The 72,089-nt window shown below is 39.9% G+C and overlaps 2 protein-coding genes, 1 long non-coding RNA gene and 1 pseudogene across 3 annotated transcripts; 2 read left to right on the top strand and 2 right to left on the bottom strand.

Annotated features, from left to right (window-relative positions):
* The window catches only part of LOC119475895, a 12,606-nt pseudogene extending 5,556 nt beyond the window's left edge, over positions 1-7,050 (top strand).
* Positions 7,051-16,432: 9,382 nt separating this feature from the next.
* On the top strand, positions 16,433-18,354 carry LOC119476110. Its single transcript, XR_005203943.1, has 5 exons — positions 16,433-16,686; positions 16,777-16,896; positions 17,017-17,555; positions 17,655-17,784; positions 17,870-18,354. It is a non-coding gene; the product is annotated as an uncharacterized LOC119476110 (long non-coding RNA).
* A 5,940-nt stretch (positions 18,355-24,294) lies between these two features.
* On the bottom strand, positions 24,295-48,226 carry LOC119475172 (adhesion G-protein coupled receptor G2). Its single transcript, XM_037747630.1, has 30 exons — positions 48,074-48,226; positions 46,260-46,333; positions 44,718-44,789; positions 43,448-43,509; positions 42,711-43,342; positions 41,988-42,015; positions 41,865-41,902; positions 41,648-41,778; positions 41,489-41,567; positions 41,281-41,339; positions 39,915-39,962; positions 39,762-39,829; positions 39,348-39,391; positions 39,203-39,242; positions 38,659-38,693; positions 38,442-38,569; positions 38,215-38,335; positions 37,548-38,077; positions 37,112-37,313; positions 35,805-35,961; positions 32,282-32,440; positions 31,931-32,056; positions 31,206-31,251; positions 31,018-31,121; positions 30,057-30,181; positions 28,168-28,539; positions 27,728-28,011; positions 26,340-26,441; positions 26,021-26,170; positions 24,295-24,789 (listed from the first exon to the last, which is right to left on the bottom strand). The coding sequence occupies exons 1-30, from the start codon at positions 48,145-48,147 to the stop codon at positions 24,686-24,688; spliced, it is 4,194 nt and encodes a 1,397-aa protein (XP_037603558.1). The 5' UTR covers positions 48,148-48,226; the 3' UTR covers positions 24,295-24,685.
* A 4,115-nt stretch (positions 48,227-52,341) lies between these two features.
* gabrr3a (gamma-aminobutyric acid type A receptor subunit rho3a) lies at positions 52,342-63,585 on the bottom strand. Its single transcript, XM_037747723.1, is given in 10 exon segments — positions 52,342-53,003; positions 53,136-53,329; positions 54,497-54,649; positions 55,923-56,060; positions 56,839-56,921; positions 58,735-58,768; positions 58,771-58,957; positions 59,050-59,117; positions 62,332-62,444; positions 63,175-63,585. Coding segments are annotated over 10 exon segments (1,401 nt in total). The 5' UTR covers positions 63,303-63,585; the 3' UTR covers positions 52,342-52,700.
* Between the last annotated feature and the right edge of the window lie 8,504 nt (positions 63,586-72,089).

The following is a 72,089-nucleotide window of genomic DNA, read 5'->3' as shown; positions in this document are numbered from 1 at the left end:
GAAATGTCATAATACTCAAAGATGACTTAAGTGAGTGTATATAACACAACAATACATGGCATGTTTGTCACTTTTAGACATAAGATACAGTCAGTTTGGCTCCATCAATTGATGGTTAACAAATAATGTATTTTTTAAGTACACTATTTGTGTGTACTTAACGTGTGTTAACTGGGGACCCCTCCTGGAGCCAGACCTAGAATGGAGCTCGCCGTCGAGCGTCTGGTGGCCGGGCACAGCCCGAAAAAACAACATGAAGCCGCCATCCTGTGGGCCCACCTGCCGCAGGGATAGGCATGGGGGTTGGGTGCAATGTGAGCCAGGCGGCAGGCAAAGGCAGGGATCTAGGCATGCCGAACCCCGGCATCGCAGACTGTCTCTAGGTTATGGAACATCAGCTCTCAAGTGGGGAAGAAACCGGAGCTGGTGCGGGAGGTGGAACGGTGTCAACTAGATGGGCTAATCTCCACACATAGCTCTGGTTCTGGAACCAAACTCCTGAAGAGGGGCGGGACCCTTGCCTTTTCCACTGTTTCACAGAATAAGAGGTGCCGGGTGGGTGTGGGGATACTTATGAACCCCTGGCTGAGCGCCGCTGTGTTGGAATTCTCCCCGTAGATTGAGAGGGTCACCTCTATGCGGACTGTGAGTCGCTGAGAGGAAGACTCTGACTGTTGTTTGTGCGTGTGCACCAAACAGCAGCTAGGAGTACCAAAACCTTCTTCGAGTCTATAGGTGGCGTCCTGTAAAGGGTGCCGATTGGGAACTCTATAGTTTTGCGGGGGGACTTAAACGCTCACGTGGGGCGACGATGGAGAAACCTGGGGAGGGGTGACTGGGAGGAACGGCCTGCCTGATCTGAACCCGAGTGGTGCTTTGTTGTTGGACTTCTGTGATAGCCATGGATTGGCCATAACAAACACCATGTTCGAGCACAGGGCAGTTCATAAGTGTACTTGGTACCAGAACACCCTAGGCCAACGATCGATGATCGACTTTGTGGTCGTATCATCAGATCTGCGGCCTTATGTCTTGGACCACTAGGGTGAAGAGAGGAGCAGAGCTGTCAACTGATCACCACCTGGTGGTGAGTTGATCAGATGGCGGGAAGAGGCTGCCAGACAGACCAGGAAAACACAAATGTGTAGTGAGGGTGAACCGGGGAACATCTGGATGAGGCCAACTGTCCCATGAAGACTTCAACTCCCCCCTCACAGAAGAATTTTTCACGCATTCTGGGGGAGGCTGGGGACATGGAATCCGAGTGGGCCATGTTCAAAGCCTCCACTGTGGCTGCTAGGAGTTGTGGTCGGAAGGTCGTCAGTGCCTGTTATGGCGGCAACCTAAGAACAAGCGCGGTGAAGGATGCCGTCAAGCTGAAGAACGAAGCCTTTTGGCCTTGGATGGCCTGAAAACCTGGTGTGGGAGGAGTTCAGGGAGACCATGGAGAAGGACTGTCGGTTGGCCTCAAAGAAGTTCTGGAAAAACTCAGAAACAACTCAGAAAGGAAAGCAGGGCTTAACTCAGGCTGTGTTCAGCAGGGGAGGAGAACTGTGGACCAGACTGGGGATATTGTCAAGCGGTGGAAAGAGCAATTTGAGACACTCCTGAACCCGACCGACACGTACTCCGTTAGAGAGGGCAGAGTATGAAGACTCTGGGGAAGGCTTGTCCGTATCCTTGGCAGAGGTCGCTGAGGTAGTCAAAAAGTTTCTCGGCGGGCAAGGCACCAGGGGTGGATGAGATTCACTCTGAGATGCTGAAGGCTCTGGACAATGTTCGACTTGGCTTATCCGTCTCTTCAGTGTTGCGTGGAGGTCGGGGACAGTGCCTGTGGAATGGCAGACCATTTTTAAAAAGGGGGACCGGAGAGTGTGCTACAATTATCGGGGTATCACACTGATCAGCCTCCCTGGGAAAGTTTATTCTAGGGTGCTGGAGAGGAGGCTCTGACCACTTGTCAAACCTTAGATCCAGGAAGAACAATGTGGACTCCATCCTGGCCGTGGAACAGCTCTTTACCCTCACAGGGCTGTTGGATGCGGCATATGAGTTTGCCTATCCAGACAACATGTGTTTTGTGGACTTGGAAAAGGCTTACGACCGTGTCTCCCTGGGAGTCCTGTGGGGGGTACTGCGGGAATATGGGGCACTGGGGTCGCTGTTATGAGTGAGAGCTGTGTCTGTATACTTGACACAAAGTCAAACATGTTTCCAGAGGGTTTTGGCCTCCGCCAGGGTCGTCTCTTGTCGCTGATCCTATTTGTGATTTTACTGACAGGATCTTAAGGCGCAGCTGGGAGGAGGAGAGTGTTTGTTTTGGGGGACCTCAGAATTGCATCTCTGCACTGTGGTGTGGTTCTGTTAGCTACATCAGATCGTGGACCTTCAGCACACACTGGGTCGGTTTACAGCCGAGTATAAAGCGGTCCGGGCTGAGAGTCAGTACCTCCAAGTCCGAGGCCATGGTTCTCTTTCAGAAAACGGTGGATTGCGCCCTCCAGGTTGGGAGTGAGTCTTTACCGCAAGCAAGGGAGTTGTTAAGAATATCAGAGTCTTGTTCATGAGTGAGGGAAAAATGGAGCTGGAGATTGACAGGTGGTTTGGTGCAGCATGAACCAGTGTACCAGACCATTGTGGTGAAGAGGGAGTTGAGCCGGAAGGCAAAGCTCTCGATTTACCAGTCCATTTACCTTCCAACCCTCACCTATGGTCATGAGCTTTGGGTAGTGACCGAAAGAATTGATATCACGAATACAAGCTGCCGAAATGAGTTTCCTTTGTAGGGTGGCTGCCTTAGAGATAGAGTGAGGAGCTCAGATATCCGGAGGGAGCTCGGAGTAGAGCCGCTGCTCCTTTGCGTCGAAAGGGACCAGTTGAGGTGGTTCGGGCATCTGATCAGGATGCCTCCTGGACACCTCCCTTTGGAGATTTTCTTGGGCTCTTCCAACTGGTAAGAGGCCCCGGGGTAGACCCGGAACACAATGGAGAGATTATATATCTTGGTCTGGTCGGGAAATGCCTCGAGGTCCCTCAGGAAGAGCTGGGGAGAGGGACGTCTGGGAATTCCCTGCTAAGCCTGCTGACCCCACAACCTGGCACCACATAAGCTGAAGAAAATCAACATAGAAGTGTAATATACTAGATTAAACTTGTAACAGTTAATTTGATGGTGATACTGTGTTAGTTGGTATTACTTAAAAGAACTGATGAAATATTTTAGTGTGTAAATAATTACTTACCTTGCAGACTTGTCAGAGAGGGATTTGGCCTTCGCCCAAGCCATCATGGGTAGCGGAAGAGAGAATTTTGCTGGGAAAGAGGTGCTGATATTAGGAGGAGGTGATGGAGGGCTCCTTTCTGAGCTGGTCAAAGAAAGGCCAAAGATGGTCACCTTGTTGGATATATCCTTGATGTGTTTCTGTAGTTTTCTCTCACAGCATTTACTAATACGTATAATTGTATGTCTGCACCTGATTGATCATTCCTTTACAAAGTGTGTACATTGACCCAAGGGTGATAGAGCTGTCCAAAAAGTACATGAGAGGAGTTTGTGGCAATATCCTTGACAACTTGAGGGGAGACTGTTACCAAGTGAGTGCTGAATGAATATTAATATTCTACTGCTGTAAAATCTTTGCCTCTTCACTGAGGCCTAACATTGGTCCACCTGAATAACCGGTATCTGTTAAAGGTGCCCGCTGGAGTTGTCTTGTAAACAAACGGGGTCTAACAAATGTGTTGAGTGCATTTCCTTCTTTATAACAAATTTTTACAAAACAGATTCAGTATTTTAAATCCAGCATTGTTTACATCCATGTTTTACTAGCTTGCAGTCTTCTGCTTGCTGGCGCATTGCAGCAGACTTTGGCCTGTTACCACCACCTGTTTATCAGGGTTTTGTTTTTTTTGGTCTCTTTATTGGAACATCGTGAACAGACAGACATTCAGCAGGTCATAAGAACCTGTTTATCAGTGTGACACCATTGTAAAACTGTATCACATCATATATGTATGTGCATTCTCATGTGCATTCTCATCTGCACTGTGCACAGATAAACAGAATAGGGGACCCACTCGAAAACAGCTCCATAGTATAGTATTTGTTAAGTATTTAATACTCTTATCAACATGGGAGTGGGCAAATATGCTTGCTTCATGCAAATGTATGAATATATGTATTACTTGAAATCAATTAACAACACAAAACAATGACAAATATTGTCCAAAAACCATCACAGGTACTGCATTTAGCAGCAAAATATGCTCAAATCACTAATCATCAAGCCCAACAGGCAACATCTGTGGGTCAGTGTGCTGACTTGACTATGGCTTGCCCAAAACTGCATGTGATTCGTATAAAGTGGGGCATATCTGTAAGGTAGAAAAATAGAACCCATTTTTATTCACATATCTTGAGATCAGTTTTTCCTTGCCAAAATTTAGTTTGGAGCGTTATTTAGCCTCCTTTGCAAAAAGTTGTATAATTGTATGACATTGGTACCAATGGATTCCAGATACTGGGATACTGGACCAGTATCTTTACTATTATTATTGTGTTAACTTTGACAACCCTAATAAAAATCTCTATTGCTCTTACTTTTATCACTTTGTCGTAAACTATTTTGTCCTGATCAAGATCCCTGTGGGAATGATGACTCAGAGTTGAGCCCAAAGATAGCTAAATAACCCATTAATCTTGCTTCATGGTACAAGGCCTCAGGTGGAGGGCCAAACTCCTAAACAAACTGTGTTTCTGGTTGCTCAAAAGAAGTGACAGATTTTTAGATGTTTTTAGATATTACTTAAAGGGACTGTTTGTAACTTTTTAAGCGTATAAATGTACCGCATCGGGACACATGTGCGCTCGCATATGCGCGCTTGCGTGTGGCTGGAACCTCTGCTCCTCTGCCTGCTTGCCACTTCACTCAGACAGCGGGCGCGTTTTCGCTTCTGCTCGCTCCACCTCTAGACGTGAACGCGCGCTCACTCCCACACTGCAGAAGAATTAGTTAAGCTCTGAGAATATCTAGTGAATGTTACAGTGGACGTTTTGACTCCTCCAGACCAACAGAGGTTTCCCGTGTCTTGTGAAGTGATGGGGCTCCACAGCGGGAAACGTTTTCGCCTCTGGCCGGGTGCCAGTGTTTTCACTGTTCCCCTCCTTCTGCGGTTGGAGCGGTAGTGTTACTCGCTGCGGAGCCCCGCTGCCTAAGCCGGGGCTGAAGCGGCGGGGCTAAGGCAGGAAAAGCCAAACACTAGGATCAGCAGTGATTCATGGAGAGACCTTCGTCTGGTCGGTGAAATATAGAGTGATATTGTGATTTTAGCTGACGTGTGTTGCCTCACTGTTTTGAGCAATGCTCGTTCATATCTATTTAGAGCGAGGCAAGAAGCGCGAGCCCGACGCTGACTTTCGTGGACTTCACGGCCACAGGTGTCGCTGTTAACAAGCATTTCTGAAAGATACAAATAGTCCCTTTAAAGAGCAAGTTATGTATTAGGCATATTTTCCAAATGAATGAAACTTGAGAGAAAAGTTTGGTGGATTCTTCTCATCTCCTGCATTACAGATACTAGTTGGGGACTGTATCCCTGTGCTGAAGAAATATGTCCAGGAAGGAAAGACGTTTGATTATGTAATTAATGAACTGACTGAAATCCCATCATCCAGGGAAGAAAAAGGTTTCTATATTATTTTTTACATTGTGTATTTTTGTATACATATATAGAGATGTAATTGTTCAACTTGTGTCTGAACCTGTCTAACTGCTTGTCGTAGAATCTAAATGGGAGTTCCTGCGTCTGACCTTAGATCTGTCATTGAAAGTCCTGCGTCCCTCAGGGAAATATTTAACAACGGTGAGTTTTGTCACTTTTAGTAACTGCTAAGTATGTTATGTCATTACATCAGGGATGCTCCAATCAGTCCCTTACCTATTTTTACTGAAAACTTCTGCATCCCTTAGATCAATCTTTAAAATCCCAGTGAAACTGCTTTTTCAGAGTATCTTGATTCCTTTATTTGATGTATTTCCTGTTGAAACAGGATATCTGGGCAGGGAGTATTGCAAGGTGGGATCGCGGCACAGTTAACCCAGGTTCGATATCAGTCAGGGAGAGAAGGCAGTGTCACTTCATAGGAAGGATGAAAGTGTTCTTAGATCTAAGCTTTATGGTCCATATCTCAAAAATACAATTTAGTTTCAAATTGTAAAACAGGAACATTTTATGGAATGGGAAATCTGCTAACAAGGGGGGAAAGTTATATTTAATTTATTGGGCTAAGCATTGGAACACACCACTTCCACTCGTAATCAGGGTTGGACATTAGCACCAGCCAAATGCTGGTAAAATGTGCAAGTGGTTGCTAGATTTGCTTCACTTACCAGCCAAAACAACAATAATCTATTGAGTGACTGGTAGATTTTGGAATCCACCAGCCACAGTGGCAGGTGGACGAAAAAGTTATTGTTGAAAACAATCATTAGCTGCAGTATGTGTGTCATGTAAAAAATATTTTCTGCTACTGGTCATCAGACTGACGGAGTCAACAGGACACGGGAACTGCGTCTGTACGAGGAAGAGCTGGGAAAGCTCTCGGTGTCCCGTGGGGTTCTCCAAAGAGGGGGGCGTGTGTGCCCTCCTACATGGAGCTGTATCCTTTTATCCAGTTCTAGGTTTTTGGTATGCAAGTATTGTAACATAGTTCAAAAAACAAACCACATTGATTTAATTAATTTATAAAAATGTGTTTCTCATATCCCATTAACTATTTTGGTGTGCATAAATTCACAAACAACTTTACAAATGTTTTATATTTATAATATTTTACTGTCTTCCTGTCTCCATTAGTCCCCTTATTTCCCATAACCGATAGAAATGAGAGCAAGTTGTGATAAACAAGAATTATCCTTTGAGATCAATTGTTCATACATTGCTAAATGGACACAAAGAAATATTGCAAACTTTGCATGCTGTTATATTTTGTTTTGTGCAAGCCTTAATTCTATTGTCAGTTGGACTTTCTACTCAATTTGGAAGAAGTGAAGTCCTCCAGATTTCTCTGCTTGAATCCCAGCAGCTAGAATGTGAATGCACCTCCCATTCTGCTGTAGCCTTAAAAGGTGTGTTCAGACTGAACGTGATGTGAAAATTAGGGCAACACAAACGTTGGATAAATGCTTCATTATGTGGGCTTTAGAATTTAAAAAGAGTCGATCTGGGAGAATATAACAAAACTAACTGGAGTTTTACACACTCATGGCAATCTATGCCTATTAGTGAGCTACAGCTGACCCACTACAGCTAACATCTATACTATAATTTTCTGTCTTTGATTAAATAAGCATAGATCGCAAAACACTCCAGCATTCAAGTTAGTGTGATAAATCAAGATGAAAATTGGCTTTACATTCGAGACTGAACACATCTTAAGAGGTACGATGGCAGTTTAAAATAACCTCTCTATTAACCCCATTCTACCCTAATCTTCCTTCCTCTTTCTTCCTGTTTTTGTTGGGGTTTTCCATTGTTTGCTATAACTTTATCAGTTTGTATTTTTGTTTGTTACTTGATTTGGAATGTCCATTTGCATGTACTCTAGAAGAACTGTTAGATGTTTAAACAGTGATTTGATACACTGATAATGTGGTGTAACTCATGAGTTATGAGCTCATGTTGTGTGATAGGCCAATGTATAGGCTTCAGTAGGTGATTGGTTCATTTTTAACAGATTGAATGGTTCAGCTGATGGAGGCTACTAACTTACAAACCTCAGTCAGATAAAGGACCAATGAGTTAGACACACTAGAGTCTAGACTAACATTTTCAACTTAACAACACGTCTGCCCCTGCACTCTTTCTGCTACTAGGGGATGGAGAGGGGGGATGGCAGGTATGGCAGGTAAACAAGGTCCATGGTCCATGGTCTCTTGGACATCGATTTTGGAGGTCCTTGATGTGAAAAACATTGAGAATTGCTCTCAAATCTGTGTGCTGGATTTTTCTAACTTCCATTTAAATCCATCGCTCACTTTATGCTCCTCTGGGAAACAGCCGGGCAAAAAAGTTTAATAAATAAATAAGTAAGTATTAGTTATATAGTATGCATATTTTATAATATTTGTATTGTTCAACACAGGCCATATTGATAGAGACATTAAAATGAAGACAATAGAAATATATTTTTTTACTTTGTACGGCACTTTGTAGGCAGGACGTTTAACTGACGTCATCTATGGAAGTCGACTTTATTACAGTCCGAAATGGTGGAAGGCAGAGGCATGTTGCTGGGCACTGGCGTTGCAATGGAACGTATAATTGACTTTCACTTCTTATCAATATAAATTGTTTGCTATCGTTAATATTTTTTCCGGTCCTATGATGGTCCACCGGAAAGGGCGGGACTTCGTCTCTCAATTGTAGTGATAGTGATGGCCTACATTTCCCATCAGGCCTGCCTAGTCGGAGTGCTGAACTGAGTAGTTTGTTACATTTGCTGTTTATTTCCAAATGCAAATACTTTTTGTTAGTGTTTGTAATGTAATGTCTATGGTCTGTTCAATAAATGGTGTTTAAATTGGTAATTTGACTTTTGTGCTGGTTTATATATAACTCTTAATCTATCATTAGAAATGTAAATGTAATATTATTTGGCAGCATAAGGGAGTTTAAAAATTGTTGATCTTTTTGGACTACTTAACCATGTCATGGTGTCCCTCCTGTTTGAAGGCTACAATAACTATTCTGTGAAGTTGCTAGACTTGACTGGTACAAGTCTGTTGGCTTGTTCAACATCAGTGTATGCAACGTGCCATTGAAATATGACTAATTATATGTGATAACATCATTAAGATAAGTTTGAATATATCGATGTGTAAAAATAAAGTGCCATGTAAAAGTAGGATTTCCATTACCCATACAAGTCATACAATACATGTGACATGCAGATCGACAGTACACAAATTACTCCCTATCTAACATTATATCCAAGTATTTCAAAATAAAAAGCCATTAGCGCTTCTGTCTGTAGGAGTACATGAATGTGAAACATGTAAAGGTTTCTAGTCAGACTGGTAGAGTTGTAACTGAGAGAATGAGACTTGTCGGTCACTTGCCAAAGACATCAAGAAATCCAGCAAGCATGCTGGTGCTGTGGGAAGCAACGCACGGGCATCGATCACCAGGACGTCCCAAACCAACATACATGGACGTACGAGGAGAGAGGCAGGAGAGTGCTGGCGAGCTAGCCAGATGTATGGAGGACCCGAGATAGCTGGAAGCTCCGCTGGAAAGCCCGTCTGAGGACGACCCGATGATATCAATTCCGATAATTGTATTATCACTCTTTTTGATCCACTGCTATTCATTTTTGTTATCCTACTATTTTATTTTAGCTGCTGCGCTATTATTGTGGTTGCTGTGGTTTCTCTCTCTCTTCTCTCTCTCTCTCTCTCTCAACCCAACCGGTTGCGGCAGATAGCCGCCCACCCAGAGCCTGGTTCTGGCTCTAGGTTTTCTACCGCTAAACGGGGAGTTTTCCTGGCCACAGCGTGTGCAATGCTCTTGGTGGGATCTCTTGTTGGGTCTTTAAACTCATAGAGTACGGCCTAAGACCTGACTCTATACTATAAAGTGTCTCCGAGATAACTTCTGTTATGATTTGACGCTATATAAAAAGAAATTGAATTGAATTGAATTGAATTGAAATATAAAATGAACATCTCTAACCGGAGTTCTCTGCTAGTCTCATTCAGCGCAGCACAGGTAGGTCCTCCACTGCTTCCTCACACTTTCCTTCACCGCACAGTAGAACACAAATATAAGAAACCTACAAAACAGAAACAGCATATTTGATGACACACCAAACCTTTACAGTGTGGAGTACAGTGTCATCAGTTTGGACATACAGGTAAGGCAGGGGTGGTAAAGATTATTGAAAGATTATACTTAAAGTACTGTTTACTTTAGTTCAATTTAGTATAAGTAAAATTATTCTGTAAAAATCAACTTAAAAGTATAAAGTATCTTTAAAAGTACTCAAAGTAAAAGTTACTGAGCTATATTTAAAAGTATTATTAGAGTTGAAGAATGATTGTTACATGAGCTTTCCCATTAGATGTAGAAAGCATGTCAACAATTGTTCATATTTATAATTTGTTTGACAGTGTACATGCAATAAGTGCTAAACTTTACAGAACAAAAGTCTTCCAAGTCAATTAAAGAGCAGGGAATAGTATGTGCCTTAAAAAAAAACCCGTACAAATAGCATTAGAGAAACCCTTTGTCTTTTAGAACAGATGCCCTGCAATCCAAACCAACACTACTGTAAGAACCACAACATGTCTGTATCTACAACACTGGATCATCACACCAATCCAAACACTTAATTTTCTCTATCGGCTCAATCATCTTGCTAAGTCAGAAAAACACTTACTGTATGCTGTTTCACAGAGAAACGGGTGCAACTGTTGCAGTAAGTTAACTAAATACAATTACACAAGTACACCATATTGTATGTTTGTTAGGGCTAGTTCAGCCTAGTTCGCTTTTCAGTGAACAAAAGTCCAGCACAGCTGAGAGGTACTTAAACACAGCAGAGGGCAGTAAACCAGTGTGAGTTTGACAGACAAGTTTTTTTCTAGTTCAGTAGGTCCATCTTATCTGAGATACATGCAAGGTCTTCATCCAGCTCCCTTGTACCTTAGATACCTTTTGGGCCTTATGAAGAGAAGAAGTCCTCGTCATCTGATGAATGCATTGCTGCCTGATGTGTTGGTTCGCAGTGTTACTAACATTATTGTAACGAACGGCCACATCATAGGTCCGCTCGTTACAAGGCATTCACAGCTTATGTAACTCGTAGCTACAGTGGCCAGTGGTAAAATGTCCCTGCACATTAATTTATTCGTCGGAGTAGATGGCAGTGCTGCCCTGCCCTTAACATAAACCTGCTGCTAAAGAGTGAATAGGCTGTTTCAGCTTCAGAGATGCCTGTTGCCTGTACACGGTCATGCAATTTCTCTGCTGTTAGCCAGTTTGCACTTATATTGCACAATCAATCCGTGTATTTTTTTAATCAAGCAGTTTTCATTTTTTAATATAAACACTGTATACATTGCTTGTGTTATTTTACATGTTTATTTTTTATCAATAATGTTAAATTCTACAGAACAACGGTTTCACCAAACTGATGTGCAGAAGGAATATGGTTTTGATGGAAATAAATGTATGGATTTGAAGACGTCTGTGTGGTTCTAATCATCACCTGCAGTGAGTTACTAATTAAGTGAATCCAGGCAAAGATATAGCAGGGAAGCTGCACTTCCTCACAAGTAGAGCCAGGCACAGCTGGGTTAGGATTTTGATGCAATGTCCCACAGCGTTCAAGTTAAGATAAGATAAGATAAGATAAGATGGACCTTTATTAATCCCCGGAGGGAAATTCAGGTGTCAAAGCAGCAACATCAGCAAACAGAGTGAATCACAGGAGAGGTAAAGTATACAAAAATTCTAAGACAATAATAGAGATATAAAAGATACAGAGTGAATGGGTGAACATAGTGTGTACGGTCCGTCAATAAATAAATGTAGTATGTACAATAAATAAATAAATAAATAAATGTAATATGTACATATGTGCAGTCAGCAATAAAGTGGTATATAGGATGTATAGTGTAAAAGTGAGTGTAAAGTGCGCCAGATTGTGCATGTTAAATTTCTTAAAAGTCCTAATAGTTGTCATAAGAGGGTCAGCCTTGACAACATGAAGCATCTCATTGGACGTCTAAGGGACATAATAATAGACACCTGTTTTCAATTTTATCTATAAAGTCTATACTGTATATTGTAATTGTGTGGTGTTCAAAACAATCAAGACTGCAGCTTTCACATTTTCACAATATGATCGTCACTCTTGTCTCTTTGTACAATATCAGCGCCCTGCAGACACAGAGAGCCCCGCCAGAGCCCCGCAGAGCCCCACAGACCCACAGTTTTCGACGTACTCATGCGCCAGTAACAGAACCACAGTTAGACGTACGGATGGAGTTCAACAGATACATATATCCAAGATGGACGGAGATTGCAACTCTTATCAAGGCTGCCAACATTATTGAAATGATAGTCCACGTTCTAGCCTTTATTAAATAAAAGTTGTGTATATTATAGTAAATGAAGATTTTTATCAGTATAAACAATCTAAAACAGCTGTATGCCTAACGTTACACACAATAGACTGTACAGTCTGTGTTACACACATACACACACACATACATAGATATAGAGCATACAATATGTACACTGCTCATAATTTTTGTTCAACATTGCAATCACAAAGATGATCTGTTATGAGACTGGAATTTAATCTTAATGGCTATCACTATGATTTGAGAGTATTTGATAAAAGAAACAATAATCTGTATTTGTTATCATAACATGACCAGAAACCAAGGTGTTTCAACTTTTTTGACTCCTAGTGGGTAAACAATCTATGCTACTTCAATGGTAACTAGGAAATGCATTTCTTGCAGAAAACAACAACGCAATGAAATTTGTAAACAGCAGGACAATAGTGCAATGTCCCAGAGTGCAAGGGGTGCTACAATAAATATGGGATGATAAATTGAACAGGTTGCTTTATGTACATGAGGTTGGTGAATATGATAGTATTAATGGCATCCTAAGCTAGCATTAACTAGAGGTACAAAAGATATATCTTTGTTGATGGTAGGTATACTGTAGGTATTTTGTTTTATTTGACTACATACATGGAGAATGTGTTTAAAAGTTAGTAGTATTGATACGGTTTAGAATGAGAGAGAAACAGTCTGATTATGCTAATCTAACTGATGTTATTTACTCTTTAGTCAATGTTATTGGCACGTTTCGTATTGACGCTAGTTGCGTTAGTTTAAAATCTTCAAGATTTGCATCATTAAACAGCATTTATAAAATTTCAGGTCGCCTGCAGAGATTGCGGAGAAGATTATCAGGTCGCCCCTTACCATCCTGCAGGACTTCTACCACTGTCCACAGATAGAGCCTGGCAACCTCATCAAAGAATCCACCCAGCCCCAACATAGAATTACACACTCATGCCCTCTGACGTGGGGGGATAGTTTTTATCCCTTCATTTTTTTTAATGAAGTGTAATTATCTCATCCATTACACTTCTGAAAGCTATTTATATATCAACTGGCCCATCTAGATCGATGTTAAATTAATAAATCTGTTAATTTACGCATTCACACATCAGCAATTTTTTCTTTTGCCAGCTGTCCTTCCTGCATTTGGCAGCTTCAGCTGTCACTATTAACCTAGATTATGTGTTTAACTTCTTCGTATGTGTCTAATATAGGTTTGCTTTTCCTTTGTAAAATGTGCCGCTCTGCCTGTCTGTCTGCAAGTCTGTAGACTTGTCCATGTTTGGATTGGTCATATGCTGTAAACATCACCCCGTTCATGTGAAGGCGCTCATAACCAGACTGAGAAACTCTGGGTGATTACCGAGTTGATACAGAGGATCCTCTTTGTTAAAGGGTGGCTAAGCCATATAACGAAAAGATACCCTGGGAATGTTGAAACTATCTGTAGTCAGACTCGGAATGGTGTATTACTGGGGGATCCAAGGGAGTGCTTTGTTAAATTGGTGCAGTTTTGACACACGACACATTCAATATTAATAAACATTAAATAAACAAGCACACAGCACTGTTCACAGTGGCAGCGGGGCTTCAGGTGAAAGCAATCCTTTTTGTTCCTCAGTAGCGCAGCCTCTCTCTCCCGTCCTGCACTTTCCTCTGTTCTGTGTAAACCTTCGCGCGTGCACATACGCCGCCCCTACCTCACGCGCATCACACACTGCCGGGCACCAAAGTTTCGCTGTCCCCAAAATGAAGCGGTCTATCGCTGATTATTTAAAAAAAAAAACAAATTGAGGAGAGAAGAAGGAGGAAGCTGGTGGTGAGGGAAGAGACTAACAGAGGTGCCGACTCAGACACCACCGATGATGAATGTGCAACAGGCACGGAGAGACTGGGTGACAGACAGGTGAAGAAAAAGAAGTACCACTTTCAGCCACAATGGCTAACACAGTACCCGTGGTTACGGTACGATGGGGAACGCTATGCTGTGTGTTTATTGTAGGCAATGTGTCCGCCGTTGCAGGCACTCTAAACTTGTTGGTGGCTCAACACAGTTTAAGCTTGAAACTTTAAAGAAGCACAATGACAGCAAAAAGCACAAAACTGCCAGGACCGATGCATGACCCGCAACACCTAGCCCTCCCAACCTCTTTTCAGAGGCTAGACGACAGTAATCGCTCAACGGAGGAGAATGAACTGGTCATTAAGTTCAACACTGCCTATAATGTAGCAAAAGAGGAACTCCCGTTTACAATAATTCAAAATCCCTTATGATCATTAATGAAGAAGAACGGGGTTGAATGTGAATCCAACCTACTCAAACGACGTAGCTTGTGTGCAGTTTATAGGAGTAATATGATGGTGACACCAACGTCTCCACCAGAGAATGTGAAATTGTCTATGCCTGTGTCATTGAGAATGGAAGACCGCCAATATCCTGATTGGCCATAGTGAGGTTGAACACCCCATGGCAAAAGGTAAGGGGTGTGTGTGTTTTTTTGTGTGTGTGTGGTCCCTCATTTCTGTTGCTATATAATGACAAATAATGACAATGAAAAATGCTCTATACTTAATTATAAATACCCTAATATTTAGAATTTAATTCATACATTTCAATAAAATGCATTAATAAATATATTAAGCAATCAACATTTCAGTTCAAGGTAAACTAAAAACCAAATATTCCATGTGTGTCTGCTTCATTAAGGCATTTATGCTGCAACCAAGAAAGCCTTTGCTACCCTTGGTCCAAAATGTGCCCACTGGATGGAGACAACCGTAGCAATGGGGGCAGACGTTTTCAGCTGTTAACTTGGGCCCACAAAGACCCAACACCCAGAGCTCTGGGGTCTCATTTATAACCGTTGCGTACGCACAAAACGGGGCCTGAATGTGCGTACGACAATTCCAATGCAATAGTTGTGATCTATAAAACAAACTTGACGGGAGAATGTGCGCACCGGTACGGAAACTTTGACCCGTGCGTACGCACGAATTATGGAGGCCCACCGATGCAGGGGAAACTGGAGACGCAGATGGTGAGGTGGTGAATTGAAGCCAGACTGTAGACATTAAATGTCATTATACGTATAATGGATACCTCTCACACATTTAACTTCTCTTCATACTTATATCCACTTTATCATAAACTATTTAAAAGGCAGTGTTATTTGTGCTATTGCAGCCATAAACTATTCTACAAGCACCTTACAAATGTAAATAGTATCAGCCAACTCAAATCAAATTCTGCTCAATATCTCATCAGCGCTGTCTCACCATCACAGTCCTCCACCTCCGGAGCTCAAAGGAGAGGGTCGGACTACCGACACTCGCAGTCAGCTGTGGAGCAGCTGTTGAAATCCTCATCATCGGTTGTAGAAATCCAAGATTATATCAAATAGCATTAAAGAATGGCAGAGCAGAGCGCCAATAGTTTTAATAATATCTTCTAATAGTGTGCAGATATCATCAAGTATCATATTCGTTTTCATAAAGTTGTTGTGATAAAATCGCTGCAGTGATGACGTGACTTATTAATTTATTTATGTTTTATTAGATAGGGACAGATACAGTATACATATAGACAAAATGAAGACGGCTATCCGATGCAACTATCAGACTGTCTCCAGTGCGCCACCGCGGTGCGCCACTCTGCCTCCTCCAGTCACCTCCACCCAGCACATCTTCACAGTCACCTCCACCCAGCACATCTTCACCAGTATGGATTGTGTAAATTAACAAAGTTAGAAATAAAGCCAGTGACAGCTCTCACACAATCGTTACTCTCCTATCCTCATTATCATTATCAGTCCCTAATCATAATACAGGACAAGTGTCACTATAAAAACTTAAATAATAAATAAATTGTGTTCACCTGTTAAACTTCTTTTTTCTAATGATATCCAGCGTGGTGGATTTTACTGATGTCTTGATCATTTTGGCAAGTTGTGAATCGCTGAAATGGATTGCTGTACAGATATAAACACTGCAGTGACACTGGTAAACATGCTGCATGGTGCTGGTGGATATACGGCACTGAGGACTAAATGACGTGTATAACAGAATTAAGAGGGAACGGAGTATGTTCAGAGACCTCCTCACTACAAGCACCCGTGATCTCTGTGTCAGAAAAACTCCTTATCTCGGTCTTCCTCTCGGTAGTTGCCGTGATTTACCGTAAAGATCAAACAGGCTCATTCACATGCAGAAACATTAATTAGGTGTTTTGCATGGACCATTTATGGTGAAAGTGGGCGTGTAGAGGGGCGGAATATGAGGCGGATCCACGTGCGCACATTTCAGGTGGAGTGTGATTTATAAAGGGAACATTGCGTGCAGGTGTGCGTACGCACGGTTTATAAATCTGATTTTTTTTTGGCGTACGCCATTTTCGGCTTTTGTGCGCACGTACATTTTTAGTATGGATCCTACGCACTGTTTTATAAATGAGACCCCTGGACAGTTTACAGCGGTGTATATGCACATGGACCACCTGGCAGGTGCTCAGCCAATGCAGCACATAGCTGGCAGAGCAAAGAAGGTTAGTATTGCTACCATTTTGAGTTGGGCAGTATTTCATTGTTGAAATCATTTTAACTTGAGAATGAGAACTACACTGATACATTTGCAGATCAAAGCCACCATGGAGGATGGGACATTTGTGTCATTCTGCCACTTTCTGTCAGACCTTTTCTCTTCCATCAGCCGACTCAGCCTGCTGCTCCAGAGAAATGATGTAATCCTACCTCAGGTGAGGGAGACGGAGAGAGAGAAGGGAGCCAGGGGATGAAATATATTTTTGCATCTTCCCCTTAATATGTTTTTGATATGTTAGTTAAAAAAAAAAAAACTGTCTTCCCACTGTTCCCAGGCTGTTAGTGGCATCAAAAGTCTCCTCGCTACCATAGAAACTATGGCAGCCAGACCCAAACCTGATGGGAAGCTGTCTGCATTCCTGGCAGCCATGAAGGAGCAGCACCAACAGAAAGGAGAAGAAACTGGGAGGCGGGGATTTAAATATCAGGTACACATATGTACTGTCTATATAAATGTTTATTTCTTGTTAATAAAATGTACTTAGTGTTTTAAGTTTTTTATTCTTTACAGGAAGTCACCATTCTTAAAGGTGAAGCTGCAAAGCTGGCAGAAGGTCAACCAGTCAGCCAGTGTGCCCCCAGACTGCAAAAAGCCATTGAGCTGACCTGTCAGTCTACAGTGAAACACCCCAAGGACAGATTTAACAGCCTACTTGGTGACTTGTTGTATTTAAACATTATCAGCACACTGACATGTTTAGAGGAGAAGGCAAAGGATACACCAACAGCAAAGGCAGTGAGGTGTTTCAGTGTCTTCAACCACGACTCTTGGCCATATGATACGCTGGAGGTCCTGGACCAAGGTGTAGAAGAGGTGAAGTTATTTTTTGTGCTACATGTATAATATTTCTGTTGATATTATACCTGAAATTATGTTGATAAATACCTTGTTTTCCTTCTCATCTTGTGCCAGGAATTGGTGCAATAAAGAGCAAGCAAAAGAGGAGTTCCAAGAGAAGATAAACACGTCATTCAAAGATAAAAGTTATCTTGGACTGTGGGAAGTCATGATGACAAAAGAGCCCTACTGCTCAGACTATGCAGTATGCTCTGTTATTTTTTTAGTATATAACATGACATGACTGTAGATTTGGATAGTTGGTTTGATCATTACTTGTTTTCTTGCAGAATATCCTACACCTGGTCAGGATCATGCTGGTGCTCCCAATATCTGCAGCAGTCTGCGAGAGAGGCTTTTTGCAAAAAGGAATTAAGTCAGATGTTAGGGCAAGTCTGCACACTGATACTTTGGAAGACCTCATCAGAATCAGTTTTGAGGGAGCAGAGCTGATGGACTATGATGCCAGGCAGGATGTCAAGCAGTGGCTCTCCCAGGGAAAGAGGGTTAGGAGGCTCAACTTCAAGAGCGGGCCCCTCGGAGTTGCAGGGTTTGAAGGAATGTTGTGTTAAGTTAATTTAATGGAAGTTATGTTAATTTAAGTTAAGTGCAAACATACATTCTGTTGTTATGCTTTACTTTCAACAACATTTTTGTTAAGTTTTCTTTTGATGTTATAGAAGATGACCTATTTTGTTAATCACTGTTCGTGGCAGAGAAACTTAATATTCAGATTAAAATATTTTGTAAATATCAAGTTTCGAGGCATTGTCAATGTTTCACTGGGGTATGTAAATTAAGACAACTATTTATTAGCATGCAAGGTCATTGATTAATACCATGCTGTAACCCCAAAAAAAGTGCATGGTGGGAGTGTTGCAGCGAGTTGGAGGGGGTCTGTATTTGCATAAAGTTTAAAAAATCTCAACACAAGATTCAGCAGTGACATAGCCTATTTCTCGCCTAAAATGTTTTCAGAAGTAGATTTTGGTGGATTGTTTAGCTGGAATAGCAGAAAGTTTATGCGCAGGCCACGATGTTGTTTCTTATTTGAAAACGCGGGCAGAGAACCAGGGACCAATCAGGTGCATTCCACGACAGGGTATGTCACTGCTTGAGTGGCCAGTTGAGTGGAGCAGCGCGTTCTCTAGTGTCCACTGGTGGATATATAGCGCGATGCTTCATGTTGACTGTTTAACGCCGAATTCCCACCAGAACAGCAGCAAAATGTGGCCTGCCGTGTGCTGCCATGCAATGTCTATAAAGCTGCGGCGAAGTACGGGCAAACTAAAAGTTCAGAAAAGTTTAACGCTACATTTCCACCAGATCTGGCAAGAGCGCTTGAAGACGCGCTGCTTCACTCAACTGGCCACTCAAGTGGTGACTTACCCTATCGTGGAATTAGGGATATGATGGTGGGGAAACTTTCCCACCGGTTAATAAACCTGTGACAACACCAGTGTTACTAATTACACTGGACCTTTTACAAGAAAAGATGTAGGTCAATATGTGTAGTGCGCTTACTTTGATCACCTGCTGTGACCACTCCGTCCTCCTCACGGCAACTGCCTCATTTACGTTATGGTACCCTGATAGCATTGGGTTTAAATCTGAAATATTGTCAAATAGGTATTTTCTTCTTTTCGTTTCAACACCAAATCCTCCGCTATAATATTGTCTGTCAACTCTCTCTCATCACGTGTGTGTAAAATATGACTCCTGCTACTCTGAGCTGAGACTACCTATGGAGTGGACACTTTCACTTTATAGTGTTGATACGCCAAAATAAACTAAATGGGTTTTATTTCTGAAAAAAAAAAAAAAACGACGGTGGTTAAACTAAGCATTGTTGATCCAAAATAAAGACAGATTCAGCAACTACATGGCTTATTTATTACTTATTAGTAAATAATTTGTTCCCGCCTGAAACACATGAACACGCCTCCCGGACGCAAAAAAAAAATTATTATTGCGGTGAGCCGCTGGCTGGTGCGAATTCGGCACTTTGGTCAGTTGTGCTGCTTGATTAGTTAGCTGTTAGCTGTATTAGCCCTGTTAGCTGTTAGTCAAACACACCACAGGTCTCTGCTGCCCACCGGCTGCTAACAGCTAACCTTAACAATCTTTCTCTTACCGACATGAGAAGACGCGCTCCATTGTAGTTAGCGCTCGGTTCAGTTTGTCATTTGCTAAGAGAGAGTTATACATACATAACGTTACATACATACGCTATTGTCTTACCCTGGCATGTTAATCAAGAGAGGGACAATTCGTTCATAACCGTAGCCTTCTTCTTCTGCTGCTGCTGCTGCTGCTGCTTCTTCTTCTTCTTCTATATTTTATTTCGAAATTTCAATACAGTAGTTACATAAACAAAACTTATTATTATTATTTAGTATTTATTAGCGCTTAGCAAACTACCTTAGAGGTGGACCTGCAGCCAATCAGTAAACAGATCCTGTGACATGATGACCTAGTAAATAATTTGTTCCCGCCTGAAACACATGAACACGCCTCCCGGCTGCAAAAAAAAATGATTATTGCGGTGAGCCGCTGGCTGGTGTGAATTCGGCACTTCGGTCAGTTGTGCTGCTTGATTAGTTAGCTGTTAGCTGTATTAGCCCCGTTAGCTGTTAGTCAAACACACCACAGGTCTCTGCTGCCCACCGGCTGCTAATAGCTAACCTTAACAATCTTTCTCTTACCGACATGAGAAGACGCGCTCCATTGTAGTTAGCGCTCGGTTCAGTTTGTCATTTGCTAAGAGAGAGTTATACATACATAACGTTACATACATACGCTATTGTCTTACCCTGGCATGTTAATCAAGAGAGGGACAATTCGTTCATAACCGTAGCCTTCTTCTTCTTCTTCTTCTGCTGCTGCTGCTGCTGCTGTTTCTTCTTCTTCTATATTTTATTTTGAAATTTCAATACAGTAGTTACATAAACAAAACTTATTATTATTATTTAGTATTTATTGGCGCTTAGCAAACTACCTTAGAGGTGCGTTACCACCACCCACTGGACTGGACTGTGGAGCAGTAGATGTAGTCCGCAGTCATGACTGTAAAAAGCAGTCAATAAAATATGTTGTCAATAAAATGTTTTCAAAAAGTGTGACACACTGCTACCACGAGACCAAATACATAATCTCCTGACGGAGATAATAGTTAACATGTTTTTCATATCCCATTTACTATTTTAGTATGCATAAATTCACAAACAACTCTACAAATGTTTTTAATATTATAATAATTTACTGTCTTAATACAATTTGGATTGCAATATTGTAGATTTGGCCCTTATTTCTATTGGTAATAACCGTGTACTCATCAAGTTGATTGTTGTGATCTGTTGGCTTTTCTAGTAACATAACTGATAGAAATGACTGAAATTATCTTTTGAGATCAACAGTTCATACATTCCTGAATGGACACAAAGCAATACTGTATATTTTTGCATGCTGTTGTATTTTGTTTTGTACAATCCTCCAGCTCTGCTTGAATCCCCAGCAGCTGGAATGTGAATGCTCCTCCCATTTCTGCTGTAGCCTTAAAGGTGTGTTCAGACTGAATGTAACATGGAAATTAGAGGCAAAACAAAACTAAATGGATTTCCACACAATCATATGCCTATTGTTAGCGAACTACAGCTGACTCACTACAGCTAATATCTGCACTATAATGATCTATTTTTGGTTTACACTCCAGCAGTCAAGTTAGTGTGAATAAATCAAGATGAAAATTGACTTTACATTCAGTCTAAGCACATCTTAAGGGGTACAATGGTGGTTTTATTTTCCCCACCTCTATTAACACCATTCTACCCTAATCTTCCTTGTTTAACAGTGATTTGGTACACTGATAATGTGGCGTAACTCACCTTACAACAGCTGTGTGTTCTCTTGTTTTCCTTAGATTTTTTTTAAGGTTCTTTACTCTTGAGTTATGAGCTCATGCCAGGGGATAAGCTAATGTGTAGGCTCACCACAGATTGTATCAACGCAATGTAATCATGCCCAGTGAGACTGAAGTGTTTAAGCCCAAATGTGTTTTTTACGTTTTTTGGCTGGACCGCAGAGGGCCAGCCCTAAAAACGCAAAAGTCTGTCACTGAGTGAGTGAATGAGTGAGTGACTGACTGAGTGATGAAGTACAGGATTGGTCGGCCGACTGTTGGAGTTTCCTCATTGGCCGTTGCTCTTTCAAAATGAAAAGGCGGGGGGAACAGTCCTGTGTTTACGTTTTCTGGGGAGCGTGTCAACGGTTCAATGTATCATTGCTCCTCTGCTCCTCTGCCGGCTTGCCTTCACTCACACACTGCGCTCGTTCTCGCTCTTTCGCTCCACTCTCACGTGCATGCGCGCACACTACACACTTCAGAAGAGTTAGTTTAGCTCTGAGAATATCTAGTGAATATGCAGTGGACGTTTGTGCAGAAATAAATGCTGCAGCTCCTCCAGACCAAGAGAAGTTTCCCGTGTCTCGTGAAGTGACAGGGCTCTGCAGCGAGAACCGTTATCGTCTCCGATCAAAACTCCGGTGTCTCCCTTGTTCCCTCCGGCCGCGGTCGGGAGGCAGAAGTAGGAAAAGCACTAGGATTAGTAGTGATTCATGGAGAAACCTTCATCTGGTCAGCCAACATTACTGCCAAGCAGGTGAAATATAGAGTGATATTGTGGTTTTAGCTGACGTGTATCGCCTCACTGTTTTGAGCGTTGCTCATTCATGTCTATGTAGGGCGAGCACAAGCGCGAGCCCGAGCAACAGGACGCTGACTTTCGTTGACTTAACAGCCACAGGTGTTGCTGTTAACAAGCAATTTCTGATTCTTACAAACAGTCCTTTTAATTGCAACAAACTTGTAAAGAATTTGTAAAAAGGCCGAATTCATGCTTTGTCAAGTCTGTCTGCAACACAACAAGCAAACAACTTTTAAAATGCTTGTTTTCTGAACGAAGTTTGGATCGATCAATGCCAGGCTATGCTAACATTGTAGCTACTCAACATAACGTCATCTAGGCATAAGTACGGCAGCGATGTTGTTGTAAACGGATCAAAAGTGTGCCGATATAACTACATAATGATGCTGATTAATAAAAAGTCTGAATTCATGCTTTGTCGGGTCTGTCCGCAAGACGACAAGCAAACCACTTTTAAAATGCTTGTTTTCTAAATGGAATTCGGATTGATCAGTGCCAGGCTATGCTAACATTGTAGCTGCTCCATTAACACTCCATCTAGGAATAAATACGGCAGCAACAACGTCAGTGATGACATAAACCTTAACGAAGATGTTCTTACACACCACTTATATGATGAATGCTTTTGATACACATGCTTTAATAAAAAACTGAAATATTTTTAACTTTGCATACTGTATGTCATTCTCATACCTTTTCACCTTGTATAAAATGTATAATATACTGACTAGTAAATGTTACCATTTACTATTACTGAATGTCATTTGCTTCATTATAAGTTGTCTTTCAATCAAACATTAAGATATAAGTGGAAAAAAAACTGTTCGCAAAACATAATAGACATGACCGCTGACTATTTGTGTAATAATTTAGCCACAAATTCACATACTGACCATATACGGTCCAGCCACATACTCGGTTTTGACGAGTATTGTTAAGACTGTATTGGGTGCATGTAAATGACGGTGATTGTAGCTTACATATACAGTAAACAGCATGTTTACGTGTGATCAACCCTGTGGGACTTACATTAAATTTATTCATTCAATATAATTTCATCGAATGCTGTTCTGTCCCACTTGAGATACTCTCTGTGACCTCAACAATTAAAAGTGTTTTTTGGGGACAATTCCTTAACTTTTGTTTTTCTTTTTTAAAAAAAAGGGAATTGATGTATACTAATCAAAGACACCCTTTGGAATATCAGTGAGCAGAAAAACAATGTAGATACAGCATGAGCCATTGATAAAGGTTTGCACAGTTGTGTTATGTGTGACATGTGCTAATTAGCAACATACAGCTGAAGATGATGGGAATGTCATTCATTTTGAGGATTTTGGTCATCAGCTAAAGTATTGGACAAATTAAATTTTAGACTTGATGGCACTAGAAGAAAGAGTTATTAGCCTACAATTTATCAAGGGACCATGGATGTCCGTACAAAATTTAATCTTAATCCATCCAGTAGCTGTTGAGATATCTCAGTATGAACCAAAGTGGTAGATTGACCAAATGACAGACATTGCCATCCATGGAACTGCTGCTAGCATGGCTAAAATAAAGGTGCAGGGAGGACAGATAAGTAGATTATATGAATGCCTTAAGGATTTAAGTAGTATCCATGAATGTGATAGCAATGTATTCATCACATTTAATGCAAAGTGCTACCTGACGATATACCCATGTGCCTGGGTGTGAATCATTGTTTAGCCACGCTAGTTGCATCCTTCTAGTGATGGCAATCTTAGTCCAATACTTTAACCCATAGTGAAACTCTCAATTTGCCAATTTAAAGAAATTCATGTCTCCCATAGGATGAACCCTGGATACTTCCGCAATTCCCCTCACTTTTCAGCTACTATCAAAGTCTTCACTTTTACACTTAACACAACAATACCAACACTAATTATTTAATTACTGTCAACCTCAGCTGAGAGTAATAGTAACACTGTAACATTAGCATGCTGACACGCTAAGCGCTAGTCTTTTGCTCCAATAAATTGTGCTAAATGTGGACATAATTCCTTTTATTTGACAATTACAAAAAAGTCATTTACAGTCAAAACTGGTACACATCTGTTGTGATGTCCTGATATTGACTTGTTGACCAGTGGGTCAACATCAGTGTATGCAACGTACCATTGGGATATGACTTCTTATAACATCACTGTACGAAGGAATAGAGGTTGTTCAAGTGCAAATACAATTAAGAAAAGTATGAATATAGAAAAGTGTGTAAAAAAAATCAAGTGTCATGTATAATGCAGGATTTCCATTTCCCATTACAAGTCGTGTGATAGATGTGACATGCAGATGGACGGTGCATAAATTACTCTATTAACATTACATACAAGTATTTCAAAATAAGAGCCATTAAACAGTCTGTCCTGTCCTTGGCCTGGATCAGGGCACTGGTAGGTGTCTGTACTGCCTGTTGATCTCGTTGAGGACCACATCCGTACTGGGGTCTTCGTCCGCTGTGATTGCTCTGTCTTCAAATGGGCTACCTGTAATACAGCATTTCTGCATTATTTCTATTTTTTCAATAAATACCTAAGGGGAATTATATCTAGTGGAAAAAGTGGTGGGCTCCTGGCCATTCTCAATGCAAAATTTGTTTAAATATACATTTAACTTCACCTCTTTAAAGGAGCAATATGTAGGACTGTCAGCTAGCGTTTAAAATGGGTAACAGCAGTCCAAATTCAAAACATTGGAGCCGTGGCCCGTCCGCTCTTCTGGTGTGAATGTTAGCAGTTAGCGCACGTTTTCGCAATTTGAGGGTTACCTTCCAGACACGACCGCATTAGCCTGGCCAGCAGTAGTATTCTGAATCACTTCACCGGCTGTGTGTCTCAAATACTCGCTGCCTTGATAACCAGCTGCACACGGACCACAGAGAAATGCGTCAAGGCTTTTCAGGTCGGGTAGAATCTAACGTCATGCTATCTTTGTTGATCCAGTTCGTTTGCTTGCTTACATGGCTGCAGAAGGCTGTTTGGGTATTGAAATAGGCAGCGGACAAGATCACTCTATGTTCTAGAACACTGTCAGGCACATATTTCAGAATGAAAGCCTTGTGTTAACAAATGAAGGAATTCTGTCCACAGAAAAAAACGCTTGAGGGCTTAAATTTCGAAATGAAAGCAGGACGTGTTGATTTAAGCCCCATACTTTATCAATTCATGGAGCTCTCCAAGTCACTGCATGTTCCACAGCACTGACTGCTCATATTTCAAAATAAAAGCCTTATATTAACAAATGAAGGAATTCTGTCCATAGAAAAAAAAGCTTGATGGATTTTATTTTGAAATTAAAGCAGGAAGTGTTGATTTAAAAATAAGTCTTTACTTTTTTTCATCTCCGTAACATATTCTACAGATGTCTAGACATCGAAACTTTAGTAATCTTGCTGGTATGATGTCAATATACAGTCTATAGATACCTTTCACTGTCTGTTGTTGCTGTGAGACGCACGCAGCACGCGTCAAACGTAGGCGAGACCTCTATTCTCTAGAAGAGACGCATGTGTGATGCACGTCTCACGCGGGCAGTGTGGCTGCTCTAACCTGTCAACAGGGACGCCGAAATAAAAAACAACAGGTAACGCAGCCGCCACGCGCTCCTGACGTTCCCTATGTGGATGAGGCTTAAGAGTCTAAATTTGTTATGAGTGTCTAAACATCTTAAAGTCAGGTGGCTGTGACTCTCACAATCACGATGGCAGACTTCACTTACCAATGCCACTAATCTGCTCTGAAGAGTCACTGACGAGGAAAGAGGAGGAGCTGGATGAGTTGTTGGACTTGGAGGACTTTGAGGAATGAAGAGATGTTAGTCCGGTCACTGATGCCTTCACTGTCTTCTGTGTTGCAGTGCGGCTCCATTCTGTGACAAGAAATTCCACAAGATGAAATGTAACATAATCATTGATGTGTCATTAATTACCATCATATGAATATGTTACTTTGAAGGAACATGTGTCCATATTCAAAGGAATCAGAAACTAAATAGAGGAGTACATGAGTGTGAAACATGTAAAGTGAAAATCTCTAACCTGAGTTCTCTGCTAACCTCATTCTGCCGCAGCACAGGTAGGTCCTCCACTGCTTCCTCACATTCTCCTTCACCGCACAGAAGAACACGAATATAAAGAAACCTACAAAACAGAAACAGCATTTATATGTATATTACATACATACTGCAGTGCATACACATTAGTTTAAGTTTGTTGTATTACCGGTAAATCATTTCACAGTTGGCTGGACTTGCAGTTTTGCAACATGCTGCTAATTAGAGTGCTACAGGAATTAGTCATTAAACCCGGAAATGAGTTAGCATTTTACACTTCTGGTTCCCTCGTCTGGAAGTCAATGTTTTTTTTTTAATGGGTTTTTAGTTAGATGCCTGAAATAAGGTCTGTGGTTAACACAAGCTTAAGAGACTTTAAAGTTTTGTTCTTGGATATAAAATGCATCAGTAAATATCCCACTCGTGAATTTTGAAGCTTTTACATGTCTTAAAAATGGCGGTTGCTAACAAGTGGATAAATGAGATGACTGAACGTCATCACGCCGACTCGTCCGCCATTACATCCTAGTTGTGTATACTCGCCCTAATGCGACGGTGGTGTATTTTGTTTATAGCCTAACGTTAGCTTTGTACTTCTGGCGATTGCATTTACATTCCAAAAATCATGAAAGTGGTGTTCATTTGTGAAGAATATCTTGCTGAACAAAACGTGTAAGTATCATAAACGTGTGTTTGCCGCTTATTTTCTGCAATAATCCAAAACCTAAATTAAATTTCCATTGGCTTTTTGTCGAGGGAACCCAGGGCGATGCTAACTTCCTGGTTGGCCTACAAAAAGACGTCATCCCTGGAGCACTCTATACCACATAACTTTATATGACACACTTTGTTAGTGGGAGTCCACTTGCACAAGGTGTTTACATTTTTGGTCTACTTTTTGTGTGAAAGTTAAGCGCTACAAGACTGAAATCTTATTAAAGGATAATACGGGTTCATTACAACTTGGGTCTTGTTATTGTAGTTTTGACCATCACTCCTATGCATAATTACAATATTGAACTCACCAAGTTAATTACTGAGATTAGACATTGCGACGACGTTAGTAAAAGGAAGTGTGATTTATTTGGAAGACAAAATGAAGAAATAAAAATTAACAGTAAAATTATTTCCTAAACTCTCTACTGCATCTATTACTGGGTAAACTTAACCCAGTATTGTGTTCATGCTACAGTATATTGACGCAAACAATTTTTACCCAGTCATTTTTAGTGTGTACAAATAAAGAGACAAGTTGTAATACAATCAAATATTCCTATTATTGCCTATTATAAGCCCTCATGATTTAAAAAATGACTTTAGCCGGGTTTTAACAGACACACTATTACGTCAGCACCCCCAAATGAGTCAACTCACCTTGCAAGGAGTTAAAGATGGCAAAGAGGTACATGAATGGCAGGTTAACGGGGCCCCAGGCAAAAAAGGCAAAGCCCCAAGTAAAGCCCAGGAGGATCATTATCCCCGCCACACTGCGCACATCCTGCAGCGTGGTACGGTGCTGCGCATTGTGAGGGTTCTGCCTCTTTATCCGACACAGCTGGATCAACACCACAACGAACATGGCAAGGTTGAACACAAAAATGAAGCAGAAATAGGCCACCACTGCCACATAGAAAGCAATGTCATTTTTCAGCCAGCAGCTGTGGGAGAGAACACAGATGGGAGAGAATTAAAGGGTTATCTTTTTTTGTTTGGTGCAGATTTTATTTTTTACGTGTTTTGGTATTTGTGGAATATTTTTAGTTTGTGTAGAATAATGTGCATGTAACTGTAGTGGCGTCTGTCAGAAGACTCACAAATCATCACTAGTGCCATCTGGAAACTTCCCATAGGAGACCAGACCGTAGTTGTCCTTGTCAATTGCAATGACAATTATTACCACAATCATGGGGACGCCCCAGCCGACCAGCGAGAACTTCAGCATGTAGCGTGATATGTGGCTATTGAAGACTTTCACAAGGGCCAGGTACATGTGGACAGCCTCAAGTCCCATCCAGGTGAAGGTAACCAGCAGGAAGTAGTGAAGGAACAATGCGGTGGATATGCAGAGGCCCACAGCGTCTGGGTAGAGCGCCAGCCACGCATCCACCATGAAGACCAGGTTCAGCAGCAGCAGCGCCAGGCACAGCTGGATTAGGATTTTGGATGGAATGTCCTTCCGCAACTTCCTGCAGTGTTCAAATGGTTTAGACAACACAATCTCAGTGGACTCTTCTCAATAAACAATATGTCTACTGTAAAAAGTGCTGTGAACAAAGATTTGCCACTTTCTAGTTTTTGGGAATTTTACACATTCTTAATACTGCATTGCAAGTCAGATCCATTTGTGAACTCTAGTAGTAATAAACAACGGTCTGAGGGACAAAATAATATAGATTTGATTTCAATTTGTATATACATTATAATTTGTTTGGTGTTCAAGACAATCAAGAAAGCAGCTTTCACATTTGAGAATGTTATTGCCACTCTTGTCTCTTTACAGTCGCTCAGGCAAAATGTTCAACATTGCATCACAAGATGACCTGACAAAAGACTGAAATTTAAAAAAGTATTTTATAAGATGTTAGCAATACGGCTGTCAATCGATTAAAATATTTAATTAATATTTAAATTGTGCCGGTGTCTCCCCTGTTTCCTCCGGCCGCGGTCGGGAGGCTGAAGCAGGAAAAGCCAACACTAGGATCAGCAGTGATTCATGGAGAGACCTTTTTCTGGTCAGCTAACATTGCTGCCAAGCAGGTGAAATATAGAGTGATATTGTGGTTTTAGCTGATGTGTGTCGCTTCACTGTTTTGACGGATGCTCGTTCACATTCAGGTAAATCAAATCAAATCAAATCAATTTATTTTTGTATAGCGTCAAATCACAACAGAAGTTATCTCAAGACGCTTTATATATAGAGCAGGTCTATGACCGTACACCATAGTTTAGAGACCCAACAGGATCCACCAAGCGCATTATGGCCAGGAAAAACTCCCCGATTACTGGGAAGAAACCTGGAGCAGAACCGGGCGCAGGGCGGGCGGCCATCTGCCGAGACCGGCTGGGGGGATAGATAGATAGAGAGAGAGTGAGAGAGAGAGAGAGAGAGAGAGAGAGATAGAGAAGCAGCCACAATAGTAGCCTAGCAGCTGTAATAGCTAAAAAATAGGGTAGTGCATGCACACGGGCGAGCGCGAGCAACAGGACACTGACTTTCGTTGATTTTACGGCCACAGGTGTCGCTGTTACAACCAATTTCTGCTTCTTACAGACAGTCCATTTAAAGGGAGATTTGTCAAGTATTTAATATTCTTATCAACATGGGAGTAGGCAAATATGCCTACTTTATGCAAATGTATGTATATATTTATTATTGAAAATCAATGAACAACACAAAAGCAATGACAAATATTGTTCAGAAACCTACACAGGTACTGCATTTAGCATAAAAACATATGCTCAAATCATAACATGACAAACTCAAGCCCAACAGTCAACAACAGCTGTCAGTGTGTTAGTGTGCTGACCATCCAAGGCACTTTAAACTACTAACTTTATCATAACAGGGCCAGAAACCAAGGTGTTTCAACTGTTGTGACTGACTCCTAGTGGTAGAATCAAAAAAGAAACTGTGCATGCTACTTCAATGGTTATTATAAAATGTTGGATGTGTGTCATTTATCTTATGGCTCTCAATACTCACCCAAAGGCCAAATAAGTGAGGAGGGTGATGGACAGGAAGATGGCAGAGATTCCACAGCCAATATACGTGATAAATGTGAGTATGGTGGCCTGTACACGACTGACTAGAGGCTCTCTGGAGAGGTCCTGTTGATAAAGGAAGAAAAAAGAGAAGTTACAGCAGAGTGTAAAAGTGTTTACTAGGGCTGTCAAAGTTAACATGATAATAACGTGTTAACGTAAATTTGTCATTAATTACTTTAACGCATCTTGCGATTTTTAGGTTGTAGCGGGCTCAGTTTTAAAACTAGCTATGAAACTGAAAAAACCTAAGGAATCCATTGGTACCAACCATGTCATACTAGCTTGCCGCGAAAGGAGGCTAAATAACGCTCTAAACTTATGCCAAATTTTGACGAGGAAAAACTGACATGGCCATTTTCAAAGCGGTCCCTTGACCTCTGACCTCAACATATGTGAATAAAAATGGGTTCTATGGGTACCCACGAGTCTTCCCTTTACAGACATGCCCACTTTATGATAATCACATGCAGTTTGGAGCAAGTCATAGTCAAGTCAGCACACTGACACACTGACAGCTGTTGTTGCCTGTTGGACTTGAGTTTGTCATGTTATGATTTGAGCATTTTTTTTTTAAATGCAGTACCTGTGAGGGTCTCTGGACAATATTTATCAATGTTTTGTGTTGTTAATTGATTTCCAATTGATAAATATATACATAAATGTGCATAAAACAAGCACATTTGTCCACTCCCATGTTGACAAGAGTATTAAATACTTGACAAATCTCCCTTTAAGGTACATTCTGAACAGATAAAAAAATGCGTGATTAATTTGCGATTAATGACAATTAACTACGGACAATCATTTGATTAATCGCAATTACATATTTTAATCGATTGACAGCCCTAGTGCTAACCAAACATGCATGAAAAAAATTTGAAAAAGTATCATCTTCTCACCAGCAATATAGCAAAACTGGTCAAATGGTTGCAGCCACAAACTGTCACGTTGTCTGTGCTGCTTTGGACAAAACAGCCTTTTGGATTCCAACCACCTGATTCGTCTGCCGGTAGAAGACACAGATGAACAATGTTTTCATCTTTGTTTATATCCACTTAATTCTGACAGAAATAGTTGGAAAACTTACCATTTAATGTAAAGTCCCAGAAAACACATGTAGCCACAAAATTAGCCTGTAGTTTGGGAAAGGGCACACGAGCTTGTATCAGTTTACAATCTCAAATTGTATGATGATATTTCTTTCTATGTTGAGAGTGCCTGTTACTACTCTTACAGCATATTTGTGGCCTATCTGTATTTAAACTGCAGCTCTAAAAGATATAAAAATATCACCGCTGTCCTTTACTTGTTTTAGGAAGAAGGATGATTGAGATCAGATTAAAGACTTACGTAAATATTTGATGTGGCTGTACAATAAGTAATACCGGTTTAACTTTGTCTAGTTTAGTGTATTTAAGGATGAAAAGTCAATACATCTAAGAAAATAGCAAACAGTTAAGCAAACATACTCTTTAAAACTTAAATGACAACCCCACGGTTGTATGCCTCCATCAACCAGTCAAGTTGCAGTTTATATATTTTTATATGTCTGTCCAAAATTTTACTTCATCATTTTATCCTGTTAGACATTTGTGTGAAATTGTCATAATCAGCACATGAATCTTGAGTCATGAATAAAAGTGTTTTATGAGATCATAGTGACCTTGACCTCTGACCACCAGTTCATCCTTGAGTCCAAGTGGATGTTCGTGCCAAATTTGAAGATATTCGCTCAAGGCGTTCTCGAGATATCACGAGAATGGGTTGCTGGCGCAGAGGCATAAAAAAAACTTTTTTTTCAAACGGACTCACTGGAACCGGCTCTGTGTTCCTCAGGTGAATTACAACATCGTCCTGCAGTTCTGTGATTGACAGGTTGGCCACACTCGCTCCCAGGATCCCACTATTGAGTTTGCGTTCTGTGCCCAAAGATCTGTCCTGCATGGCCATTTAGAGACAACACAAGATACACAAGTTGTCAGTTAGTAAAGACGATTTTATAATATAATATGAAATGTGGCCCATCTGTTTCCTGTAGAACACAAAATTATGGATATACGACAATAAAAGACACATTTTGTAATCAAAATCCAAGTGTCTCAGAGTTCGGTTTCTCCCTCTGCATATCTTGCTTTGAATGGGACGTTTGTTGCCTGTATAGACCTGGTAAACTGTGCTCTCCTGGTAGAAATTGAACTGGACTCTGGAGGCCAGCTGCTGTTGCTCGTTGGTCAGGTCCTGTGTGAGAGTGGGGGGCAGCCTGATGGAGCCCTGAGGGATGTCTGTTCTCACACTCCTTCTGAGCCTGGAATCCCCACGGACCTGCAGCACACATGGTACAGAGTGAACAGAGAGACACAGGCTTAACAACTAGATTTTATCATCATACACTTTTAAAACCACTTTAACTCAACTCAATCTGTCAGAGATCACTATTTGCAGTAACTCAACACATTTCTTCTTCAAGTGTAATCCAGGGATGTACCCTTAGAAATCATATTACAGTAAAAAAAAAAGTCATGTCCTTGTGCCTTTCCACATTTGTAGAATATACTGAATGTAGCTCAAATGTAGCTTTAAATTAAATTGATAGAAATATTTTTTTATATATATTTAATTCCTATGTACAGGTTATGTTGGAGGACTATTTATAATAATTGCAAGTGCAGCGGGACATTCTGAAACATTTGAGCAACAGGCACTTTTACTTGGCAGAGTAGGTAAAACGCACATGGAACAAATAACAATAACAAGGCCATGACAGCAAAATACCAGGGCCCTGGAACTGGTACACTTGGAAAGCAGCCATGAAACATAATTCATGTCATTAATTAATTACACACATGCTTTTCATGTTGTGTCATGTCTGCGTTTCTGCGGTGAGAAAGCTCTTTAATTGCTGGGTTAGTTTTAAATTGGTCCAGATTGTCTAACTCCACTTCCTGTTTGAAAATGTGGCTGCAGGTGCATTACAGTATAAGTGGTGGAAGAAGTACTTAGATCCTATAATTAAATAAAAGTACCTATGCAATAGTATAAAAATACTCCATTACAGCTCAAAGTTCTGCATTCAAAACAGCAGAAAGTGCTTAAAGTATTAAAGTAAAAGTACTCAATCTGCAGTATAATGTCCCCTGTGACTGACATATTATTATATTTTACATCATTAGATTGTTAAAGGGACTATTTGTAACTTTTTAAGCGTATAAATGTAGCGGGTCGGCACACATGCGCGTTCGCATATGCGCGCTCGCGTGTGACCGGAGCCTCGTCTCCGCTGCCTGCTCTCCTTCACTCAGACAGCGCGCGCGTCCTCCACCTCTAGACGTGAACGCGCGCTCACTACACACTGCAGAAGAGTTAGTTTAGCTCTGAGAATATCTAGTGAATGCACAGGGGGCGTTTGTGCATAAAAAAATGCTGCAGCTCCTCCAGACCAACAGAGCTTTCCCGTGTCTTGTGAAGTGACGGAGCTCTTCAGAGATTTACGTTGTCTTCTCGTTACCGACCAGGTGCCGGTGTCTCCTCTGCTCTCTCCGGCTGCGGGCGGAGAGAGCAGGGAGACACGCTGCAGAGCCCCGCTGCTTCAGCCTGCCCTTAGGCAGGAAAAGCCAACACTAGGATCAAATCTAAATAATGTTCATGGAGAGACCTTCGTCTGGTCAGCTAACATTACTGCCAAGCAGCTGAAATATAGAGTGATATTGTGGTTTTAGTTGATGTGTGTCGCCTCACTGTTTTGAGCGACGCTCGTTCAGGTATATTTAGAGCGAGCAAGCGTGAGCCCGACGCTGACTTTCGTTGATTTCACGGCCACAGGTGTCGCTGTTAACAAGCATTTCTGAAAGTTACAAATAGTCCCTTTAATACTGATGCATCAATGTGTAAGCAGCATCTACAGGTTGAGGAGGAGCTGCTTTATCTACTTTATAAACAGCTTAGTCCAGTGCATAGACTGTATATATAAGAAGTGGATGTAGTCACCATGACGTCGAGTTCATGAACTGAAAACATACTGTGAAAGGGTTAAAGTTGTAAGATGAAAACACGGATAACTCCTAGACCGGATACAACGCTGTGGCAGCAACCTGTCAATCACAGGTAGCCACGCCCTTAAGCATCCCCTGCTTTATGGTCTATTTGTCTCTAAATGGTCCATAATTTACTAAATGAACATCATGCTCTATTTAAGAAGATTCGAAACTAGCGATTGAGACCATAAACTCATGTTTACAATGTTTACTGAGGAAATAAAGCAAGTGAGAAGTAGGGTCATTTTCTCATAGACTTCTATACAATCAGACTTATTTTTGCAAACAGAGGAGTCGCCCCCTGCTGGCTATCAGAAAGAATATAAGTTTAAGGCACTTCCGCATTGGCTTCACTTCTCAGACCTGGAGATAGCCCACTGGTCAAGTGTTTCCCAACCTAGGTGTCGGGTCCCCTACAAAGGCTCACAAGATAAATATGAAGAGTCGTGAGATGACTGATGGGAGGGGAAAGAAGAAGAAAAAAGTTCTGCTACACAAGCCTGTATTAATATTTTGGTATTTTCCATCTGAAAAGTTGAGCTGGGAAATGTCTCTTTGGTGGAACTGGTAAAAGCTCAATGTGACAACTGGACACTGGCCTTTTTAACGAGTCACAAGACGAAAAACCACTGATCTAATCGAATCTAACAGTGTTGTATTTCTCTCTGAAATGTAGTGGAGTTGAAGTATTAAGTAGCATAAAATGTAAACACTGAAGTAAAGTACAAATAATTAAAATAGCATGGCAGTTAAGCACAACAATTGTGCAATTTGCGATAAAGCAACACATTTGTCACAGATGTAGGCTTATATGCTATGAAAAGATATAGATATCGGGGCATTACTAATTTGGGGCCTGAGGGCTCTGGCAGCCATTTTTCAAAATGGCCACCAAATAGGCGCTTAATATTCCAATGTGAAAACTGATCTTATGAATTTTGGTGATTTCCAAGGTATTTCAAGCTGATTAGATCAGATATCAGATAATAACAGACATGTTTTTTCCCTCTTTATTTTTTAAGGGAGCTTTTTTAAAGCTTTAAACTTGAGAAAAATGTGAAAGCCAAATAAAAGGAGCATGGTCACTTCAAGGTCAAACTTCACCCCCTTGCCTTCATGATAGAATGACAAACAATACAACTATAGAACGGCAATATCTTCAGCTTTCCATCAGTACATTGACATTAGCAGAAAAATTGACAGAGTTATCACTGGATAAAGTTCTGGGTCGCCAGTAACCTCTAATCACAGTTTAAAATGATACTGATACTGTGGGTTGTATTGCTAACTATCTGTGTTATATGCCCAACTAAAGGAGAAAATCGTCATCAAGTGGTCCTGTGAGCAGATTACAGTTTGTTGTTATGATGTATTAATATGTTTGCTATGAAGCTAAGTGTTATGAAGCTATGTGTTTTTATTTAATCTATGTGTTATTTGTTTTTATTTAAGCTACAGTATGTGTTGTTATGAATCTATGTTAGGCAGCTATGTGTTATGTGTTTTTATTTAGGCTATGTGTTGTAATGCGTTGTTATGAAGCTATGTGTTGTTATGTGTTTTTATTTAAGCTGTGTGTTATGTGTTTTTATGAAGCTATATCACAAATGTTGTGATATATGGCCTATATATAAACTGGACAATTCATGTCATACCTGTACATGATTGGGGTCTGAGATGGAGAAAAATGTTTCTTGAAAGTTGCTGCCATCTGCTGGTTTCACAGACAGAGCCACAGCCGGGGACAAGAGGGTCTCAGGCTCTCCGCCAAGGACCAGCTTCAACCCCACTGTATCAACAATCCCTATAATCCTGATGAAAAAAATAAATTAATTGGTATTGTGCAAGATATGAATAATTATAATACAGAGCAAATTCAGTTACACCAGTGGTTCCAAACCCCTGGGTCGTGGACTATAATTAGGCCTTGAAAGTCTGCTACCAGGCCACAAGACACCATATGATTCAGTGGAAAAAAAGCGGAATAATTATATACATACATAGGTTATAATAGGTTATTTTTGTGGTAATTAGGCTATGATAGGTTATTTTTGTGGTAATTATATTAAATTTGGCACAGTCTGTACTGCATTTTTTAACACGTACTAAGAGAAGCGACCACATCACTCCAATCCTTGCTGCCCTTCACTGGTTACCTGTGAGTTTTAGAATTGATTTTAAGATTTTACTGCTTGTTTTTAAAGCCTTGAATGGTCTGGCTCCTGCCTATATCTGTGATTTGCTGACTCCATATAAGCCTGATCGATGCTTGAGATCCTCTGGCACGGCCCTATTAATGGGTCCAAAATCCAAACTGGTCAACAAAGGTGACCGGGCTTTTGCCGTCCAGGCCCCTCAGCTGTGGAAACTCAGTATCTTCTTTTTAAATATCTTCTTACTCACTTTTATATTGCGGCTTTTTCTTAACTGATGACGCATTGCTGTAACTATTTATATGATTTTATCTTTTTTAGATCCACGTTCTGTTAATTACTTTTATCATGTTTTTATTGTAAAGCACTTTGTAACCTTGCTTTTCAAAGGTGCTAAATAAATAAAGTTTTTATTATTATTATCATTATTATTTTTCACCATCACTCCCTGTCACACACGCCAACAACTTTCTGACTTAGATTTAGTGTAGGTTATTAGTGCGCAAAACAAAAGTCCATTATCACAACATTTCGGCATTACACAGTACATACAATCTCATACATGAGAACTCACTAACAGTATTATAGGAGACCCCCTGTCTAACTTAAAATTTCAATGGTGTAGGAATCTGTTGTGGAGAACAATTACGCTCAGCTATTATGATCTCCCCAGGTGGGCAGCTTGCAACAAAACTGTCGATATAAAAACAGTTTGAGGTGCAAAAAAAGGTCTGGCGGAAGCCCTGATTTATACCATGTAATTTCTTTAATAGTTCACAATAGAGAATATAAATAAGTGAATCTGTAACCTGTTGGAGGAGTCGGACAGCACCTCAGGAGAGGCACCCAGCAGATTGCTGACGATGTGGACGGAAGTGTTCCCCAGTGCCAGGCTGACGGTCGGGCCCGACAAAAGATTTTCCAGCTGAGACACCAGCTGATCCACCTGGCTGGAGTTTAGGTTGGACACGTCTCCGGTCCGCTCAAGCAGTGCATTGGCTTGGCTCTCAGCTGTAGGCGACAAAATTTAAAGGGTAAACTATAGACCATTACACAGTAAACATTCCAAATGTGTGCCAGTTAATTTCCTGTTGCAGTGTATGTGAATGGCATAAACTGACAGGAAGTAAACGTGGACCCAAGCTGTTGCCTAGCAATGCAGTTCTGTTGAAACAATCTATAATGGTGCTATAATGATGTAAATGTTGCAGCAGAGTTATATACAGTGCTGAGGTGATAACAAACCTGACAATGTGACATTAGCAGCAGTGGCGGTGGCATTCAGAGTTTGAGCTGTTGTGCTCAGTGGGGATGAAGTTACATGTACAGATGAGGTGGTGGTGTTTGGTTGTGCGGTTGTCACATTTGGGCTGGTTGTGGTGGTGTTTGGTTGTACAGTTGTCACATTTGGGCTGGTTGTGGTGGTGTTTGGTTGTACAGTTGTCACATTTGGGCTGATGGTGGTGGTGTTTGGTTGTACAGTTGTCACATTTGGGCTGGTTGCAGTGGTGTTTGGTTGTACAGTTGTCACATTTGGGCTGATGGTGGTGGTGTTTGGTTGTACAGTTGTCACATTTGGGCTGGTTGTGGTGGTGTTTGGTTGTACAGTTGTCACATTTGGGCTGATTGTGGTGGTATTTGGTTGTACAGTTGTCACATTTGGGCTGGTTGTGGTGGTGTTTGGTTGTGCCGTTGTCACATTTGGGCTGGGCGTGGTAAACGGCACCTGAACACACCGCTGGTCCAGCTGCACAAGCACATTTGTCCCATTTTGACTATGAAGAAAAAGGACAAATTAAGATCTGGGGTGAAAGCATTTGTAGAATTTTTTACATCAGGTGTTACATGTTATAAACTATAATACAGATTTAGTTAAGTGCAGAAGATAGGGTGGTAAGAAGACCATACAAACCAAGAGAGTATGTAAGCCTCTTCTATTGTCGTACAAAAGGTAGCAGGCTTTAGGTTAATGTTAATCCACATGAACTTGGATTTAAGTGGGTTGTCGCTGACTTTTGAATTTCCACAAATTGCTGTGTGAATTATTAGCAAAAACACAAATGAGGAGTTTGACCCGTGGTTATTTTGTTGATTGTATGAATTGATGTTGAATCGACTTGTTTCCCTGTATATACACACCTGCTCGGGTCACTTGTCCATTGTAACGGATTTCTTTCTCAGACCGAAACACATTCATCACGGCTGCCGACACGTTACAGATAGGAACCTCATGGCCAAAGCCTAAAATCACTCTGCAGCTTAGAAGACTAGAATTTAAAAAATCAGAAGTGCACAGATTTCAGTCATTCAGTTCATTGAAATGCTCCTTCACAGCTACTAATAGGATTAGACTCACTTTGATGCTGTCTTTCCACATTCCACTTTGGCATCCTGAGTAGAAATTTTCATTTTTAGTCAAACTATCTCAAGGGATTATGTTAAAGTAACACATTAAAGTAACTTTCATATGCTTTGTATACAAAATGTACTTCTGTGCATGAAAAGATAAGAAAAAGTCCTAAAAACACACTGTCAATTAAGGGTTCAAATGTTATATTTCATGAACAAACAGCATCACAAAAAGAGAAAATGTGCACACAAAGCTGCACTTCATGCAATTTTGTGACAAGTGGCCAATTTCCTCAATGAAATGCACGACTCAAAAACGAGATATTTCACTACACATTTCAATTGGATCTCTCTTGTAATTAGCTGCTTGCTCTCTGTGAAACTATTATTTAATCAATCAAGTCAATGATACGCTGCAGTAAAGGATAGATTTCCTTTAAAGCAAATTACATCTTAGTTAATCCGTGTTATGTTTAGATATTATGGAAAAAACGGTTTGATTGCATTTGGATTAATTTTGCTCTCAGTAGTCAAAATAGTATGATGATTACCTTGTATTCAGATGTAATGATGGACAATGGACATGAAACACTGCAAAGGAACATTACAAAGATTATGATTTATTTTTTAATTTGATTAAAAGGGTATTTATTAATGTAAAATTTGAGTTGTACGTGCTTGAATGGCAAAACTCACTCTGCACTTGAAGGGCAGTTTGATCTTTGTGTTATCTTAGAAATCTGTAAAGATTCAAGAGATTAGAGTTTGATGCTACAATAATTGATGCAAAATGGACAATTAATAATAATACCTTTATTTATATAGCACCTTTGAAAAACAAAATTACAAAGTGCATTACAATAAAGGCATGGTAAAAGTAATTAACATCCAGAACTTAAGATCTAAACAAGATAAAATCATATAAATAGTTACAAAAATATTCCATCATTTAAGAAAAGCCATAAGTGAGTCTTGAGAAGAGATTTAAAGGAAGATAATGAGTTTGCCTGTCTGAGATCCTCAGGCATTGAGTTCTACAGCAATTAAAGACAGATATTAAAACATATACTTACACATGTATGCATATTCTGTGTGTGCACGTAAACTTACAAGGGACAAGACATATGACAAGTTCATCCTAGAATCTTGTAATGAAATCTGAAAAGTGTAGTATGCATCTGAAAACAAAGAAACAATATTAGCTTATATCTATTTAGATAATACCAGTAATCAAGTGGTTTTATTCTGTGATAAAACACTCACCAGTTCCATTGCAGTACGCAGAGCAGCTGCAGGTGTTGTTCCATTTACCTGAAACAAAGCCAAAGCATGTCGGTTTACTATATTCAAATGTCAGTGTTAACAAAACCGCAAAAATTTCAAGTTCTTCATGCAGCATTCAACCCGTCTTACTTCATCAAACTTTTTGGCCACTCTGCCATAATGTCATAATCCATAAAAAAACTGAAGTGTAAAAATGACAAGTTGCGGTTTTATGGAGGGATTCAAGCAGGACTATTACTTGGCCGGGCACAGTGACTTTAGCAATACTTTAGGAAGCACCCGGCCAAGAAATTAACTTTAAAGAAACAAGATAGAAAGTGTTCACCTTTAGCAATACTGGAGCGGATGTGTTACCTTTGGACAGAACCAAGCTAGTTGTTTCCCCCTTTTAGTCTTCGTGCTAAGCTAGGCTAATATTTACCATACAGATGTGTATATGAGTGGTATTGATCTTCTCATCAAACTCTCAGCAAGAATGCGACAAAGCATATATCCCAAAATGTTGAACTGTTCCTTTAAAACCTTCAAATAAATCTGTAGCCTCACATCATACTCAATACGGTATCCAGTTCAAGTTCATGTAACGCCTACTTAAAAATGTTGCAATGTCTACCTTGACATTATGGGTTAATGTACGTATCAGTGACAAAGGGTGGAACACTTGCTTTACTTTCTGTGGTTTGAAGATGTTTAAGGGAAATGTCCAGAGTAGGGCTGTCAAAGTTAACGCAAAATCATTTTAGCGCCACTGGTTTCTTTAATGCATTAACGCATTTGATCGTTCGGCGTTTGTCACGGGCTCAGTTAAAGCTAGAGTGAAGATACAGGTATCATATACAACTAGAAAACGCAAGGAATCCATTGGTACCAACTATGTCTTATGCTCCAAACTTGCGCTAAATTTTGGGGAGGAAAAACTGGCATGGCCATTTTCAAATCTCAAGATATGTGAATGACAATGGGTTATATGGGTACCCACAATGTCTTACAGACAAGTAATAGTCAAGTCAGCACAGTGACACACTTGATGCTTAACAAGTGTGTATTAACACGCCTGAGTTTGCCATGTTATGATTTGAGCATGTTTTTATGCTAAATGCAGTACCTGTGAGGGTTTCTGGACAATATTTGTCATTGTTTTGTGTTGTTTGTTTATTGATTTCCAATAATAAACATCTACATACATTTGCATGAAGCAAGCATATTTGCCCTCTTCCATGTTGATAAGAGTATTAAATACTTGACAAATCTCCTTTTAAGGTACATGTTGAACATATAAAAAAAATGTGCAATTAATCGAGATTAAATATTTTAAATCGATTGACAGCCCTAGTTCAGAGCTCACCTGCACCACAGTGAGTTGAGTTGCGTTGAGGAACCACATTTGCAGTCGCAGATTCTTCACTGTCGAAAGATAGAAGCATTTGATATAAAATAAGAAAAAATGTCACTGTGTTCTTGTTTTTTGAATACATAAATAAATGAATAAATAAATATATTGTGGGGTGCACAAATAGAAAAAAAACAAACATTGAAAATCTCAAACATCTTACCATGATGCACCAGCTTGACCAGTATAAGTGCAACTCTTTTGCTCTTGTATATTGCTATTGCACTGATTTTGTAGCAGACCTGTTCAATAACACAGAGAGTTGATTGCATTATTACTTGCTAGGTAGGTAATTATGTATTTCAGAGTATGCAACACTCACCGATTCTATTTGCTGTTTTTCCCACCAGGTGGATATCAGAAGATGTTTTATTGGCCGCACAGAGCGTACGGAGAATACAACATGTAGGGACCCTTTGCTTCAGCTGCAGCATCACCAAACACTTGGTGTTTCTGAAGTATCAGGTTGGTGTTAACAAGAAATACATTAGATTATTTACACTTGTTTTAGCAATTTGAAAATTGTTTATTTTACTTACTTTTTTGCAGTCTTGTTGGCGCATGAAACATCAATTCCCTGTTAAAACATAAATCAATCTTGATTCATGTGATCATTCTAATCACACTCCGTAACCTACAAACACATTTCAATGTTAACTTACTTGAAATAGGCCAGTTGTTTTGTTTTCACTGAAAAATAAATTGAGACAAGATTGATTTAGCTTGAATTATAAGCAACAAAACACACCCTTGCTAAATTGAATACACTCGGATCTTTAAATTGCTACAGGCATAATTGGATCTGGTATGACCGGTAGCTTATTATGACTAATGTTAGCAAATGTTAGCAAACATAAGTCAGATATGGCTGTATAACTGACATTACTACTGAGTCACTGCACGGACTTTATGACTCATCTCTTCTTGTGCTACTGCTACTCTACATTTAGCTTGTCACATATAAACATTTGAATGGTTTTATGGCTGAAGTAAAAATTAAGCATTGTGTGGCTCAAGGAAAATTCAATGTGCTATCATCTTGTAATTTTCACCTGTGGCCACAGAGGCCAACAAAATACATAGTTTCACCTTAAATTATAAATACAATTAATCACATGAAGGATAGTTGTTCCTACAGCAGGGACTTTGGGAACCTGTCACTAACATATCATACAATTTGAAGTTTACTTTGATAAGGAGGACACTATTATGACAGCACAATTACAATATTCTCCTTCTATCCACAGTGTAGAAAAAGAAGCAATTTTATACTAAATCATGAGTAAAATCAACAAAATACTGAGATACCCATTACGGCCTATTATGTGAAAATGTTTGACCCTTCACCCTTTCATTCATTCAATAAGAAATCGTTGCACTGATACCTGGTTTGTGTCACACGGTCCCTAATTTCAAGAGCTATGCGGTCCTTGTTTGGCTGACTGGGCTTTGGTTTCCTTGTTGGTTTGTTCTTTCTTTCACCGCCAGGTAAAGTTGTTGTGGTGGAGCTATTTAATGCTGTTGTTGTTGCAAGTGTAGTTGTGTTTTTGCTCAGTAACATTGTTGTTGTTGCAGCTGTAGTTGTGTTGTTGCTCAGTAACGTTGTTGTTGTTGCAGCTGTAGTTGTGTTGCTCAGTAATGTTGTTGTTGTTGCAGCTGTAGTTGTGTTGTTGCTCAGTAACGTTGTTGTTGCAGCTGTAGTTGTGTTGTTGCTCAGTAACGTTGTTGTTGCAGCTGTAGTTGTGTTGTTGCTCAGTAACGTTGTGGTTGTTGCAGCTGTAGTTGTGTTGTTGCTCAGTAACGTTGTTGTTGTTGCAGCTGTACTTGTGTTGTTGCTCTGCAATGTTGTAGTTGCCATAGTAGTATTATAGCTTTGCAATGTTGTCGCGGTCGTCATGAGTGTCGTGTCATATGAAGTGTTTGCAGATGTGGTTTGTAGAGAGGTAGGTGTGGCAGTTGTTTCTTCATGGTTTGGAGGCACGCAGCTCTGCAGCTTGTTGTGGAACACCTGGCTAAGCTGAGAAAAGGAACATGATACTCATTATATTCAATCACTGGATATAAACATCATATATCCAATATTTTAATTAGCAACTAGTCCATGACCAGTTTCCCTACATACCCAGGCAGTGATTTCTGATTCATTCTTCTGTCCATCCACAGTGACAACAACAAAGTAGTATACTGTAGTAAGAAGGAAAAACAGAACGTAGTTTAGGAGAGATTTTATATGATGATATTATCCACATCCCAGAACCACAGAGTTGTACTTTCCATAATTAGTAAACTAATCTTAAAGGACAATTTAATTTTTTTTCAAGCCTCATATTAGCCTCAGCTGAACTTAACAATACACTGTTTTGTTTTACACATTGACAATGGCCATATGTACAGACAGATGGGTATATATGGACATGTCAGTATTGTTTTAAAGAGTTCCTCTTTAATGTTAAAAAGTGAGATTGTTCCACATTTTTCATGCAGCAGTGACAGTTGTGGTTTGTCAAAGGTTGATATGACTGTGATTGGGATGATTCCAGTTGTGCAAAATAATAAGTACATTTATTCATATACTTAACTTAAGTAAAATATTTTTCAACTTTCAATACTTCCATTTTAGGCTGCTCCTACTCCACTTTTTTTCTGAGACAAATATTGTTTAACTCCACTACATTCATTCAACAGCTATAGCTAGTTACTCTACGTGATTCAAATTTTACATCAGAAACATATGATCATCTTTAAGGGGAACACCATCCAAATTAAGAATTCCAATATGTTATTTCCGTGGCATTGTAAAGTTCAATCAATATTTGTGAAGATGAGCTCCTCTCTCTCAAAGCTCATTGTCTATGGAGCAGATTTGGGAGAAAATTGTTCATGTTTACTAATATTTTTTGGACTGTCTTAGACCATAGAAATAACAGGTATGAATTTTGAAAAAGGGCATAGTTCCCCTTTAAAAAAATATGCGTAGATTAAACTACACAACAGTGCATAAAGTAGTTAAAACTAGCTCCACCTCAATCAACTACAACATTAAAATGCTGTTTACCGGTTAATGCTTTCCAAAAATGAAAATAACAAAATATTCCTTTATTCGAATACTTCTCCTCCACTGCTACTGTATTCCACACCACCAAGTGACAACCATTCATCTCTATTATGTGACATATTTTGTGTCCTGTCATTAGTCTTTTTACTGAGATCCAAATGGATGATAATTTGTGACACATAATCAGTGACACATTATAACAGATTGGTGAGACCAGCAGCAGCATCAGTGTGGGGATGAAAAGAAAGGTTGTGAAGGACAGTTGTGTTTCTGATTACAAATGTTACTACTGATATGGCAGTGAGTAAGGTGAGTCAGTCGGCTTTTGCAAGTTTACCTGAAGTCTGTGCATTGGTAGGAATGGAAAGAGGGGAAAGAGCAGCAGACGTCTCATCACAGGAGGCCTGACCTGATGGCGGGAAAGAAAGAATAATCATTTTCAGTCTGCACAGAATGAATGACAAAGAGGAAATTGAAATTTCAACTTCATAACTTCAGTTTAATGGAGATTATTGTGACCTACAGCCATAATACTGAATGGTAGACACTGGACATCACTGTAGACGTTAGAAGTTCTTGTATCTCAATCCCACTTGTGGTTGACTGATATGTATATAGGTTTGTTGGAGATTTTAAAGACTGATACTGTACTGTCATAATTAATAGTAGGTGAAAAAATAAAGAAAATAAACATATAAATTGTATCAATACATTAATAAAAATGAATAAATAATGCTAAAATATAGGATAATTTATATATAATATTTTTTGGATCTCCCTCTATTCTCTCGCACATTTTGACAACTGTTTTTCCTTAAAACTGCAGTCGGTAACTTTGAGCAAATATGATAAAAAGTTGTTTTTATAAAACAGTCACTATATCCTGACAGTAGTGCATGAGACAGGTAATCTGTGAAAAAAATAATGTTCCTCTGTGTCCTCCTCGTGCTCCTAATGGCATCTGCAAGATTTCAAACTAGGCAGCGCTGATTAAATATGAATCAATATTCTGTTACTGTAATGCCTTTAATGACCTTAAATGTTTTCAGAATCATCTTGTGGTGTCTGTTTAGATGTAAAATGAGGAAGTTTGAGACCCGCCCGCCATGTTGAAAACAGTGGAGCCAAAACCAAGCACCGCCCACCGGCCTTAGCAAACTTTCTCATTTTACTGCTAAACAGCACACTACAAGATGTTTCTGAGAACATTTGAGGAGAGAAATAGGCATTACAGTAACAGAAATGGATTCACGTTTGATCAGCACTGCCTAGTTTAAACGTTTGATCGGAGTTCACAAGTTTTGCAAGCAGTTATTGACAGCTGCTTTAGAGACTGCTCGGCTCTGAGTGCTTGTTTTTCTTCAGGTGTGGTGAAATCTTGCAAATGCCATTAGGAGCACTAGGAGGAGGCAGAGGCAGAACATGATTTGTTTTTCACAGATTATCTGTCTCATGCACTACTGTATAAAAATAACTTTTTATCATATTTGCTCAAAGTTACCAACTTCAGCTTTAAAAACAAAAGTTCAGTAAGAAGCTCAAGTATATATGGCAGTTGCCCAATGTCAAATATTGTTAGTTTGTTCCTCTTGGTCATATTTTCCACCTTCCTTTACAAAGAAGTTACAGCATTGTGAAATTATGTGTTTTTAGGAAGCAGACAGCAATCAGACTAGAATAACAGGTTACAGTATACAGTAGAAAGGAAATTTCACACGTTCACGTGTGTGACGTGAAGAACGCTGAATGACTGACATGTCAGACATTGCAATGTATAAATAGAGTCGTCGGTCCAGATAAGGTTACCAGATGACAGACGCTGCCGCTCTATTGTCTGCAACAACTCTAACCTGTTACGGCTGATGATGTCAGACCATACCTGCCAGGAGGATGACCAGCAGAAGTATGTGCATCCAGCGTAGGTGTTTGACATGCGAGCCTGGCTTCTTTACTCTGTAACAGAACAAATAAAATCATTTAGACACTTTTTCCAAATGTTTATATGAAATGAAAACGTCTGGTGTAAGCTTCATTGTGGTGACATTTGGCCTTGTTGATAGTACCTATTGTTGGTCAGTGGTTCAAAAGAGTGAGTCACGCAAAAGACTTCTCAGGCTAAACACGTGCACCTTTTCCCATCACACCCATGCCAATGAATGCTGGAGGCTTTTTTCCTGTAATTATGTTGTAAAAGGTTTTCTCTTTGGTTCGCATCAATTAACCGTATCTTGCAATTTTCTGAAGAACAATGAATAATGCCAAATCAAACACTCGAGGGCATTCCTGTTCAGAACAGCCTTTGAGTATGATCAGAGTACAATACAACAGAGCAAACACATTACCTTTATCACAGCTTAGGGAAAGTACAAACAGAAATATATAGAGAGAAGTATAGACACACATGTTGGTTTCCATGAACAAATTGTGAATGTTTGCTTGGGCCAGAGCTTTTCAGAGGTGTTTACATCTGTTATGAAGCTATGCTGTTACCATGCATTGAATTAAGAAGTTCGGTGGTAGCAGAAGACTTGAATTTTTAATAGGGTTGTGAAAGTTAAAGCGATAATAACGCAAATTAATTTTAACAGCACTAATTTCTTTAACGCATTAAAGCAAATTGCAATTTCCGAGATACTGATCATATGAAGGGATCCATTGTCATACTAGCTTGTCGGGAAGGAGGCTAAATAACGCTCCAAAATTACACTAAATTTTGGCAAGGATAAGCTGTGTTAAATACGTGACAAATTTCCCTTTAAGGTACATTTTGAACAGATAAAATATGTGCAATTAATCTTAATTAACTATGGACTATCTTGCAATTAGTCGTTATTAAATATTTGAATCGATTGACAGCCCTAGTTTATAACTCTCTAAACTCTGGTACTTGCTTTTATAAATTAACTCATTTAAAGAGCACAAAATTAAATATGAAATAATGTAAGTGACATGAGTGACTTTAAACATAAAATGGTCATTTTAGTATCAAAGAAAAAACATTCACTCCATCCTACAACGACTTTCACACTGTGTCTTCAATTTTTTTTCCCACAAATGGAGCAATAAACAAAAAGCATCAACAGAGTGGAAGTTTGGGTGAGAACAATTTGTCCAGAAGATGGTGAGACTTGAGGAAGAAGAGAGTAGATGAGAATTGAAATCAATGCTCAGTGAGGGAAATTTAGGCAAATAACGAAACAACAGCTGAAGTCAACTCCTCCTAAAATAAAGATGTCTTATTTCAATTTGTAGATGATAAAGGTAGTGCATCAACAGCACAAATTCCATGGACCCATCCTTCCTGGGAAAGTTTTCTTCAGCCCGTTAATATAATCAGAGCACCATTGTACCACCACACTGTTGCTGTGTGCACCCTCTATTAGAAATATTATCAGTTCACTTAAGACTTGATTTAAAGATTAAACAGTATATTCACAAATACAGCCAAAAAAGTCACAGAAATAAAAACATAAAGTAAGATAATATGACAGAAAGGAAAATAAACACATAAAAAGATATTTTAAAAGAGATTAGGTTAATGGTTTAAATAAAGGAATAAAGAAGGAATTGAATTATATCTGTAAATAGAGGAAATCGGTAGATAATCCAGATTCAAACCAGATCCAGCTGTGGTTTCTGAGATGAGCTGTGACCTCAAATTAAGGAAAAGGAGACACACCACCAACACTTTACCTGACAGAAGGGGAATGCCGACATGAAGATCCATCAGAACAAATGCCGCAAGCTTTCATGATTTTTATCTTCATTTGCTTGGAACATAACTATCCTTTGGCAAATTTTAACCTTGTAAACGAAGCCAAACCACAAACACTAGGTGTGCATTTGCTGCTGTGTGAGTTCACTGTGACTTTGTCATGCAGGATCAACAGCTGACACATGTGGCACGCCCCTGAAACGTCAACCTGAACAGGTGGATGCATACATTCACTTTACGTAACACCTTAGTCTCGCTCAACAACTGTCCACCTTCTGAACAGGAAATAGTTTGATTTTAGACCAGATCAGAAAAATCCCACTGTGCTGTACTATCATCCAAACTTAGTATACACATTCAACGTTCCTGTAGGTTTTTGGAGGGAAGAGATTTATCTTGTTCTATTTTCGTTTGGCAGCAAAGGTGCGCCTCAGGGTGTGTCATAAACCCTTTGAGTGTACTCAATGACAGACATGACTAGAAAAAAGTGTTTCCTGGGTAACACCACAGAGTTAAAAGAGTGCTGGCACTGAGACAACTTCCGTTGCCTCAGTCACGCACCAGTATTATCTGTCTGTTATGTTATGCACCCTCTTTCCAGGGTTCTCGGAATGGGAGGGATTGTCCACAGCACACACACAGAGTTAAACTGTTAGTGGGTTAGTTAACTAAATAAAAGTATAAATAAGGATAAAATAACAAACTACGCTTCTTTATCTTGGTAAGCCATAGATTTGTTATTTATGCATCCACAGCTTTTTGATCTGCAAAAGCATGAATGATTTATTAACATTATAACAGTAATTAGTGACAACCCTTATAAGTGCACTATACTGTATAGCGGTACCAAACAGATTTGATGCTGTACCAGCTTGAGTTTCCTGTAAATACGATGAAGTTAGAAACAGAAGAATAATAGGTGTAGTTCTCTATATGTACACCAGGGGGAGGCAGGAGGACAGAGACAACAACAAGCCAGGTTTTCATATCTGTTAGAGGCTTGGGAAACAGTGATGGCAGGGCAGACCCAAATAGTTTAGCTTCTTTATTCAGTTTGGAGTGAAATGCCAAAGGGATTAATGGCTTTATGTGTTTAATGTCTGCTGCTGATCATTGTGCATGATGTTTTGTCTTCACCAGAGGAGATCACCAACTGCAGTCACAACAGATGTATAGACATAAAATGGTCCACTGTTAGTATGACTTGTATGACAGATTTACATGTAGACCACTGTGGCACCAGTTACACAGGGATGTGGAGGAATAAAGAAGATATTTGTATTATTTAAGCTCTGGCACCATCCAGTGGAGGATGTTAGTGGAGGACTTCTAACAGTCGGGTTGAGCAGTTTTGGGAGACAAACAGATATTAGCGTACAGTTATAACTGAGTGGTATCAATCTTCTCTTCTAACTCTTGGCAAGGGAGCGAATAAGTGTATTTTTCTCAAAACATTTAACTATTCCTGCTTCAAAATTAGAAGTAGAGTTGTTCCGATACTGCCCAAATTTCGGGATCGGCGAGCATGCAAGTCTATGCACCGATCTGACATCATAATTTATTAACCCAAAAAAAATCAACTTGTTTAACCGAAAAACAATTCTTCTTCGCCGCTCCAAAACAGTAGCCTTCACTGTGCTGTTGCCCTGGATGTATCATGGCTGCCACTGGCAACATTGTTTTAGAGAAGCAAAGAAGAACTGACAGCAGGTAGTTTGTTACGTGACGATACGAAACAACAACAGTGCGGTGCTAGTGGAGAGTGTAACGTAGTCAAGGCAAGGAAAATGTCAGCCATTTGGCAATATTTCACAGTGGAAAATCCTACAAGTAAAACGACGATACGTATAGTATCCGTTTCCGTTTCGAGGGATGGCAGTAACCTTCTCTAATAGGAACAACAAATCAGAAAGCGCCTGTAAAAAAAAAACAATTGGGGCACAAAATCAACATGGCGGTTGTGCCGAGAACAGAGCAAAGCCTGAGTGTTCAAGCTTTAATATCTAATGGTCACATTTTGAGCTTATGATGCCCCCCACTGAGCATTTTGAACAGGGCTCTGGTCACATTTCATCACATTATTCATCATTTGCCTTTGGTGAAACGGACGTCCTGCTGGCTTCATGCATAGCACAATGTTATGCAACTGGAGTAGTACAGAATACAGTAAGTGACTTTTTATCGCGTGTAGTCCCCTCTCTCCATATTTTCTCCTTCTCTCTAATCCTCCTCTGCTAATTTCTATTTCACATATATTAGTATAACATGTGGTCGCATTGTCACTGCTGTCACACTGAGACATTTATAGAATAAGCATTTGTTGCACATGGCTCCTAACACTACTGGTAGTGGAGGGAATGCGAAAATTAATAATTATTTAGTAGAGATTACAATTATATTGGACAAGAATCAGAGGACACCAGACTCGAGCAGGAGGCAGAAAAGGCTATTTGCAATATTAAGTGACCACACAAGACAAAGAGCTATAAACTGGTACTTTGTATTTTTTGTAATTAAACAAAATAAAAAATGAATACCCATAGGTTCAGTATACAGTTCCATTTCAAAACGATACCTCAGTTTCAGTTTAGCAACAAATTATTTCCTTTGTCACTCTCTTTGGTTTTGAACCACTGAGTTCTTTTCAACTACTTTTTTCTGACTGGGTGCACCCTCATATCGGTAATTCAGAATCGTGAAAAGTGTGGGGTGGCAATAGGCCCTTCGCCCCCCTTGCTCGGACCACGGCAATCTTCGAACTCTGCCTTCATTTTGATCTTAACAACACCTGTAAAGTTTGGTGACTGCATCTTGCAAGCTTGCAACTCAATCGCGTTGACAAAATCTGTCCACAGTAAGACAGACAGACAGAAATATAAACATCTGGCGAAGTACTCTAAAATGGGTTCTATGGGTACCCACGAGTCTACATACATTTACATAAAGCAAGCATATTTGTCCACTCTCATTTTGATAAGAGTACTAAATACTTGACAAATTTCAATTTAAGGTACATTTTTAACAGATAAAAAATGTGTGATGAATTTGCGATTAATCATGATTAAACATGGACATTGATACAATTAATCGCGATTCATTATTTTGATCGATTGACAGCCCTAATTTTAACGTAACATATATCTGTCGCTCGGCAGCTTTCAGTGAACACACACATCGAACAGCTTACAATAAAGTTACCGTTCTGATTTGACAACATTATATTGTATTTTTGCCGTTTTACAGTTACATTTTTACCGTTCGGCAGCAGGTCCTCTTCTACAGTGTCATCCAGCATCTGACTATCGTACGCTGTCTAGCCCATAGCCTGCCTACGGTCAAAGAGTAGAAGCAAAGAGACAAAACTTTGAAGTTTTGCTTCTTGGAGCTGATGTTGCAATGGAACGAACCATAACGAACAATTTGGCAATTTACGTTCTTTGCTATGGTGCTGTGGCCCTGCGTTCTGATTGGCTAAGGTACTTCCGGGTTGTTGACTCGCTGTGACCTGGCTGTGACCTGACACACAAACAGTAATTGATCAAAACGTTACTGAATCACACATAATTTATGTCTAACATTGTTGCCTTGTGTGCCTGCTGTAATCTTTTTTTAATGAATTATGTGCGAGTGTCATGCGTCCTCAGTATGTTTTTAATTAAGGCTATATTTTTGTAGTCCTTTGTTATGCAAAAGGATTGTAAACCAGTTTCAGCTGAGTCAGGCCAGTTTAACAGTAACACATTCAATGTTAGCATACTTTTAATCTTTTCCTGTAAGATTAGTCTCATCTGCTCTACACTTATAAATGTTATATGAGCTTGCATGTGTCTGTTCTATATACATCATTAATTAGTTGAGAAAACAATCTTACCTCAAGGTCCATTTAGTAGCTGTTCTGGAGCTTTTGAACATATTACATGATCATCATGAGCAGATGGAGGTATGGTTTTGATGCTTTAGGTATTAAATCTCTTCTCAACAATGACTTTAAATCCTCAGCCTTTAAGCCAATGTGGATGACAAGTCCCTAATGGATCACATGACTACCTGTATGTGAAAGGAGTCGCTCATGTTAGCATCTTTCAGCTCACTGTTTCCGTTTTAAGGCTGCATCTTAACTGTTTTGGCTCAATCTCGGCACAGCAGCAGACCAGGAATAACAATTAGACTTGTCCCAGATGCTGCCCCAGATAAATAAAAAGTAAAATAAAGGGAAGTAAAGTAAGACCATCCATTTAATTTTCCAGACAATGTACATTAATTATACAATTTGATGTTTGTGTCTAATCAAGAAATAAAATATATTTGTTTGAATAAAATGTTTTCTCTTATAAAACAGGCATGCCAAAACACACAAACATCCGCAAAAATAACAGCCATTCAATGCAACAGCTGATCTCGGATTTTTCTCCAAGTTACAACTGAACACTCCTTGAGTAGAAGACATCATGCAAGATATCTATGCTCATCAGCACACACTATGCAAACTTGAGGTTACATCCCATAGCAGACCAGTATTGTTTAGTCAGCTTATTGCAGCCTGTTGGTGGTACACTGTAGAATGGTGAAAATGAATATTGTTTATTGTGCTGCATAGTTAATGTACTATGCATACAAACTCCAGTAAATGATGTTGAAGAGCAGGTAAGCCATGGGGAATATGACTCTGGAGTAGGAGTCGATCATGTAGCTGTTGCTCATAATGAAGCTGAAGTGTTGCTTTACAGGGTTCTTGCGGCGTAGCCTGGTGCCTTCTGCGGGTCCGGAGACGGTAGAGTTTCGAGCCTGAGTGTTCGTCTCTGTATTTGGGGTGCTGGAGACCTCAGGAAAAGAAGCCAGGTCGATCTCATTGTCATGGAAACAGCCATCGAACGCCATAGCCTGGGTGGCATTGTAGGAGCTGGGGATCTGCAGCGACACAAGCAGAAAAGGAGTTAGGCTGTCCAGATGGTAGGGAATGATTTTCTGCAGGACAAACATGTCACATGATGATTTAAAAAAAATATTCTAGGCCACAAAAAAAAACTCAATATGACTGACCTTTGCCCTCTTGAGCTTCCTCATCTCCTCCACTGTAGTGAAATAGTTGACAGCAGCGTACTCGATGACAGACAGGAAGACAAACAGGAAGCTTGCCCACAAGTAGATGTCTACGGCTTTGACGTAAGACACCTGTGGCATAGAGGCTGATACACCAGTGATGATGGTGGACATTGTCAGAACTGTGGTGATGCCTGGATACAGAAAGCACCAATACAACACATCATGAGTTAAAAGTTATTAAAAATGTCACCTCACAAATAACATCCATTGTTTAGATAGATTATACAATTTACTACACTGGTAATTCACCAGATCAGAAACCCCACCACACAAGTAACCAATAGGTATAATAAAATACCCACGTTGCATGATACAAATTCTCCACATTATTATATTTAGTGTCTTAGCAATTTTTCAATATTTTGATGGTCTAACTAGAACAATTTAACGTAGTGTTAGCCGTCAAAAAGCTTAAAGGAATAGTCTGACATTTTGGAAAACATGCTTAGGCCTGTTCGCTTTCTTGCTGAAAATTACGTACATGAGAAGATCGATACCACTTTCATGTCTATTCACTAATGGTGCCTTCCAATGGGGTCGTGTTTACCGTGTTCACAAGAAGAGTCCATATGAACGAAGTGTGGTATTCACAACCTCATAAGTGGAAAAGAAGTGGAAAGTTCAGAGTGAAAGTTCAGAGTTCACGAGTTGTTACGTGCTTGTTGACGTTATCAGAAATGGCGGAGGCCATTAAAGTAAATTTTTCGGTACATAATAAGTGAATATATTGGACTTCCCATGTTGGAAACACAAGCTCACAAGTTTCATTTGAAGGCACCATAAATGTGAAGCTAAGGGGGAGAGAGTCTCTGCTGGTTGCCTGGAAACCTCACTGTGACAGCAAGACTCCTGGAAGTCACTGCACACGGCCAAGAAATAGTTCTGCACATTATTCACCATAAAACCACAAAATGTAATTTTTACACTACAGTTTTTGTTTGGATTAAACAAATGAGATATAACACATGAAAAATGGGTCAGAGGCAGGATAGCTGTGTCCCTCTATTTCAATCTTAATGCAAAGCTAAGCTAAGCTATCCGGCTGCTGGCTGCCTCTTAACATTTAGCGTATAAACAAGAGTGTAAGTGCATTTCCCCAAAATGTCTAACTAGTCCTTAAAATAAACAAAAAACTAGATTATCCAAATTGGTACAAAAAAATATCATTACAAGTTACATAATATTGTTTGAAATAAATCTGTGTCAGTTTTGATTGTGTATAATACAAAATGTGTGTTTTTTTTTTAAGGATATTGTATACAAGTATTAGAGGCCATATTAACAGGTGGTCTCAGTACCCAGAGAGACACGGGCAGGTACAGCCCTCCTGTCTATCCAGAAAGACACCCAGGACAGCATCACCATCAGCATGGTGGGAAAGTACGTCTGAAGCATGAAGAAGAAGATATGCCTCCTGAGAATGAAGTTTATGTAGAGTCGATTGTACCAACCTAAAACAGAGATAAATGGACAGAAAGTGGAGGTGGGGAGTATAATAGCATAATATTAGGGAGTGGCAGCAGAAAACAAGACAATCACTTTGGGAAATGTGACAAAAATCAGCTGCATTGTATTGCGTAAATTGTGAATCTAAGAAAGTACACGATGGACCAACAGGGAGAACCTAGAACTCAGATGAGAAAGTGATTATTTTCTGGGGCAGATCTGTCTAGAGCTGAAGTTATATAACAACCTCTTAGAGCGGATAGGTCCCCACGAGATTATTTCACACTGAGAAGAAAATCTCCCTTGCCCCTTCTATCTTTCTTTCTCACACTAGAAATGTCACAGTAGAAGCAGGCAGGGTTTCAAAAGTGGGCTTAGCAGTCAAATGCTTAAATAATAAAGCATCCCACAGAAGCAATATTACATTATAATTTAAATGTAAATAAAAAGGCACATGATTCCTTACATATAATGTTGAAAGAATGTTTGCCATATAACCTTTAAAACATCTTGAAAAACTGGTAAACACTTTAATTTTATTTAGTAATGGTATTAAATTATTATAGTAGTGATTTCTATAATAAGGCCTATCCCTGTTTTGTTATACATTGTTGTGTACACAACACACACACTGCTCTCTCTGCAATGTATTCAAAGGAATAGTTAAAAAATGTGGGAACTGCTTATTCGCTCATTCGAATTAGATGATAAGAATGATACCACCCTCGATAATGTACAGCGAACCAGTCATTGTTGTGAAAGAAACCCCGACATGGCGATGCAGAGGAGGGGTCTCTCATCTGAAGGGGTTTCTTTTACAACAATGACCAGCTAGCTGTACATTATCCTGCTTATTACACGGCTACTTACTTAAGAAATCAATAATTTGACACGGTTAACCGTGGTTACACGTCTCCAACCGGCAAGGAGGCTCTCAGGAAGTGAAGACATAAAATACTGCTCAGTGCGTCCAAAAAGATACATACTACTGTTTATTCACACAAAACTATGTTGAACGATAGTGCATCTATTGAGTATGTAGTAAATAAGACGTGATTTCGGACGAAGCCAAGCTGACAGGAAGTAAACATGGACTCAAGCTGTTGCCTAGCAATGTAATTCCGTTGATATACAGGTCTCAACTTAAACTTTCCCTTTTTAGAAAAACAGTAGGGAGTTTCGTGACGTACACTGTATTTAGTTCAAATAAGGAGCTCTCTGGTTGTTCCCAAAGTGGGTACAACTCAGAGGGGCCCTCAAGGCTCTAACCTCACATACCAGTACTGCTGTAGAAGGCAAGCCCGAAGGAAGGCTGGAAGTCTTCAATAAAAAACTGAGAGAGCACGATCTCGTCAGTCCTTAATGAATCATTCCCGTTCTTCCAGTAGAGCATTAAGTCGTTCTCATTGTACGCATCTTCAAGAGAGGAGAGAAGGGGGATGACATCTTCACTTGTTACCTCTCTTAGAAGAGTCATGGATGTTTTTCTCAGAGGAGAGAAGAGAGCGCACAGAAATGGGACTCCCGACTCTCCTCTGAGATCAGGATCCATGCTTTATCCATGTAACAATTTAAGACAGAATAGAGAGAGAGAGAGAGTGAGAGAGAGAGAGAGAGAGAGAGAGAGAGAGAGAAAGAGAGAGAAGCAGGCCAGAAAGAAAAGATTTCCCACATAGAAAGTAATCCCGATTATCGTCAGTTATGACCAAATAAGTTCAGAGCAGAGCAGAATGAAAAACAGAATCCCTAGTAAATCCTGCATCAGAAAAGCAGACATTTAATGGACAGAGATTGACCTGATTGAGGATTATGATTTATTTAGTCTGTGCAAAAAAAAAGATGGCGATGCTTACTGAGTGTTTATGAAGTATGGTAATGCACTTAGAGCTATTCAGTGTGTGTTTCTGTCATGTTAGTATAATGGTCAAAGATATCCAATAGTGTTTTTGACCAGCAGCATGGATTGTGTGTAAGTTATTGAGCTCAGCAGTATCACTAGCCGGTGCCTTTAAGTTACAAATCAGTGTACCAAAGGTTGTGTAACATGTTTTTCCAGCAAGACACGTCAAGCATTAAGTAGATTTTTGTGCAAATTCAATGCAACAAAATAAATCTAAATCCTCTGAAAAACTGCTTTGGATATCCTATCAGTCATTCGCAACAAGAAATGTCCCAACAGTAGTTTGGTACTCACAGCTCTCTAGCTCCAGAGAGCAATTCTGTGTGTCCAGAGGGAAACTACTGAAGTCCATTGAGCAAAGTGCAGTCACAGTGATCCTAAAACACAGCTTACAGTTAAAGAAACACCCACATAAATCAAGCAATTCAGCATCAGCAACTGTGTTCATTGGAAATGTTATATTTGAATTAAACTGCGTACATTCATCTCAGTCAAGATGTCAAAAAGGATATAAAACAAAACTACTGGACTGATTTTTAACAGTTAAGATGGTGGATGTTGACATGAACTGACTTGTTCATTCAGTAACTGTGTTTGACAGGGCTCTGTGCCCGCAGCAAGCTGTTAAGGATGACGCCATATTGTTGACATCTGTGGCTGAAATGGATATGATCAACATAGTCTGAAAGCTTCTCATATTCCTTTCAGGCTCTGCTTGCTAAACCTTGCATTAATAGTCCAGTGGATTGTTTTATATCTTGGTTGACATCCTTTTCAAACATTTTAGTAATATTTATATTATATCATGACTCACTGAACTAGATTTAAATGCACAGGCATGGTTAAAGCGAGACAATGTAACCTTTGAAAGTACAAATTACACACTCTTCCTCTTTAAAATATTCAAATTCATATGAAATAAAATGCATCCTTGTTTATTTCAATGTAACAAGGGGATTTGCTGTTATAGCCATACTTATACTCATACACACCAAGCCGATGGTCGGCCGTCGGACAGTTTGGGGCTGTCGGTGAGCGTCCGTCGGCCTAGTTTTTTCCGCACCGTCGGCTCTAGTCGGCGGCGCTCGTCGGCGGCGCTCGTCGGTGAGAGAAATCACTGTGATTGGCAGTTCAGCTTAAACGAATCAGTGCACGAAAAGAGAAACGGACGTGAGGAAAGCAATCAAACGAGTAAAGTCAGGAAGGCACACGCAGAAGGCTCTTCTCATTTTTCACCTTAATCTGATCATTCCACGACAACGGATATTTTCACAGCAACATCTGGAATGAAGCTAAGTGGTGAGTAAGACTGATGTGAAATGGTCAGCAAACGCTGCTTCATTTCATGTACGTGTCACAAACAACGGCTTGTAGTGCTTGTAGTGTTTTCCTTTTTTGAATGATGAATACACACCACCGCGACCTGCAGGTGTGGAGAGTTATTTCATCTCACGCAGGCGAAGAATGTACATGCTAACTGGCCCTCGGCTGTAGACTTTGCGATTTGTTCGAGTGCGACTTGTTGGCCAAAACAAAGGCGACGTGAAGCGAGGCAACAGGCGGCCTTGGTCGCCGCTAGTTCTCCGTTGTCGGGTTGGTGTGTCTGGGGCTTTAGGCTGGATTCACACCAGATTCGGCGGTGCGGCAAAAACAGGGGTTTCAAAAAAAATAAATAAACGCAGTGGCCTGCAGCAGAAAAGTAGAAACGGAATCAACTTTTGGAAAAAACGCAACCCAACGTCAAGCTGGGGTGGCCTATCACGCAACTGGTAATCCAGAGCTGTACAACCCAGCCATGAGGGAACAAAAGACATTAATCGTTGCAGTCAATGGGCCATCAAAGTGACCCTCCCACACTGCCGCACAACCTTGCAGCGAATCGCCGCAACGTCTTATCTCGTGTGAAAGCAGCTTAATTGACATGAATTAGTACATTTTCTGAATGTACTGCTCCTCTTTACTTCTGCTCCTGTTACGCAACATGTAAACAGATAAACATAATGATGTCTTTAAAACAACTGAAAAAGAAAAAAAACTTCTGGGAAATAAAGGCAAATTCAACGTGCCATTATCCTGTAATTACCATTTGTTGCCACAGTGGGCGTTATTGCTGTTTAGTCTCGCTTTAATCATTCCTACTTTGATGGTAATCTCTGTAAAAGTAATGTAAAATAAACTTTTTTCTTTTACCTGACACTGTAGAGGATATTGCCGTCAGGAAAAACCTCAGCATGATGTTTTCCATGGTGGTGTCATGGATAAAAGAACGCTTAGAGTGGACAAAGAACACGTCAGGAACCCAAATCTTTTTCACGAGACGTGCATCGAAGGTACGACTCTTGTTGCTGCTGGAGGGGAAGGCCAGGCGATCGTCCTGCCAGTAATGCCTCAGGTACAAAGTCATGGTGAAGTCCTGAAAAGAAAACAGCAACAAGTGAGCCCAGCAGAGAAAAGGCGACACTGTATACTGGTTAGACTAGCTGCAGAAATCCTGGAGGTACCTACCATGTTTACTTCAGATATGCTGTCAATGCTCTCCACCTGGACGTCAATGCCGACAGGAATAGCCGAACCTGCAAAAAGGTCAAACGTTCGAATCAGCTTTGAGCAACAGTTGGATCACTTCCTCCATGAATCATCTGTCTGCACATCTGCCAGAGATTATTTATGTGTAAACCCCACTGCTGAGCTATACGATATAAGCTACATCTTACAGACTACGGAAACAAAAGGAGAGATAAAAGTGATGCCCATTACATCATGCTGGTCCTTAAGCATGACTCAGCTTAATCATATCATCTTTTAATACATACTGTATAGCTACAACATCCCTTCACCAGTTACTGGCAGATATTGGTTCGTACATAACACCTCGGGTGAAGCAGTAATCCTCATCGTCATCTCTACAAGTCTGCTGCTCACAGATACGATGCTACAAAATACTTGAAGGGTTTATAGATATCTCAAACTTGTAATCCGCTTTTCATTTTCTGGATGAGCTACAAAGTAACCAAACAGTATTATGAAATATTTGACTGGGCACTAGAAGACTATCTCAGAGAAACTACAAACATTTTATGTTTTGAGAAGATAACTAATTGTACTGCTTTCAAATCAGCATGAGACCACTGTGGCCGAGAAGTGTCAAACAAATGCAAAAGCCACAGCACAAATGCGAATTAATAAAGATAATAAGAATACAAACAGAATATTTGTTAACAGATTAAACCTTCATTGCACAACATGAGACTAATAGCCTACAATCTAGCATTAAATATTACAATTTCACAGATAATTTGGATTTTATACAAATGTGGTATTTGTGGTCAAAATTAAAAGCCAATCAGCTCTCTGATCAGGTAACAGCCAGCCATTTCCCATCATGCCCTGGGTCTTGCAGTCAGTGGAGAGCAGTTGGGGTGCCTGGCTCTAAAAACAATGGCCGCCTCACAATCTTGTGAGGTTATCGCCCAATATGTGCATGATGTCAGAGCAAGTCGGATACAAATCTAACCAGCATGAATTGTGCTGTGATCGCCGGTGATCGATTCTGCATAGGCCTGGCTCATCTCGAACAAACCCAAAATAGTCCGCCGTCAGTAGTAGTCAGGCGGCTTCATTGTCAACATCCATTGCTGTTGCATTTTTGTTGTGGCTTTTGCATTCGTTCGACACTTCTTGGCCACATATAGATTTAATTTACATAATTTTGGCTAACTACAACAATCTACATGGATATAAATATCCCCTGTGTTACGTAGATCACCAAAAGATTAATTCATTTATCAGTTCATGTTGTTTAACTGCCTATTAGCCTATTTCAATAAGAGTATGAAGCCTACCCCAGCATGCACGAAGACAAACAACCACTGACACTAACAATCCTATCAGTGGGCATTTTAGTTCACATGACCTGAAGTAAACCAACACAAACACTGGGAGAAAGTGTACAGAAGGGGTCAGAGCCAGGAAACAAACTAAGGCCTTTTATTGTTGCCTGTGTTGCCAGCCCATTATTGAAACACTGCAACAAAGAGGTTCAACTTGGACTGCAAGCACATACTGTATGCCTGCGCAGCAGTCTGCATGGATAAACCCAAACGTTTGCTACAATGCTATGTTACAGTGAATAGCACCATATTGTGCTATTACATAAATATCCTATATAGCGTATAGTTGGTCCTTATGTCAGCTTACTGCAAACATATGATGTGTACCAAACATCCCGTTCTCTCCGTGCCATTATCTAATGAAGGCAAGCACTCAAAGCCATCAATCTACGATTACAGTAGAGTAGTGAAGAGGGAGGGATTATATCGGGCCAGTAGGCTCCTGGAGGTGAAGGCCTGTTCATTTTTTACAATGTTCACTAGTCACTGAGGTTCTTGATGGGCACAAAACTCTCCAGTACCAACAAAGAGCAACTGCAGTGAAAGGTCAAAGGTACAAGACTGTAAATACAAACTTAAGGGACTACAAGGAGCAAGGCAGTACGAAATATTTTTTTCTTGCTTTAGCTGAAATTATGATAAATGATTCAATAACCGCTGATAAGGTCAACTCAAAGAGAGTCAGCTTCAAAATGTTTGGAAATAAATGTCAAAAATTACTAGTGTCAACTCTTTAACTCCATTAAACAATCATTTTAAACAAACTTAATGTTTGACATGTGGATTAAAAGGTATTCACAAAGTGAATTATTGACAGCAGATTTATTTACTGATGCTCATTCAGAACTAGAATAAGAGGAGCTCAGAGTTCATAAATGTTCAAAAAGCAAACTATACTGCACACACACACACTGGTACACAAAAAACAAAGGGTTTTACAAAAACATTCAGTCCAACCACCCACACATTGCTGATTTTGTAAGACCTTATTGTTTGCAAAGAAAACATGATGACATATGAGTTGACACAGAGACACTGCCATACAGGAAGTCTGTTACAGTCAACTGGCCACGGGACAATGTATGAACGTATGCCTATAAATGTTTTATGTAATAGTTTTTGTACGAGAAAACATATTTTCTGTGTTTGAAACAATAACTGGTTATATGGTACAACTGCTTCTACAGTAACTAAATGGCAGGCAAGAGTCACGACTTCTTGGAGGTTTTTACTCAAAGATGACTGTTTTTGGAGCGTCTGTTGCTATCACAAGTTACCTAAGGTAAGGTAGAATCAAACAATTGAGAAAACATCCACTGAGAGGATTGAGAAAGCCACTCAACCATTTGCTGAACCTGCAACCCTTTCTGACTAGAAAAAAGCAGCTTTCAAAATTAATTCAAGGTGAAAATGGAAAGGAAAAAATTCAGTGTCTGAAGCACCAGATAATATTATATGAATGTAAAGTGGTTATTGAGTTATTCTTGTACACCATTTACTCAAATAAATAGCAAAAACAAAAAAAATTTCAACAAAATCCAGACTTGTGCTTTGAGGCACAGAAAGAAAGCTTCTCAGATAAAAATGAAACATGCTAGTTTTAGTTTTTTGAATTATCCTCTAACATCAGGCTTTCCCTCCCCCCCACAGAATTAGGTACACAGTTGAGATTATTTTATCTGTACTACTGTCTGCAGTCATTGTCTCACACGGCAGACAATCTAGGTCACTAAGGGTTTTTTTGGGAGCTGTAATACCAAAGACCGCACAGTAACCTACATTAACCTGACTGAGTTACCAGGAAAGCACATGGTTATTAAAAATGACAAAAAATAAAAGGAAAGAAGTGGAATTAAATATATATATTGTATATGGATAGATTAGGTTTGTGCCTTACCTCCAAATCCAGGCCGCATTGCAAAGTCGTGGTCTTCAATCCGAAGCAGCTGCTCAGATTTAATTAGCAGAGACTTGGTGCTGTCCAGCTTTTTCATCTTAAGATCCACCCGTCTGAGAACCAAAGAGAACAAACAACAGCTTAACAGAGAAACTCTCTCCGCTTTTTCGAAACACAGACACTTACTTGAAGCAGAAGCGCCATCTGGTCAAAGGGGTTAGTGATGGTTAATTGGACTTTAGCACTCTGATTACAACCAAAGGCCTTGGTCTACAGGAAATTAAAGTTCTTTTACTGATCTAACACACAGTTTTAACTGGGTCAGAGACATTGTGGGGCCTCTCTTGTGTCTGTCTCATGAGTTGACCTTTGAATTGTTTTATTTTGCTCTAAGAGGCCCATCTGTCTTTAAAGTCTTCCTATAAATCCTCATGAAGAGATTAATGTTTATCAAAAAACTCCAATTCCAATTACTAAGCAATATGCTCTTTAATGATATATTGAATAAGTCGGAATACCATTTTATAGTAATAGAGAAAGTCTATGTGCATAATGTCTGTTTCCTGTCTGTTTTTACTTGCACAAAATCAAATTGCCTTTGTGTATTAATAAAGTTGAATTGAAGTCTATTGAAATGCACAGATCACCTTTCACCTCACATGATAAATCACTTGCTCTTACCTTTCCATTTCCATATTCATAACCTTATGTAAATTAGCAAACAGAGAAGCCTCCCATAAAGAAACAAAATATAGATGTGAGGTGTCAAAAAAGTACATTCTACCAGCAGAAGCAGCTCCACAAACAACAAAGAGTCATGGGAGAAATCCCACTTTGGCTCACCCTCCATGCTTCTGTTTGGTGTTCTCTCCATACTGCTCCTTGTGTCTCCTCTTGTTGGGGTAATGGCTGCTGACGGGCAACAGCCAGGCCAAGCACATCAGTCTGAAGGCCAGGAGGGCCACTCTCATGGTGAAGCTGGGGCTGGAAGGACGAGAGAGGAACCCAAGCGTTCCTCCCACTGCGTCAGTGTCTCGCCCAGGGAATGCCACAGCTGTCCCGGCCGTCCTCTACTGGCACGTCCATGTCCCAGCAGCACTCATCACTCTGCCCCACCACGCACACGCCCAGCTACTTCTGCATTATCCTGCTGTTTCATCTCCTCTAACATGGTGAACATCAGTCGGATATCCAGCGCTTAGCTCCAATGCACAGGCATCCCCCTGGTTGAGTTTGCCTGTCTCTGTGCCATCCCTCTGCTTACGTCTCCTGACAACATGTTGCTCCGACTCCCAACTGTCCCCACCCTCTGATTTACGTAAAACCAAATATCAATTTATTCCTATAATGACAAAGGAATACCATTAATTCCTCTCTAATCTTCTTATCTGTGGTTGGTGAAATCTTTCGGTAACCTACAAACTGGAGGCAGCAGAGGGTGGGGAGAGGGATAATACAACCAGCAGTTTCATCATCATGCTGACCAGATAAAAATAAAAAGCCTCTAGCCTACTTTCATACATTGCCGGATTTTCCCTCGAGTTGCACACTGTGGTGGTGGGAGGACGGATCCCATCCAGAGGACACGGATGCAAGCATATGTCTGGAGCACAATCTGCAGACGTTGCACTTATGACTTCTGAGCAGAATCCATTCATGGCCGAGGATATGATTACTGAACTGAGGCTTTGAACTATTTTCCCTTCATCTAAATATTAGGAAAAAGGATTACAAATACAGTCGGTGTTAGTAAAAAGGTTACTATTGTAACCTGGGCACTTAGCAGAAACCCATGCTATTAGAACCTGACAACGTCACTCTGGGAATTTCACCCAGAGAATAACCCAACCAAATTCCACAAGTTCTTTGATAAAGAGATGGGGCAGAGACGTGAGTTTCAAGTTTCAAAATCAAATCACTTTTATTTAAATTAAAAATGGTGATTAGTTGCTGGAATGATAAAAGCTGCAAGAGAGGCCAAGTTTAGAAAAATAATGTCCTTTATTACAAAAATAGAGTTAAAATGTTTTTTAAAATGTCCCTACACCACTAACCTTACCGGTACAGGAGGAAGGGTGCTAGGGAAACCCACAGGAGGAATGGAGTGAGGAAAGAGGAAATGCAGAATACCGCCACCAGTAGTTGGAGAAACACAGTTACTTACACTCACACTGCAAGGAAAAGAGCACACAGGGGTTAGGAGGACACAGCAAGCCACATGCAATAAGAACCCCAACACAAGAAGAATCCCTCCACCCAGTGACCAACCACCTGCAAGGATATAGCAATCCAGCCGTCCTGTTAACTGGCAGAGAGCTAAGAATTTTCACTTTCCGATTACCTACACAACAGTTGGTTTACAGATAAACCAAATAAATTCCTCTACTGATGGACACTGGGCAGCCCCACAAGCAGATTTATTGACAGCGTCATATCGCAGCTTCTCACTGGTTAATAAGAACGGGGAAAGCATGTTAGTTCACTTTATCCACCCGGGCTTTTCCAAGCTGGAGATTAAAAAAAAGTGGTGTTCTTATCACAAGCCATTTCTGTAAAGTTCAGGGGCTGACATCATGCCCATAATACCAGAGTGACCTACAAATAGCCAACATGTGTTGATTGACCTTTCTCAAAGGATTAGATTTTAACAATAGGGAATGGGAATCGCGTAACATTCTGGTGCGGCGCCACCCTTTTTGGATGGTATACGGTAGCTGTCATATTACTCACTTTTAACAATCCCAGTTTTTCGGCAGATGAAATTTACATAATTAATTTGACTAATATCTTAGCAAAATATAATTTCCATAAAATGATATGGCTTAAAAGAATACCCTCCTTTTATATTTTTAAAGATACTGATTTTAAAACATATGTGATTGAAAATTTAAAACTCAAAAATGCAAAATGGCAAAAACTATTAGATTATTTAGACATTTCAAATTTATTCCAATTGTTTAACAGACCCCAACTGTTTTTTTTTCTTTTTTCTTTTTATTCATCTTTTCCTTTCATTACATTTTATTGTTGTATCATTTTTATATATTTTTATACTGTGCAACATACTGACTTTTTTTTTGTAATTAAAAATCTGAACATGTTTAAGAAACTACTGTATTGAACTTTCTAAATAAAGTAGGCTATAGGGGAAAAATAGCTGTCATTATATATCACCAGTCTATTCATCTGTCATCTGTCAATCGTTCATCATTAGAAATGTATGAAGTACGTGTGAAAGACAAATACCCATATAAAGAGAAGCTGACAGAGGCAAACGGGTGATATATTACAAAATTGAAGTTAGTTAATGATATTGATCCCTACGAATTATTAAGACCTTGATAGCTAGCCACCAATTACAGTCACTGATGTGTTTTGGCGTTAGTGAACACATGTCAGCATTCAAAATATGTAAATCTTTGGAGGCCCATGTCCAATTTACTAACAGGTTGGCACCGGACCTTCAGATCTATAAGCCAAATGCCAACTATCCAATCAACTGGACAAAGATAAGCTAACTAGCTAATGTTATGTTAACTTTTTATATTACCACTTTAATATTATTATTATTATTATTATTATTATTATTATTATTATTATTATTATTATTATATTAAGTAGAAGTAGTGGTAGTAGTAATTTTGTTACTATAATTTTTTACTTTTTTTACTCAACATTTATAGTTATTGACACAATACAAGCAAAAATAGTAATTACTTTGAAACACATGAGATTTGATTTTTGCTTAGAAACGAATGCATTGAACTTCAATTAAACCAGCAAGCTGTCCACATACAGGCCTACAGTAGATCTGCAGCATACTGGATATTAGTATGCATTCAACATGATGGATTATTAATGTTGGCCATGTGATATATTGCACAAAAGACATACAGTAAATGATTCTGTATCACTAAAGAGAATGAAGAAAATGTAAACTACTGAAGACATGGAAATTCAAGCATCAACAAGAAATAATGAGGGGAATTAATGTATTAAATCAAGGAAAACCTGGAACAGAGAAAGAGAAACTTTTAGAATCAACGATGAAATCAAAACACGAACGGCATGACTCCACTGTAGTGGCGTGGTCCCTTTAATCTGGGATTAAAGTTGATTGAGGGCAGACACGAGCAATGCCATCTTAAAGAATCATGCACGTGGACGTTGGCTCTCTTGTACATGTGACCCCACAGCTGCTGGACAGCAGGCGGCCATCCACATAGTGACATCTCATCTGTGCCCTCTAGAGGTCATCATCTGTCAAAATATGTTAAGAGCTGTGTAGTGCATTTTTATTCATCAATAGCCAGATTATGCAGTTAACCATGCCAAAATAACAGCATTGTCATAGACAAACTCTTTGCAACTTCTAAATGACAAAGATCTATCCTGATCATTACTGCAATTGTTTTTGAGCCACATTGAAATCACTAATATCATCATATCTATCCATTTTCTATACTCTAAGTGTCTTCCAGCTGGCATTGAACAAAGAGGAAACATCCATATATAAAACAAGATGGTGTTTGATTCCTGTTTCAGACATTGTTTAGTAAACATTAACTTTTTGCATCAGGTTTGGTAACAATGTGATATCATTGAAACTAGAGACATCTGTAATTAATGGTATCCAGAAAATTGCAGATAACACCTGTTTGTCTTTTTTTCAGGATATACAGGATTGTCACATCGTAAGATACTATAGGAGAAACAGAGAGGCCTCCTTTTTTTAAAAAAGTACTGTGTTTTCTTCTTTAAACTTATTTCCTTTCATCCACTTAAATGTTTTCTTCTGCTTTTTTCTGCTGAACAAATCATTGTATTTTCTGCATGACAATGTGCGATTCGTAGGAGCACATTTTTGCAAGCAGAGATGACCAGGTGTACTCATTTTGTGAATATAACGGAATATTACAGTGGGTGTTACATGTGTTTTGTGAACTATTTCAGTAGAGGTGTTGTGTGGTGAAGCATTCACATGGAGGCTGGTTAAACGTTTACCTGCCTGGTTAATTAGTCAGTGTTTCATTAGTGTCAGGAAGGATGTAAAGTGGAATCACACCGAAACAGTTCACTGCACACATGCATGCCAAATACTGCAACCGGATCAACAACTAACATGGCAGAGACCACACAGACTTGTGATTATGCTGCTTATTTTCCTGGAGAAATTGTTACTGGCAAACTCAAAAGGTATTGTAACACATCAATTGGCGTCTGTTCATACAGTTCACAGATGAGTGATTTATTGTCAACAAAGGGGAATTAAATTGATAAGATGCTTTAAATAGCTACTGCTGTCTATAATCTTTTGAATTATGTTAGAAAGTGCTAAACTGTTGGGAAGTTGGGATTCTTTTTGGTATCAGTAACATTGGTCAGCTGACTTAAACTTTGAAAAATCAAAAGGATTTGATGGTAAAATATACAAGTGAGATGATTCACAATTCTGGCAAATAGCGTACTATGAATCTTTGCAACAAGGTGATGCTGAATGTGGTATTGAAAAAGCAGTTTTTGGTAAATAATGGTGCTTATTTTTGCAGACAGTGTACAAAGCACAAAGCTATGATACCATCCACACTAATGATATCAATCAATGTATTATTAGTGTGTGCAAATTCCAAGCAGGCCACAGGAAGAGCACTGCATTGAAAGTAAATGTAATTGAAATTTCAACAATGATTTTACAGCTCCATAGTTCATGTAAAGTAATGACAGTTGAGTATGTGTTGAAGAATGCCTTCAGAAACATTACAGCTGTAACAGATAACATTAGTTTGTATTGATATTTCCACAGCAGCACTAAACACAGCTGCACTGTGTCCTCAGCGCACTGATGGTTACCCAGCTGTGACAGCTGCACACATCTTGGGGGCTGAGCATTCATTTGGGGTGAAGTGTGAAAAAAATCTATATTCTAGTAAAACAAACAGCTCAGAATTATTACACAATAAAACAAAGGACGGAGGCTCTTTTGTACAAATTTTGCTTTTGTCTTCAGTGCGGTTTCATGCTGTTGTGAAATATAAGAAACAACCGCAACAGTGAAATGGTGCAAAAGTCAAGGATTCCTCATTCTGACACTATGTTGTTGTTGTTGTTGCAGCAGCAGATCTTTGAGGTCAAATTAAACAAATACCGAATGCGTGAGCAGCGCAGCAGTAGTGGCCTAATCACAAACTAAATAAAGTAGTTTATTGCTCATAATCCGGATATAATATGTCTTCAGATTTCAGAGTTGTTCTAAACTGTTTGTGAAGTCTGTTGACAACAGACTCTTGAAATTTGCAAACCCAAAACAACACAGACGTGACTGGAAATGATTACCAATAATGCCTTAAAGAATGTGTAATTATGAAGGAAAATTAGGTAAGTGATGGTTACTTTTGTTGTTGTCATGGAGAATACAACTTGAAGGCAAATATTGAAACATAAAACATGTAATGTACATATCTTAAAATGTAGCTGTTAATATTAACAAATAAATTAAATTATTTCTCACTAATTATATAAAGAGTGTGTTAATGTTACAGGAAAACAACAATGATACTAGGACAGGTGGTGAGGCATGGCAATATTTCTAAATTCTCTAAATGTGATTGCTTTTTTTAGTATTTTTTTAATTATTTTATTTATATTTATATATTTTTATTTTAAGGTATTCATCCATTAATTTTATTTAATTTAGATTTATATAATTTCATTTATCTATTTACCTATTTATTTATTTTTAAATCCCTGATTGGTGGGGGGAGTGGGTTGTTCTATTGGTTCATTGTGTTTATTTGTTTTTTGTTTTTTGTCATCCTTAAATTCCCTTGGTGTTGTGTATCTTTTTTTCAATATTGATTGTGGTGCCCTTTTTACATTATAAAAATGTTGAAACTAAAAATAAAAAAGAATAATGACAAATGTGCAAACAATGCAGTGCTCTTGAATCTTGACAGTAGCTTTACCATCTAAAGTCTTATTACCAGATGCAAACGTCACCTGCATCATCCCTGATGACTGCATCCTGCCCTGCAGCTTCAGACCCACCGGCACTGTGGTGATCCACTGGTACAAGCTGCTGATCCCCGTTCACAGCTACTACTACAACAAGGATCAGTTTGGACTCCAGAACAAGCACTTCAGCGGAAGGACTTGCCTGTTCAACTCCCACATCCCTCACGGCAACGCCTCGCTGCTCCTCAGGAGGGTCAAAGTTCAAGACAAGGGCATGTACAAATGTTACACGAGCACGCGGAAGGGCAACCAGGAGATTTTGGTCAACCTGGAGGTGAAAGGTCAGTGCAATGTTACGGTATTGCTTTCAGTCCTACCCTTCCATGTTGTTTTGGGCTTTCTTTTCTCGTCTAAAATTGATGAATTCAGCATTTGAGTGGCGAAGCGTCTCCATTCATAAATTACCCTCAAGGACGTGACAACAAGGTGGAACATTTTGCACTCTTTGTTTTCCACTATACTGCCCAGCAGAAAGGCTCCTGGCTGTGTCTTAATGGCAAGGCAGTTGGAAAGCAGACAGCAGCTATTAATGGTTGATTGTCATGTTATCATATGGAAAAGTATCTGTTATAAACTCAGTTTCAGTTGTTAAAACGTTTTAGAGAGGTGTTGATTCAGTCTTTAGTCTGTAGTCTGAATGTATTTTTAAGGACAGGAAGGACCTTTTGCTCATTATTTAAATGTTCTGGCATAAAGAGAATTAAAGAAGAGCATGTTATATATTTATAGAATTGTTGTATTTTAGCAGGATTTCTAACAAAAACCTTACAGGCGACTAATGACAAAAAGCATCAAAGGGTGCTAGGTTTAGTTTAATTTGTGGGCTGGAGCTGACATTGGGCGAAGGTGGGGTACACGCTGGACAGGTCACCAGACTATCACAGGGCTGACACATAGAGACAGACAACCAGTCACACTCACATTCACACCTACGGGCAATTTAGAGTCAACAATTAACCTAACCTGCATGTGTTTGGACTGTTGGGGGAAGTCAGAGAACCTGGAGAAAACCCACGCTAACACAGGGAGAACATGCAAACTCCACACAGAAGGGCCCAAGCCATGCGACCCTCTTTCTGTGAGGCGGCAATGCTAATCACTGAACAACTGTGCAGCCCTTTAAATGTACAGTTTCTATTTGTATGTTTGATATTTGTTTTTGCACTACAGTTAGGCTATTTATTTTGTTTTTGAATGCACATTTAAAGGGACTGTTTGTAACTTCTTACACGTATAAATCACCCGGGTCAGTGTCCCATGCCCGCTCGCATATGCGTGCTCGTGTGTGGCTACGTCGTTCAGACAAGACTCCAACACAAACTACACAGAAGCACCAAAACCGCAAAGTTATATCTAGTGAAGCCCGTCTTGCACTTGTTGCACAGTGTTGGCCGCGGTGTGAATACGCGGGGGAGACCGTAGCTTTGGTCTCCAGGGCCGGAGTCTCTGCTGTACTCTGCTCCTCTGCTCCTCTGCATGCTTGCCTTCACTCAGCTCGCTCCACCTCACATGCATGCGTGCACACTACACACTGCAGAAGAGTTAGTTTTGCTCTGAGAATATCTAGTGAATGTGCAGAAATAACTGCTGCAACTCCTCCAGACCAACAGAGGTTTTCCGTGTCATGTGAAGCGACGGGGCGCCGCAGCGAGAAACGTTATCGTCTCCGACCGGGTGCCGGTGTCTCCCTGCGGCCGCGGTCGGGAGGCTGAAGCAGGAAAAGCCAACACTAGGATCAGCAGTGATTCGTGGAGAGACCTTCGTCTGGTCAGCTAACATTACTGCCAAGCAAGTGAAATATAGAGTGATATTGTGATTTTAGCTGACGTGTGTCGCCTCACTGTTTTGAACGATGCTCGTTCATATCTATTTAGAGCGAGCACAAGCGCGAGCCCGACGCTGACTTTCGTTGACTTAACGGCCACAGGTGTCACTTTTAACAAGCATTTCTGATTCTTACAAACAGTCCCTTTAAGTTAATATTTTCCTCTTTTTTTAAATGTGCAGTATAGTTTCTATTTGTTGCGGAGGGGTCTTACACCACCCTGAATTATTTATTTAATAAATATATATTTAACAGCCCAACATTTAGTTGCCTACACCTTTTATTGCAAACGGTATGTTTATCCAACTAAATTTGCTGTTCTCAGTTTTCTAGTTAGCGAGCTGAACTGAACATTCAGCCGTGTTTTAGTTCATTGAATGGACTACATGCAGTGCAGTCGGAGCTCCAGTCAAGCCCTGATCTATTTGAATCTTTTGAACAAATGTTTTTACTGAAGTGATTCTAGTGATTCAGTACACTGAAAAGAATTATTTTGCCCATCACTAATGTCTTGGTCCTACTTGTGTGCTAACACAAGTGTCTGCTAGTGCAGACTGGATGCAGTCTGCAACAAAAAAGCTCCATCTGCAGGAGATTTTGTCTGAAAGAGCAGCTAAAAACAAGCACTGTAAATGGACTGAGAAAGGCTACATATCACTGTGTGTGAGTGAGAGAACAACATGCACAAATCCTACTTCTTCTGGTGCCCTGTTCACTTCAGAACACCCAAGAATCTGAGTGTCAGACAAGCAAAATTGGTCATTTCTGATTGCAAGTGCCACAAATGAAACCATATCCATATTAATACTGTTGTCTTTTGTTCTAGCTCTCATCCAGTCAGTGATCATGGAGATGACTGATGAGACGGTAACTGCTCCTCTCACAACATCTACCCCATCCCTCAGGTGACATGGGCCACAGA

Source organism: Sebastes umbrosus, chromosome 17 (assembly GCF_015220745.1).
Source record: "Sebastes umbrosus isolate fSebUmb1 chromosome 17, fSebUmb1.pri, whole genome shotgun sequence".
In the NCBI taxonomy this organism is placed as follows: Eukaryota; Metazoa; Chordata; class Actinopteri; order Perciformes; family Sebastidae; genus Sebastes; species Sebastes umbrosus.
The sequence above is the reverse complement of the archived record's forward strand: the minus strand, read 5'-3'. Positions and strand labels throughout refer to the sequence as shown.

Coding starts and splice junctions, on each gene's coding strand:
- LOC119475172 (XM_037747630.1), bottom strand. CDS start 48,147: ATGAAGATAAAAATCATGAAAGCTTGCGGCATTTGTTCTGATGGATCT. Junction 38,078..38,214: donor GAGGCTTACATACTCTCTTG/GTTTGTATGGTC, acceptor TTTTCTTCATAG/TCAAAATGGGACAAATGTGC. Junction 30,182..31,017: donor CCAGTTTTGCTATATTGCTG/GTGAGAAGATGA, acceptor CTTTATCAACAG/GACCTCTCCAGAGAGCCTCT.